The sequence below is a fragment of the Humulus lupulus genome, chromosome 5 (assembly GCF_963169125.1).
Source record: "Humulus lupulus chromosome 5, drHumLupu1.1, whole genome shotgun sequence".
NCBI lineage: Eukaryota > Viridiplantae > Streptophyta > Magnoliopsida > Rosales > Cannabaceae > Humulus > Humulus lupulus.
This window is the reverse complement of record NC_084797.1, coordinates 153,815,561-153,887,649: the sequence shown is the minus strand read 5'-3', so window position 1 is coordinate 153,887,649 and position 72,089 is coordinate 153,815,561. Positions and strand designations below refer to the sequence as shown.

The following is a 72,089-nucleotide window of genomic DNA, read 5'->3' as shown; positions in this document are numbered from 1 at the left end:
TAAGAACAACAAAGAAACAATTGATTAAGGAGATTCGTGCAATTCCTAAAGTTGAGCTTGACGAAGACTACTACGATTGGAAGGTAGCGGTCTTAAAGACGACGAAAGAGGTTTGCGAACGTATACAAAGAATGATGAATAAGAGAGGAGCCTTGCTTTGGCCCATAGAACAATACTGGGTAATGTGTGAGGCGTTGTCAATGTACCCAGAGGCTCTTCGACAGTTACATCAATCATGGAATAACGTTGTGCTAAATGACATGAAGTTTAGCACCATGGAGTTTACGATTCGCGACTTTCTGGCAAGATATGACCTTAGGCGTCTGGAGTGGGTGCTAGTAAAGACCGATGATGGCGAAACAGAGGAGCGTATAGAGATGGTGCATGACGTGGAAGGAGAAATGGCAGTTAAGGAAGTACTGTGAGCTATACCGCGTCTGACCGCGAAGATGGAGACTATGGCGAGCACTCCCGGCTATGTCCACATCCCCGAAAACGTCTTTTATTATAATTCAGAGGACGAGTCACCGTCGAGGACTAGAGTCCACTTCGTGATCGTCGCATGAGGATGCCAATGAATAAGATGGATTAAAAATAATTTCCTAAGACTTTAAGGAAACATGTTTTGGTTAATTAAACACTTTTTGGGATTGTTTAATTATTGGAATATTTTAAATGCTATGGATATTTTGTTTCAAATTTATCATCATGTCAACCAGAGGAAGAGGAGGAAGGGGAAGAGGTAGAGGCAGAGGAAAGGGTACCTCCACAAGGTCTGAAACTACGACCATCCCTGATGTTGAAGTGCCAACTGTTCAACCTGCAGCTCCAGCAGCGCCAACTGTGGACCTGGCTGCAGAGGTGGCAAGGCTAAGAGAAGATTTGAGACTAAGAGATGAGGAGCTAGCGCAAGCTAGACAAGCACCACAGACATCTCAAACGCACCCTATACCCCAAGTACCAGTGGCACAACCGCAGCCGCCAGTACCACCACCTGCACCACAACCTGTAGCCTATGGGTTTGAACCAGTATATGAACGCTTCAGGAAACAAGCCCCACCGACGTTTAAGGGGAAAGCTGATCCAATGGTGGCAGAAGATTGGCTAAGGTCTGTCGAGGCTATTTTTGATCATATGGAGTTAGATGATCGCCAAAGGGTTTCCTGCGCAGCTTACCTACTTAAGATGGATGCACGTATTTGGTGGGACGTGACTAAACAGACCCATGACCCAAATACCATGACTTGGGCGCAGTTTGTCCAAGCATTTAGTAAGAAGTATTATAGTCCGGCGGTGCTAGCAACTAAGGTTGATGAATTTATAACCCTGGTTCAAGGGAGCCTTTCGGTCACCGACTATGCTCAGAAGTTTGATCGATTGGCCAAGTTTTCCCCTGAGGTGGTGCCGACTGATACAATGCGAATTCAAAGGTTTGTAAAGGGACTCAAACCAATGATAGCAAGGGATGTTAGGATGACCAGCGCTGAGGTGGCCAGTTATGCAGAGATATTGGATAGAGCTCTTGAGGCTGAATATCTAGAGGATCGAATATGGAAGGATAATGCCGCTAGAAGAGAGAGCCACCGCAACAAGAACTTCCATGAGAACAACAAGAGAAAGGCTATCGAAGGGCAGAATAGTGGGGTTGACAAAAGGCCTAGACCTCCAGTCCCGAACAGCAGCAACCACAACTCTCAGAACCATAACAACCGCAATAACCGCTTCAATGACCGGAACCGTGGGAACCAACAAGGCAACCGAGTTGAGCATCCTACCTGCCCTAAATGCACAAGGAAACACCCAGGAGAGTGCCAGGCCGGTACTAACAAATGCTTCAAGTGCGGCCAGGCAGGACACTTGCAGAAGAATTGCCCACAATGGAAGGCGGGACAGAATACCAATAACAATCTGGTGCCAGCAAGAGTCTTCGCCTTAACTCAGAACGAAGCGGCCAATAGCAATACCGTGGTTACAGGTCAGCTCCCTATATCTGGTACAATGTGTAGAGTCTTAATTGATTCTGGAGCAACTCATTCCTATGTTTCTATGAATGTGATTGATATACTGAATATGCCTTGTAAGATGTTTACACATAACTTTAGTACATTGTTGCCATCGGGAGATATGATGTTGTCAAATAAGTGGTTACCGTCAACACCTGTAACGGTAGAAGGTAGAGAGTGCCCAGCAGATCTCATAGAACTAAGTATCCCAGATTATGATGTTATACTAGGCATGGATTGGTTATCCAAGCATGGGGCTACTATAGATTGTCGAAAGAAGATCGTAGAGTTCAGGCCAAAGGAAGGAGAGGTTTTCTCCTTTAAAGGTGAAGTAGCAGGCCTTCGAACACCCATAATATCTGCACTGGAAGCACGGAATATGATGCATCATGGATGTTCGGCATTTCTTGCCAGTGTAGTGGATAAGACCAAGGAGTCAGAACTAAAGCCATAAAATGTTCACATTGTTTGTGAGTTCCCGGAGGTGTTTCCCGAGGAATTACCAGGGCTACCCCCAGACAGAGAGATCGAGTTTGTAATCGAGCTTGCACCTGAAACTGCACCGATATCTAAGGCACCCTATCGAATGGCGCCAGTAGAGTTAAAGGAACTTAAGAACCAACTACAGGAGTTGTTGGACAAAGGATTCATTAGACCTAGCCATTCGCCATGGGGAGCACCAGTCCTATTTGTGAAGAAGAAGGACGAGAGTATGAGGATGTGCATTGATTATCGAGAGCTCAATAAGGTCACCATTAAGAATAAGTATCCTTTGCCTAGGATAGACGACCTTTTTGATCAACTACAAGGGGCTTCAGTGTTCTCAAAGATTGATCTGCGGTCTGGGTACCATCAGTTGAAAGTGAAAGAGGGAGACATACCGAAAACAGCCTTCAGAACTCGCTATGGACACTACGAATTCTTAGTGATGTCTTTTGGACTCACCAATGCCCCAGCAGCCTTTATGGATATGATGAATAGGGTATTTAAGGATTTCTTGGACAAGTTCGTAGTAGTGTTCATTGATGATATCCTCATTTACTCAAAGACCAAGGAGGAGCACGAAGAGCACTTGAGATTGACTCTAAACAGATTACGGGAACATCGGTTGTACGCCAAGTTCTCTAAATGCGAATTTTGGCTGGAACAGGTAACCTTCTTAGGGCATATAGTCTCCAAGGATGGGATTGCAGTAGACCCATCAAAGATCGAGGCCATTAGAGACTGGCCCCAGCCAAAGAATGCCTCAGAAGTTCGGAGTTTCTTAGGGTTGGCAGGTTATTATAGAAAGTTTGTCGAGGGTTTTTCGAAGATCGCTACCCCGTTGACCAACTTAACCTGGAAACATCAGAAGTTCACATGGACAGAAAAATGTGAAGAGAGTTTTCAGACCATGAAGGATAAGTTGATTTCCGCGCCTATCCTTTGTGTTCCCACTGAGGGCGGAAAATTTGTGGTATACTGTGATGCGTCAAAGAACGGTTTGGGATGCGTGTTGATGCAAGAAGGGAAGGTGGTAGCTTATGCTTCCAGACAACTCAAGGATTATGAGCAGCGGTATCCCACTCATGACCTTGAATTGGCAGCTGTAGTATTTGCACTCAAGATATGGAGACATCACCTGTACGGAGATAGGTGTGAGATATACACCGACCACAAAAGTCTGAAATACTTTTTCACACAAAAGGAACTAAACATGAGACAGCGGAGGTGGTTGGAATTAGTAAAGGATTACGATTGCGAGATTCTATACCACCCAGGCAAGGCAAACGTAGTTGCCGATGCTTTGAGCAGGCGGGGACATGGGAGTGTCTCAGCACTGCATGCGATAGAGATGCCTCTTCAGAAAGAGATCATAAATGCCAGGATTGAAATTGTGACAGGAAGTTTGGCAAACCTCACATTGCAATCCTCTTTACTAGAGAAAATCCGAGAAGGACAGAAATTGGATGAAGCCTTGGTGAAACAAGAGGCTTTGGTACAAGAAGGTGGTAACAGCGATTTCACGGTGTCTGATGGTGGATTGCTAAGATTCAAGGGTAGGATTTGTGTACCTGACAGCGCTGAAATTAAGGAAAGTATCATGAAAGAAGCGCACACAACTCCTTATTCCTTGCACCCAGGATCCACGAAAATGTACCAAGACCTCAAGGCACTATATTGGTGGCATGGAATGAAGAGGGACATTGCTGAGTTTGTGGCTAGATGTTTGACATGCCAGCAAGTCAAAGCAGAACACCAGAGACCAGCAGGGTTGCTTCAACCACTCTATATTCCTGAATGGAAATGGGAGGATATCACAATGGATTTTGTGGTAGGGTTGCCTAGAACTACCAAGCAGCATGACTCAGTGTGGGTGATAGTAGATAGACTCACTAAGTCCGCTCATTTTCTGCCAGTTAAGACCACATACTCGGCGGATCAATATGCTGACTTGTATGTTAGTGAAATAGTGAGACTTCATGGGGTGCCAAAGTCGATAATTTCTGATTGAGGGTCAGTTTTCACATCGAACTTTTGGAAAGGGCTACAGAGAGCTATGGGGTCAAGACTGAAGTTCAGCACTGCTTTTCATCCTCAGACTGATGGTCAGTCTGAGAGGACTATACAGATATTAGAAGACATGTTGAGGTGCTGTGCGTTGGACTTTGCAGAGTCTTGGAACCGATATCTGCCTTTAATGGAGTTCTCGTATAACAACAGTTACCAATCTACCATAGGGATGGCTCCCTATGAGATGCTTTATGGGCGTAAATGTAGATCTCCTTTGCACTGGGATGAAGTTGGGGAGAAACGGATTTTAGGGCCTGAAGCAGTTAGTGAGGCTAGTGAGGCGATTGAAAATATACGCCAAAGGATGCTTACTGCGCAGAGTAGGCAAAAAAGCTACGCTGACCTCAAGAGGAGGGACATCGAGTTTGCTGTAGGCGAGTTTGTTTTCTTGAAAATCTCGCCAATGAAAGGTGTGATGCGTTTTGGAAAGAAAGGGAAGTTAAGCCCTAGATATATCGGTCCATTTGAGATATTGGACAGGATAGGGCAGGTTGCGTACCGTTTGGCACTGCCCCCAGCATTAGCTGAAACGCATAACGTCTTTCACATCTCGATGTTGCGTAAGTATGTGTCAGACCCCTCTCATGTGTTGAGTTACGAGCCGTTACAGCTGAAGTAGGACTTGAGTTATGATGAACAGCCTGAGCGCATTTTAGAAAAGGGAATCAAGGAACTGAGATCCAAAAGGATTCCATTAGTCAAGGTCCTGTGGAAGAATAGTACGGAACGAGAAGCAACATGGGAGTTGGAGGATGACATGAAAGCAAGATACCCTGAGTTATTTGGTAAGAAAGAATTTCGGGACGAAATTCCTTTTAAGGAGGGTATATTGTAGTGCACCAAAATTTTTTTTTAGATTATTTAAATTTTGTGCTTTATTTGATTTAAATGTTAAGTGTGATGAATTGTTTTATTTAAGTGTTGTTATTATATTTAATTGTTTATTTGATTTATTTGATGGTTTGTTATTTTATTTAATTGTTAGAAATGTTTTGGTTAATTAATTTAATAAGTGATTAAATGTGTAACATGTTATCTTACTATTAGTGTTACATTTTATTTAAGTGTGACAAATGAGGTATTTATGTGAGCTATGGTGGAATGCACTAAGGTGCATGATAGATAGTAATGCACCCTAGTAATTTAGTGTGTGCTAGTGCATGGTAGCATGGTGCACATGTGTAGATTTTTCTACACATTTTAGGTTTCCTTATTTTAGATTTAATGGAGTTATTTATTTAAAAAAAAAAGAATAAAAGAAAAGGGAAAGGAGGAGTGGGCGTGTGACCTAGTGGGAATGCAATATATCATTAAAATGGTAAAAAGGATAAAAAATTGAAGACTATAATCATTTGGGGATAGGCTTGATCATGTTTTATTCCTTGTATCTTTTTGAAATAAAGAAAAATCAAGGAAAATAAAAGAGAAATGGAAACTTACCTTAATTTGTTTGGGAGACTTTATGAGAGGATTTGTCATAAAGGGACTAAGAAAGGAGAGAAGAGCCATTGCTCTTGTGTGTGTGTGTGGCTGCCGTGACCTAGAGAGAGAGAGAGAGAGAGAGAGGCGTGTAGAGAGAGAGAGAGAGAGAGAGGAAGAAAGAAAGAAAGGAAGAAGGAAGAAGAAAGTGAAGAGGAACCCCCTAGAGTATGTCTTCTTATTTTCTCTTTGTTTAATCTCTTTATTTGATAATATGATGTTGATTTGTGTTATGTTTTGTGTGTGTTTGGATTCTTCTTTCTCCTCATGGTGGCTTTCCCATAAAACCCTAGGCTTGAACAAGGGTGTGGAGTTTGTGGTATTGATCTTTTGTGTTCTTGATTCTACAATCAAGAGAGGTAATGGTCTTTTCCTTAGCCTTATATTGTTTTTGGTGGTTGTATTTGAGGTTTTGCTAATGGTGTTAATGGTTGATTTTTGGGTAGGAATGATGTATAGGATTTGGATTTTGTGAGAGTATGACTTGTGTTTAAGGGTTGTGATGTTGATTTTGCTATGCATGAAAAATTGTAATAATCTATGAGCACATGTAAGGTGATTTCGGCCTAGGTACACCCAAGGGTGTTCTTGATTTGTTGTGTGATTTACAAAATATTTGATCCATGTTTTAGGACCTTTGATATATGGGTAAGAGAACAAGAGGTAATCTTGATATTTTTTATCATGAAATGTTGTTAGATGCATGTTTTGTTTTGAATGATTAAATTGTGAGATGCATGAAAATAATGATAGAAATATGCTAGGTTAAAATAAGGCACATGTGAACATGGTATAAATTTACTATATGCTATTTTATTGAAAAGGTTTTGTTGGCTTTCATGGAATTGCAACAAATGATTTTAAAAGGATTCATGTGATTATGTTAGTGGAATCATGCATATTATAAGAGCATAATGAGATTATAGGCATGAATGATTTTATGTAATTTTTGAGACAAAAGTTGAGTTTTACAAAGAATTAAGCTTGCTGTTTTTTTTTTCAAGATAATTGGGTAAAAGTTGATAAAAATATGAGTTGCATGCATAAATAATGTTCTTGATGAATGTGTTAATTTTTATGAAATTAAAAGAGGATTTTAAGTTTCATGTTATGATATTTTACCCAATTAATTTCCTACAGAATTTTTATTGAATTTTGAGAAAAAAATGAGTTTATAAAATTGAATATGGTGATTTTAATGATAAAAAAATGGTTGCTGGAATTTTGTAATAAAATGTGAAGAAAGTTTCACTAAAAATGAATTTGATTAATTTTTGGAATAAATTATTTTTCCTAAGTTATGGTAATATTGAAAATTGATATTTTAATGGTATGAATGCATATTTTGATAAATAATGATTTTCTTTATTTTGATTGAGAAAAATATTTAGACTCTATTTATTTGTGATTTTTGAATAAAATAAATAGTGGCTGAAAGTTTGTTTTAAGAAGTTAACAATTGTTATTAAATTGTCACATATGGGTTTTTACCACTTAAAAACTAAGTCTTAAATAAATTAAATCAAAATATAATTTTTCCACACTTAAAATATATTTTTCACATCATTTTTGTAACACAATAATAAAATATATTTTTCTAAAGAAACATGTTAAAATAGGTATTTTAATTAAACCCAAGCTTGTTGGTTAATTCTTGGTAAATTAATATTATTTAATGAAAATGTCACATATATTATTTTGAGCTAAAATAAAATAAAGTTTTGAGAAATTCAATCAACTTAGAAATTTTAAAGAAAACATGTAATATGGCCATTGATTTTCAAACAATAGAAGCAAGAAATGTAGAGTTATCGTTTTTGAAAACATCTTTATTACGCAACGTTCCCACGTATGCATGTTACATGCAAATCAACTTTTACGTCCAAAATCATGATTATTATTCAAATATGTAATTTTTATAAAGCAATCATGTTAGCAAAATGGGTAGAGCGAGCATTATTCTTTTTGGCGATAATTGCATGTTTTAGTGTAACTGTATTCATGAGTGCATGGCCCATGCACACATGAGTTGTATGGAAGGGCAAAATAGTAATTTTATGAACCTAAGAAACGTTATTTTGATTATGATATAGGCTCGTTGAAAAGATTGTGAAATTCTTAGCTTGGACCTGAGGTAAGGAAGTTAGATAGATTTTATGTTTCTATGCTATGAATGGTAAGGCTGTTACATGAATGAACTGTTATGCAATTATGAATGCCTTAATGTGATGATATGATTGAATGTGAAATGTGTATGGATGTTAGATACATCAAACAGAATACGATGTTAGATACATCAAACAGATTTCGATGTCAGATACATCGACCGAGTTATTCAAGGACCAGTGATCTCCTGTTTACCTCATAGGGTGACATGGACAACTAGCGTTCCATGCTCATCATGTATGCTGTATGTTGTGATATGATGATATGTCACATGTATGTTATGATATGTTGATATGTCACGTTTATGTTATGATATGATGATATGTCACATTTATGTTATGATATGCTGATATACTTATGTTATGATATGATGATATGTCACATTTATGTTATGATATGTTGATATGTCACATTTATGCTATGATATGTTGATATGTCACATTTATGTTATGATAAGATGAAATGTTACATTTATGTTATGATAGACCATGATGTTTTAGATGAATGTTAGTGTTTGGTTGTTTGTCGTTTTTCTTACTTGCTTACTTGCTTGTACTTCCTTACTGGGCTTTTAGCTCACCCCCTTACTTTCCTTCCAGGTAGCAAATAGGTTTTCTCTATGGCACGCGTGGTGACGTGGGGAGTTCTTTATCATGGGGTGTATGGCGTGGGGCAATCCTATGGACGATAAAACGATCAACGTAGAACGCCATTTTTATTATGCTTTGTTTTTAAGAGACTTTTTCCTAAAATTATCAGTGGGACTCTGTTATTTAAATTATTTGGTTTTCTTGAACTTTGCATAAAAACCTATGTTTTATTTTAAACTTATGGCGCCAACTTGCATGATTTTAAATAAGTCCCCTGAGACTTTAGTAATGGACGGTATTCTTTTATAAGCTATGTTGTACGAATGTTTTGTAAGTACTAGTCTAGGGCGTTCTTTACAAATCTGGTATGCTCTTGGTCTGCAGGGTTCATCGCAATCTGGTTAATATGCATCCATGAAAGACACGAGCTCGTGACCGGTCGTGGCATCTACCAACTGATCAACTCATGGTAGTGGGAAACAATCCTTGGGACATGCCTTATTGAGGTCGGAGAAATTGATACAAGTTCTCCACTTCCCATTTGGCTTCGGGACCAGCACGGGGTTAGCAACCCAGATCGGGTATTTTGCTTCCTTGATAAATCTGCATTTAAGTAGGCAAGCAACTTCTTCTAACGCTTCAGATCGGATTGTCCCCAAAAGCCTCCATTTTTGGGACTTTTTTGGCACATTCTTGTCCAAGTTCAAAGTATGCATTATTATATTCGGACTGATTTCCACCATATCCTCATATGACCAGGCGAAGACATTCAGGTTCTTCCTTAGGAACTCGACCAACTCTTTCTTTCTTCCAGCTTCAAGATTTTTTCCAACTTTGACAACTCTTGAAGGTACTTCTGGGTCGATGTTTATTTCCTCGAATTCATCTATTACTTTAAGCTCAGATCTGTGTTTGCCTACTCGTGGATCAATGTCACCCCATTGGGCGACCTCATCATTTCCTTCTCGAGCTTCTTCCGCCCCACGGGTTACTTCCATTTCCCGGGACTCCTCATCTCTTTCACCTATGACCATCGCCTGCTGGCTGCGTTGTGATTTTACCTTCATAGCAATGCTCTAGCATTCTCTGGCAGTGAGCTAGTCTCCTCTTACTATGCACATTCTCAAGGTTAAGGGGAACTTCATTGTCAGGTGTCGGATCAAGGTGATGGCTTCAAAAGCCATCAGCGCAGGTCATCCCAAAAGCGCGTTATACACGACCGAACAATTGATTACCACGAACTAAAGCTCTTCTCCCAGCGTAACCACTAGTCTAATCGTCCCTTCACCAGAAAATCCGTACAGAGTCATTGAGATCACCTTCAAATTGATTACGGACAATCCCATCTTTTCTAAGGTCGACCTGAAAAGCACATTTATGGAACTTCCATTATCCACCAATATCCTTCGTACCCTTCGATTGGCGAGCTGCACGGTTACCACCAGCGGGTCATTATGCGAGATTTGATGTGGCTAGCATCCTCTTCCGTGAAAATGATTGGTTATTTTTCCAACCGCTGTTGTTTCGATAACTGTTGTTCTGGGACAAACTCCACACCGTTGTGAGTTTTCAACTAATTAATATACCTCTTTTGGGCCCCGCTGCTCGTGCCCGCCAAATGAGGTCCTTAAGCAATAGTAGTTATATATCCTCTTACTATTGGAGGAGGGTCGACCTGATTCATTTAAGCTCCAAGCGAACCTGTCGTGGCATCCGGAGTTGGATGAGAATTCTACCTAGTAGGTTGATTGGGAATAATCTGATTTCGGACGTACTGGGCTAATGATCCAGCCCAAATTAGAGGCTCAATCTTATCCTTCAGCTATCGGCAATCATCAGTGTTATGATCAATGTCATTGAGGAATTGACAAAACTTTGAGGGATCTCTCTTTGCCCTCTAATAACTTAAAGGCTCTGGCTTCTTCCACGAGAGGCGATTAGAATTTGTCAGGAAGATATGTTCCCGGGTGTCCGTTTGGTTAGTGTAGGAGGCATAAATGGGCTTGAATTCTCCACATACTTTTTCTTCTTCGTGTCGTTCTGATCACCCTCACCATTCCCCTTCCTCTTGTTGTTTCCCGCTTGGTTATTCTGGGTAACAGGTTGAGCTGTATCCGCAGCATCTGTCACCGCTCCAGTGAGTTGGATAGGGGCCTAGCTGGTTCCTATGATAGCAGATTGTGCCACTTCCAGGTTTATCCATTCCTGAGCTCGGGCCAAGAATTCATCTACACTTTTAACTCCTTTTTGTTGGAGTTATTTCCATAGGTCACCTCCTACCAGGATTCCTATCCTCATCGCCATGAGCTTGGAGCTATCATCAACGTCCCTAGCTCGTGCTATAACATTGGCAAACCTACTCAGATATGCTTTCAGTGATTCACCGGGGTTCTATTTTACATTGGCCAATGAATTGGCCTCCACACGAGTTGCATGTGAAGCTCGGAATGCTCTCTTAAAATTGAAAGACAACTTCTTTCACGAGCTTATCGAATGCTTCTTGTATTGTTTAAACCACTGTCTGGCAGGTCTGACCAGAGTCGTGGGGAATAACATACGTCTTAGATAGAGCCCGACATTGTGGACCATCATCATTGTGTTGAACATCCCAAGGTGATCTGATGGATCTGTGTTTCAATCAAATGTCAGCATATTCAGCATCCTAAAGCCAATAGGATATGTAGCTGGTACAATGTTTGGAGCGAAAGGTTCGAGCTCTTCATCTGAGTCATAATCGTCCATCCCATTTCCAGATAAGAGCCTCTTCATTTATTCATCCATCAAAGCCAGTCTCTCAAGGGTTAGGTCCTTGGTCTCTAGGTTAGTTTGGGGTTGTTCAATAGCTCCCATCCTATTGTACGCATTTTATGGGTTGTTGTCCCTCTAGGTTCGAGCTTGGTTAGGTGGGACATTCCCATTGTCACGTACGATATATGGACCTCCCTCGTGTCGAGTATAACTAACATCCTCATTATGAGCTGGATACCTTCTTTGTGAGTTCAAATGATCGCCCAGGTCGGGTTGTGGATCATACCAAGGACTTTGTGGCGAGCTTTGATGATTTCTCAGGTTGCTTTCAGAACTGCCTCCACACTGGCTCCCCGTCCAGTAACTTCCATTTGCAAAAATTACCACCCGCGACTGAGATCGAGGACCTAGATTCTCAGCACATGCCCATGGGGCGTAAGTATCTACTGACGAGAGAGGATTTCTCCTACTCTACCATGAGCTGAAGCATATCATTGTGGCACAGGAGGATTCACTAGAGCATTTCGCCTCCATGAACTTGTCCCATCCTACCTCGTTGGGTTAATGTGGGCACTCCTGGGAACCTATGAAGAAGGTACAGAGCTGGGGGTCGCAGTTCTGACAGAACGACTGACATGCTGATGATGACCCCTGTAATGACTAGTGGGCTGAGAACTTCGGTGATTTCGCTCTGAAGGTACGGAGCTCAGAGTGGTGGTCCTAATAGAACGACTAGGTTTAGACCGGTTATTCCTGTGGGACTTATGAGACCCACTTTGCCTCTTTTTGACATTAACGTCGGTTGCAAGAGGGAGTAACCGAGCCAAGAACTCCTCGATCTGTCTATTTTCCCTAGCGAGATGGCTCCTTAATTGGGCACTTTCCATCTCGATCTCAGTCAAATATCCTGGATTAGGATTTAGTGGGAGTGACGTTGAACTCCCAGCGTTGTCCTGACCCACCGGTTGCTTCCCAGGACATTGTTGAACATCTAGGCCCCTTCGATGGGAAGAGTGGTATGATGGGCCTCTTGCCCACCAGGATGCTCCATCTCATTGTCATGCATCAATCGAGTGAGCACCATGATGAATGCCGACTGAAACTTGTGAAGCACTAATTTCCTCTCAATGAAAGCACCAAACTGTTGACGCAGTTTTTCGCCAATGGTAGATTAAGAATTCTAATGGGGATATTAGTGCTAAACTGTAAACCGTAATGAAATAATAACTCTTTCATACACACACAACTTTTACATGGTTCAGTGGTTAAAATCCACCTAGTCCACGAGATAGTATTATTGCTTTTCTCTCACAATTTTTGCAGAGTTTTAGTAATACAAAAAGGTTGTCCCCTTTCCTGTCCATTTTCCCTGATATTTATAGGGGAATGTCCTAGACAGGTTTGGGTAACCATGTGAATAAATAAGGTATACATTTAATACAGATTATTCCCATTTACATTGGAATATGATTTGATAAAAGAATAGAATATACTCCTACTATCTTGGATAATAAATGAGAGATATGCAATACAACCTAGCCATTAATGAGCGTATAAGGAGCCTCTGAATCTCTTGGGATCCTTCAGTATGCGTTTTGACTAGGTTTCTACAAGCTCGATATCCCACCTGAGCTAGTGTTCAAAGACTATCTGAACCTTAGTTCGTTTGAAGCTCAAAGTGCCCAAATGTGGATATGGCCATTATAAGTCTCAAACTGGATTGTTATCCCAAGAGGTGGTCTTATGGTAACCCGTGCGTCATGTACGAACTGGATTGAGTCTCGAGCTGCTCACATCATTGTTAACCAGATGTTCTACTCGTGCAAATTTTTAGGGTACAACAGTGTGATTTTGGAACTTTGTTAATGGTTTTAATGTGAACTTGGGTTTTATTCATTCAAATGGTTTTAAATTTATTTATTGCTTTTGTTTGGACATCAATTGTGAGTAAATGAGTTAATTAATAATTCTGAAAAGGTTTTAATTAATGGACACACAACTTGAATGGTGCAAGATTAAGTTCTTTGAATTTAATTTGTAGTAGTATAGACATATATTAATGCCTTGCATAATCTTTGTGTAATTTGTGCTTGATAAATATTCTTGAAATTAGATTGGCATAGACATATGTTAGTTTAGTTAGAGAATTGATACCACAGTGACTTCGATGGAAGCCTATGAACTAAATTAGAATTCTAGATTAATTATTCCCAGTTTGCCACAACATTACTGCATCATTAGCATTATATTTACATTTTAGGATGAATTAATTATTCTAGCCCATCATCATTGTCTTGCTCTCCCATTCATTTGTTTATTTTATTTACTTTCTTGTATAGCTTTAGGTTTAATCAAATTTTTATTACTTGTTTTGTTCCAAGTTGTTTAGTATTGATTTTTGCACAATTTATTGCTAACACAATCCTTGTGGAGACAATACTCATTTATCACTTTATTACTTGTTTGTCGACTGTGTAAACTTGCACACTTTAATTATCTCAAATTTACGCAACAAGAGCTGTTAATGTTTATTAGTTCCCGAAGATTGGATGTGCATGTACACTTACCGCTAAAGATAGGTTCGACTCAGGGTTTGGTAACTAATGATGTGATTATGTGCTCAATTGTTTAATTGACATATATATATGCTTTATATGCATGCTTGAATAGGGAGCATGAGTTATACTTATAGGGCCTGACCCTTGACTGCTATGTGAATATGAAAAGATGTGCTTATCAGCACTGGTGTTTCTTGTGAATACTAAGAATATGCCTAGTAGTACTATGGTTGAACGTGAATATGAAAAAGCATGCTTTTTAGCATGGCTACTGCATGTGAAAGCTACTGAAATGCTTATTAGCATTGTTATTGCATTTGTGTGCTTATATGTTTGGTTTTGGGACCGTGGGGTGGTGTTGGGTACCATTATCATTTCTTGATGAGCCGAGTCATTGATTGCAGATATACTTGGAGAGTTATGCCACCAACGTGATCAGATCAACTAGCCGACGCCGAGATTCAAGCTAGAGATGATGACCAAGGTCAGAACCCTCCGCCAGCCTGTAAGAACTGCCAGTAGATGTTTGCTGAAATGCAAGCTAGACTATAGAGACAAGTGGATGAGATCCGCTTGTTGAGACATCAAGTTCCTCTAGGGAACGTTGTACCAGTTATGCCACCTGTCGTGGTACTAGTTTTACAGTAGCTATGGACTAAGAATAGGTGGGAGCCTTTATATGAGCAGTTCAAAAAGAAACACCTTCCTATTTTTTAGGGAGGGCCCAACCCACTGCGAGCTGAGTAGTGGATGAGTGTGACCACCTCAATTCTAGACTTTATGAGGGCAGTAGTTAATGAGAGAATGGCATGTGCCATGTATATGTTTTAGGATGATGCCTGCATCTGGTGGTAGGTGGTAGGTGATATCCCAGACTCAAGATGTGACTACACTAAGTTGGGAAGAGTTTAGGGACTTGTTTAATGAGAAATATTACAACGATGCAGTTACAGCTGCAAAAGCAGATGAGTTTACCAATTTTGTTTAGGGAACTATGACACTAACAGAATATGCTCTGAAATTTGATAGGTTGGCCAAGTTCGCTTCTGACTTGGTGCCAACTGATGTAATAAGAAAGGAAAGGTTCGTTAGAGTGCTAAATGCCATGATAGCCCGGGATATCAGGATCACCTTCGTACCTGGAATTACGACTTATCCTTAGGTAGTGGAGAAGGCCCTCATTGCTGAGGGCGAAGAGAAAAAGATTTGGTATGAGAGCGCCGCCAAGCAAGAAACAAGGAGTGTGGTACCTCTGTTTGTAGGATCTAGTTGGGGCGGAGGCCCTAGTGACCAAAAGATAAAGACCCTAGACAGTTCTACAGTTTGAGGCCCAGACAGAAGGGCTTGGGGCATTCAGGTTGATCACCAGGGCGGCAATGAAACTTGGAGAATTTATCCAGAGTGTGTCAGATGCAGGAGACACCATATGGGAGAATGCCGAGTGAAGGCATACTTTTTATGTGGGGTGGTTGGACATCTCAGGAAAGATTACCCGAGAATGAAGACGGGAGAACCAAAGAAGGTGGACAACTTGACTCCAGCTCGATTGTTCTGCTTGATGCAGTTAGAGGCTGAGGCTAGCCCCTCATTAGTGATAGGTCAGATATATATTTTTGGTTCTCCTTACACTGTGTTGATTGGTTCTAGTGCAACATATTCTTTTGTATCTAGTAGAGTGATGGACATATTGTGTAGACCATGTGACTTCTATGTTGTGGGGTTTGGGACTTTTTTGCCTACTGGAGAATTGGTAGTCTCTAGGAGATGGGTCAGATCATTACCAATAGATGTTGATAGTAGAAAGTTGTCAGTAGACCTGATTGAGTTAGCTATGGAGGATTTCGATAAGATTATGGGCATAGATTGGTTAGCCAAGTATGGGTCAATCATAGATTGTAAGAGGAGGATGGTGACCTTTGAGCCCGAGGGTTCTGACTCGTTTGTGTTTGTGGGTACTGTGAACATAACCTACATTCAGAGGACCTACCGGGTTACTGCCACACTGAGAGATTGAATTTATTATTGAGTTGGTACCAGGGATGGAACCAGTGTCCAGGGCACCGTATAGAATGGCCCTAGCAAAACTGAAAGAATTGAAGGTACAATTACAAGAGCTACTTGATTTGGGGTTTATCAGACCTAGCTTCTCACCGTGGGGTGTGCCAGTCTTGTTTGTAAAGAAGAATGATGGGTCATTAAGGATGTGTATTGACTACAATGAGCTGAACAAGCTGACTATCAAGAACAAGTACCCATTGCTGAGGACCGATGATTTATTTGACCAGCTACAGGGTAGGACAGTATTTTTCGAAGATTGATCTTTGATCTTGTTATCACCATCTGAGGATGAGAATATTCTGAAAACAGTGTTTCGCACGAGGTATGGGAATTATGAGATTTTAGTCATGTCCTTTGGATTAACTAATGCCCCAACAACTTTTATGGTTCTTATGAATAGAGTGTTCAAGGATTATTTGGACAAATTCATGATTGTCTTCATTGATGAAATCCTGGTTTATTCTCAGTCAGAAGCAGAGTATGAGCATTGAGGGAGCACAAATTGTATGACAAGTTCAAGAAGTGTGAGTTTTGGTTACCTCAAGTGACATTCCTCGGTCACATTGTTAGTAAAGATGGGAATAAGGTGGATCCAACCATGATTGAGTCAGTTAGAGATTGGCCAAGGCCAAGAAGTGCTTTAGAGATTAGATTTTTCTCAGATTGGCAGGGTATTATCGACATTTTGTAGAAGGGTTCTCAAGAATTTCTACGCCATTGATAGAGTTGACACGCAAGAACCTGAAGTTTGTATGGTTAGACAAATGTGAGAACAACTTCTAGAAGTTGAAGTTGCAATTTATCACTGCTTCGGTACTGAGTCTTCCTTCAGATCAAGAGAAGTTTGTGGTATATTGTGATGCATCGAGACAAGGGTTAGGTTGTGTTTCTTATTGATGGACCCAAAACGGGTATGTTTTAAATATTTATAACTCACAAGCGCACGAATCATATTTATAGAATAGTTTTCGTGTAAGCACGAGATCGAACCCAAAGGAGTTGTCTAAAATCGAAAAGGAAACTATTTTAAACCAAAATTAATAAATTCTAACCTAGTCCCAAAGATTGATGAAATTTTTGTATAATGAAAATAAACTAAAAGATAATAATAAAGAAATTAAAGACAATATATAAACATAAATTAATAATAGAAATCAAGATAGTAAAATAAAGATTATTAAGATAATAGAATCCACAAAATATAAGTTCAATAATATTTATAAATACATTGATTCCCAAGTTTTAGTGATAGTTAAAATAAATCAAACTATCATTTTCAAAATAGATTTTTAATTTTAAGCACAAATTAATTCTAAAAAGATAGGATATTTCTTCACTTTTCTAAATTATAATTTCAAAGCATTTAGTGTAAATCAATCTAATGAAATAACAAATAAATCAATGAACATTATTTATAAGGCAAAACATAATATTTTTGTTCTAAGCATGGATGTGTACAATTTAATGACACATCTTACACAAAGAATATTATGTATTTGTACTAATAAAGAACAAAGTTTAAATATGTGCTAACAATCCAAAATACATGATATTTAAGATGAAAGAATATATTTGAAGAAGAAAATTCCATAAACTTTGTCGCACAAAATGGGAAATCAACATACAAAATAAACACTATCTAATTACATATTGTTTCATCATTACCTTAATAATCTTAAAAAGATTAGAAACACATAACTAGAATAGCAAATACAAACTAAAAATTACAAACATAAATAGGAAAATTTGGAGGAGAAACCCCCAAAATTTTCCTCTAAAAATACATAGAAAGTAACCAAAAAGAAGAAAAAGATGAAGAGAATTGAGAGGTTTTGAATGTGTAGAAATTATGGTATAGTAACCTCCCTCAAAATGGACACCCCAAATGGTCTTCAAACCTCCATATTTATAGCCAAAATAAGATATTAAAATAATCAATTTAAATTAATTAAATTGATTAAATTAATTTAATTAATTATAATATGGTAATTAAGGGTAAATTATAGGGTGTAATAATGATGTTTTGGGGTAAAATGTGTAGAAAGTAGGGTAAAAAGTGGTATTTTTATCATAGGGGACAAATGGTCCAAAAGCATTTTTGTGGGCTCAAAAAGTGGCATGCATGGGAATTGGCAGCTGTGAAATGGCATGGCAGGGAGGCAGGCGGCAAGTGCTGAAGGCTCATGGGCCATGGGTCTCGTTGGGTTGAAGGAAGGGGCAGATTTGGGCACTTGATGGCAGCAAGGCTGCTTGGGGGAGCCAGGCGTGGCTTTGCTGGTGCATTGAAGCAGGCAGGCGTGGAGGCATCATGCTGAATTGACGAGGAACGTGGCTGATGGCAAGGCAATGGCTGGAGAGATTGGGCCTTGCTGATGGGCTTCCTTGGGCCTTTATTTGATTTCTCAAAAATACTATTTTTTCCTTCTCTTCCCTTGAAAATGCCATTTCTTTCCCTTTATTTTTCTTTCTTTTCAAGAGCAAAAGTGCCATAAATTTCCCTACAACATAAATATAAAATAAATCATAATAAAATATTTTCAACTATAAAATAAATCAATTTAATTCTTTGAAAATATTAATTATAACTTGATTTATATTAACATTTAGTTTCAATAAAACACACATTTTCTTACTTCTAACTAAACATAATAATTTAAATAATTAAACTACAACAAAATAACTATAAAAACACACAAAAATATATAAAATCAAAATAAGACTAATAAATTCAAAATTACTTAAAAACTTAATAAATCAATTAAAAACTTAAGAATTAAGCAACAATTAGCACATAAAAAGTGGTAAAATAACTCTATTTTGTAGAGTTATCACTTATGCAGGTTGGGAAGGTGATTGCCTATGTGTCACGATAGTTAAAGGAGTATGAACAACGATACCCTACTCATGACTCAGAATTGGCAGCAATGGTATTTACACTGAAGGTGTGGCGACATTATTTATATGGAGAGAAGTGTGAGATTTACACCGATCATAAGAGTTTGAAGTACTTTTTTACTCAGAAGGATCTGAATATGAGACAGAGACGTTGGCTAGATTTGGTAAAGGATTATGACTGTGAAATCCTCTACCATCCGGGGAAAGACAATGTGGTGGCAAACGCCTTGAGCCAGAGAAGTCCAGGACAATTATTCAGTTTGAAGCAGATATCAAGAAAGTTGGCAAATGATATGACTAGAGCAGGGATAGAGTTGATAGTGGGTCAGTTAGCCAACATCACTCTCTAGTCTACTCTTTTGGAGAGAATAAGGGAAGGTTAGATGAATGATCCCCGATTCATGAAGTATAGAGGGGACGTCCTAGCTAGAGTGGCTAAGGACTATACTGTTTTAGAATTGGGTGTGCTGAGATACAAGGATCAGATTTGTGTTTCGATGGACGCTGGTATCAAACGGGAGATTCTGGATGAATCTCATACTACATCGTATTCAATGCATCCAGGCACCACGAAGATGTATCAGGATTTGAAATCTTTGTATTGGTGGCCTGGGATGAAGAAGGATGTGACTTAGTACGTGGTTAAGTGCCTGACATGTAAGCAAGTGAAAGTTGAACACCAGAGATCGGCAGGGCTATTACAGTTGTTGGGTATCCCTGAGTGGAAATGGGAGGACATCACCATGGACATTGTAGTTGGGTTACCTAGGATAGTGAGTTAGCATGACTCGGTATGGGTGATCGTGGATCGATATACCAAGTCCGCCCACTTTTTTCCTGTGAGAACGAATTATACAATGGATCAATATGATGAGCTGTATGTGAAAGATATTGTATATCTTCATGTGGCTCTGAAGGCATGGGGCTCCAAAATATATTGTGTCAGATCAAGACCCCACTTTTACTTCCAAATTTTAGGGAAGTCTGCAGAAGGCTATGGGTACACAGTTGAAGCTTAGTACCGCCTATCATCTTGAGATAGATGGTCAGTCTGAGAGGACGATTCAGATATTAGAAGACATGCTTTGGGCGTGTGCAATTGACTTTGAAGGGTCCTGGAGTAAGTACTTGCCTTTGATTGAATTTTCCTACAACAACAGCTATCAATCGACAATGGAGTGGCTCCATTTGAGAGGCTATATGGTAGGAAGTGTAGATTACCCATTCATTGGGATGTGGGTGAGAGGAAATATCTGGGTTCTGAAGCAGTTATGAGGACCAATAAGGCTATTGAGAAGATTAGATCTAGGATGCTCGTCTAAGAAAGCAAACAGAGGAACTGCGTTGATCCTAAGTGCAGAGACATGGAGTTCCAAGTTAGGGACTATGTTTTTATTCAAGTTTTGCGTTTGAGAGGGGTGAAGCGATTTGGGAAGAAGGGCAAGTTTAGCCCTAGGTTTGTGGACCTTTTGAGATCTTGGAGAGGATTGAACAGGTAGCCTATAGGTTGGCTTTACCCCCGTCACTGTCAAGGGTTCATAACGTGTTTCACATTTCCATGCTTCGGAAGCATGTGTTAGATACAACTCATGTGTTGAGTTATGAGGATCTGGAGCTACAGACAGACTTGTCCTATGAGGAGCGGCCAATACAGATCCTGGATTAATAAGACAAAGTCTTGAGAAACAAGACTATTCCTATGGTTAAAGTACTATGGAGGAATACAAAGGTCGAGGAAGCAACCTGGGAGTTAGAGTCAGACATGCGGGATCAGTATCCCGAGCTGTTCAGATAAATTTCGAGGAAGAAATTTCTATTAGGGGGGATAGTTGTAACGCCCCAAAATTCCTAATAAGGCTTAGTGCCTTGATCCTAATAAGGTGGATCCAAAGAGAAAATGAAAGACCAGACGATAGACCACCCTCGCCACGAACACGAGATATAGCCCCAGAGGTGCAAGGGGAGGTGAGGATGATCTTTGGAGGACTAGGATTCGGAGGAGAATCAAGAAAGGGTCAAGATATATACGCCAAGGAAGCCAGAAGAAGTCCACCCCCATGCACGCTAAGTTTAGAACAACGACCCACAAAAAAACTTTAAAGGGGAAAATGACTCAATAACCTTCACCGAAGAAGACGTGCAGGATGTGCATTCTCCACACAATGACCCATTGGTGTTAAGTGTACAGCTGGCCAATATGAAGGTACATCAGGTGCTGATAGACAATGGGAGCTCTGTTGACATCCTATATTGCTCGGCCTTAGAGAAGATGGGACTGGGCTTCAAGAAATTAAAGCCCTGCAACATCTCCCTGTATGGGTTTATAGGAGACTCGATATAGCCCCTGGGCACAATCGAGTTGGCCCTCACCATGGGAGAGGTACCCAGACAGACAACTGTAATGACAATTTTTGTCGTAGTAAGCTGTTCCTCGGCCTTCAACGCAGTATTAGGGAGACCTTCCCTGAGAGAATTGAAGGCAATAACCTCGGTCTATCACTTGGCCATAAAATTCCCAACTCCTGTGGGAATAACGAGCGTGAAAGGGGAATAGAAAGAAGCAAGGGAATGTTATAACATGTCCCTCCACACAGTCATGAAATCGACAGAACCTATGGTGATGGTGGTGAATGGGAGCGCAAACCCGCATGAGTTCAACCCCAAAGCTACTAAGGAAATCAGAATCAATGGTTGTGCATGCGCGCCTGAGAGGGAACATCAGGTAAAGTTCCACCTTTAACACGATAAATCAAAAGGGTTACCATAGTTAGCCCCCCCCCCCCCAACGTAATTGTGAGTGACCCTCTTAAAAGCAGCTATGGATTAGAGGGGTAACCTAGAGGCCCTGATATGTAGTAAGAACAACGTTGTCATAGATACCTATGTACTCTACTTATTTTTAATGAATATGTTTCTTATTGGCATGACACACTCCTCATTTACGTGAGCACATATATAACTCCCATGTATCTATCACCAATTGGAATTATCAAAGTTCATGAGAAAAATGATCAAAGTGCCTGACAAGATAAATCTCGCCAACCACTTGGGGGCAGAGTATATAGCAAAAAAGGGTCCTAAAAGAGACCCTTATAAAAAATAAAGGAAATTAGGAAGAAAACCTTGCAAGTCATCTTTTGAGTTCACGAGGATTAGCTACCCTTATGAACATCAAGAGGGTCAAAAGGTCCCACAGAAAGAGCCTCCTAATAAAGGCTGATACCTCCATGAGAGGAAAGGCCTCAGGAAGAGCATCCACCAATAAGCCTAGAGCGGCCACCAAGCCGTCTAGCCAAAGAGGGTCTTAAAAGAGGCCCTTGTAAAAATAGTATTATGCATAATGACGAGAAGGACGCTTCTCGCAAGAAATAACAAGCGCACGCAAAGAATATAAAAGGATACCGAGAACCCATGGGGTTAACATGTCCTTACAAGTATAGTCAAGGTGCACCAAAAACACTATCATCATCAGTCCATGAAAGAGATAAGACATTCATAAAAAAATAATAATAAGAGGGACTTACTAAAGTCCCTTAAGTTTGATAATCAAAAGAGGAAAACAATATGGGGGATTACACAGCAGAAACATATATGTATGCAAATAAGCCGGCTGCAGAGAGATCTACGGGTTTCCACCCTGACCCTTCCACTCAGAGATTTTCTCAATTGCATAATCTCCAAAGGGAGACAGGTTGACGTCAGGATTAGTCCTCCATACGGCATGCAGCGTGCGCTCAATTATGTTGTTCTTGACATTTCCAAGTTCAGCCTCGAGCGTAGTAATCTTCTCATTTAGAGTATGGATAGTAGCTTCAAGCCTAGTATTGGAGTGAGAAGTTGATGCAGCCTGGGCTAATGCAGCGTCTCTCTAACAAACCGCCTCGGCAAGTTGACCCTCTAAGTCACGGACCCATATGGACAAATTATCATTTTTAGCCTCGGCCATTGACAGATTCCTCATTGCCCCCATCGAGCTCGTGTTGTATCCATCGTGTGGATGAAGAGCTCAAGGTGAAAAGTCGATGACCCAGGATAGAAGCCTAAGTAAGGATAAATAAATAAAATAAAACCTCAAGGGCCAAAGGATATCAAAACTGAAAAAACATACATCGAGTGTTTTGACAAATACCTGCTCTCCCAACTCGACATCGAGAATGTCATGCATGGACCCCCACTCACCTTTAGGAATGTTTCCCATATAATGGCTCATGGATTCCCCATACTCGCTTGCCAGAGGATGGCCTCCAGAAGCGGAAGCATAAGTTCGACGGGGGGAAACATGTGCACCCGTCGAGGCATGCTTTGACAAGGAAGGGGACCGAGAAGGTCCTAATCCATCTATAGAGGCGTGGGGTGCAGAAGAGCGTGAGGTCATCTCTTTAGGTAGAGAGGCACCCGAAGATGCCTGCCTAGAGCACCCCCCCGAGGGTGGAAGGGCATCACTGAAAGAAGGAATGACAAAATTCCTCTTAGGCATAGAAAGGGGGAGCATGGGCGTTGAAAGCAAACTCGTCACCAGGCATCGACGGTGGAACCCGAGAAGTAACGTCTTCGGTGTGTCCGTTGTTGGCCACATCCCTAGCCCCACCAGCCAAGGACCGTAAGCATGAGTAATTCTCAGACTCCACCTCCTCCTCTGTGTCCATATGGTCACCCGACGGGTAAACATAGTCTTTATCAGCTGCCTCGTCATAATTGTCTTCATCGTGGCCATATAACCACGGAACTGTGGATTTGGATGAGATGGAGCACAAGGAGATAGTCTGGTCCGGGGATAGCAGTTTGTATGAATAAAGATTTCCCTTTGTGAAAAGGGCACAGGCCTGGCACATCTAGGATCTTCGTCACTCGATCGCAGGCCACTAATTTCAAGGTAAGGCAGACGACCCCTACGAGACCTGTAGTCAAAAGAAAAGAAATAACCATAGTTAGGTAAACCAGAAAAAGGAGGAGTAAAGGAGAAATTTCTTATATACGAACTCAAGGTGGGAATTATCTTACTTGAAGCATTGAAGCGAGTATGTTGGGTGGACACACTAGGGGTGAAGAAGAAGTCACTTTTCCACGAGCTTCTGTTGGAAATGGAGTCCTGCATGAGGGGAAATCCTGTATGGGCCATGAATTTCTGGAGGTGATAGAAGCTGGGAGGTGATGGATTCGCCCTAAGGGTGTAAAGGTGATGGACCTCACTCATGGAAGGCCCTCTGAAGTGCACATGTTGGTATAGCACGTATAAACAACTAAGCATCACCCAAGAGTTGGGGGACAGTTGGAGGGGGGCTAGCTCGAAATAGTTAAGTACTTTGACAAAGAAGGGGTGAAGCGGCAGAGCTCCCCCAGATTTGATTATGGAGTCATTGAAGGCAATGAGCCCTTCGGGCGGCTCAGACGCCCGGTCCTCGCGCTTTCGAATTATGAATTTGAGATCCGACGATAGCTGATGGGCCTTTAGCATGTTCGCAAGCTTAACGCTAGTAAGGATAGACTTGCATGTGTCTTCAGAAGTTTCAGAAGTCCTCTTTGGCATCTCGGGTACCTAGACAAAGACAGGCAATTTGTGAGTGATAGACTTCCTTAAGGCCCTAGAAGGTCCCCTACGCGTCTTACATCTCGCCTAATGCCACTACAATGCAAACCTGATATGAGAAGAAATAAGTAAAAAAAAGGGGGGGGGGGGGGGGGGAAGGAATGAATAAATGAAAAAGGGGAGAAAATTACCACAAGAATTCTTCTATGGAGGATAGAACCTTGAAGCTCCTAGATATATATTGAAGAAAATACCACTAAGCTAAGTAGGTGTTGGTGTGAAGAAGTGAGTTCAAGATATGGGGTATGTATAAGGAAATCAAGATTTCCTAGCCATTGGATCAAATTTGGATGGATGGTGGAGATCATGAGCTTTGGTAATCTTGGGATCTGCGATGGGGAATGATTGGCCCTCATCTCATCTTAAGGTCAAGGTAGGATCACAACAAAAATTTGATTTGTGTTTCTTTGTGAATAACAAAGAAACACACCACCAAGGCCAATTTTCTGTTTCCTCATTTATCTTAAGATATCATCCAAAAGGTGAGCCTTGTGTGCCCCTTCAAGGAACACAAAGCATAAATGTTGTTCATCTCACGCTAAGGACAAAGGGAAGAGTTTATGAACACACTTAAAAGTGTGCTAATAGACTCAGGGGCAAGTGTGAGCATAGGAAAATGGCTAAGGGTGTAAGGCAACCTTCATGCTTTGTAAGTACATTCCAACCTTCACACCTCATCGATGGCCTTGCTATGTGAAGGCCCTCGCAAGGGTCATCCGAGTATGGCTCCTGGTGATGGCCTCGCTATGCGAAGGCCCTAGTAAGGGTCACCCGCGTGTGGCTTCATGGATGGCCTCACTAGGTGAAGGCCTTGACAGTCTCCCACGCACATCACCTGGAGGGCCTTGCTATGCGAGGGCCCTGGTGACCCATCACCCGCATGCACCCGCGTATGGCATCATGGATGGCCTCACTAGGCGAGGGCCTTAACAATTTCCCACGCACATCACCTAGAGGGCCTCGTTATGCGAGGGCCCTGGTGACCCATCACCCGCGTACGACGTTATGGATGGCTTCACTAGGCGATGGCCTTGATAATCGCCCATGCACATCGCCTGAAGGGCCTCGCTATGCGAGGGCCCTGGTGACCCGTCACCCGCATGCACCGGCGTACGGCGTCGTGGATGGCCTCACTAGGCAAGGGGCTTGACAATTGCCCACGCACATCGCCTGGAGGGCCTTGCTATGCGAAGGCCCTGGTGACCCGTTACCTGCATGCACTCGTGTGCACCTTGCCATATCCAGACCATGCCGAGGTGCCACTTGCCTCCCTACGTGAGGCCCCACGTGTGTTAGAAGCGCAACTTTGCATGAGAACCCATCTCGTTACCCACACATAGAAGATACTATGTGACAAAGGCTTCGGGTGGAGTCCCTTGACTCATACGTGAAGGTGGCTACGCATGCTACTTCCAGTAACTTGCAAAGTCTTCTCACACTTAGAAAAATGGGAGAAAGCTTGGAAAATAGACGAGTCTCGAACGTGCAAGAAGAACCATCAGGTGCAAGGTGTACAGGGTACGTATATGAGTACGGGATGTACGAACCTGAGGAGGACAAAGGCATGACCATGACATCCATGTCCAATTAGTAGTGGTAGTACGGACCCGTACAAAGAAAGGAGGCATTACCTGAGCACCCCCGACCATGCACCAGAATTGACACCACAACACCGTGCACCACTACTCTGACAGAGTACTAACGTACGAAATTGTCCCTTGGGACAACCTTGTATCAGAGGCCATTAGAGCCCATCTATAAATAGGCTTCGACCCCTCAGATGAAGGGGTTTGGAATATTCTACGTATGCACAGACAATTAAGGAATATACGATTTTTGCTTCATTGTAGTCCTGCATTTTTCTCCTTCAAGTTCTTTCTATCTTCTTCCTACATATTCCTTTACATACACTTTGAGTTTTCCATCCATATATCGTTGAAGAGTTTCTACCATCAACATCAACTCTCTCTCTCTCTAGCTCTCAAAAACCAAAGTTTTCTCCAATAAACTCATCAAGCTTTGCTTGACTTGCATGAGTTTTAAGGCTTGTTAAATCACAAATCTCATTATACTTAGTTGAAGCTTCAAGTAATAAGGGAAGGATTGGAATAGAGATTTTGGATAACAATATTCTTATTGTGTATAAGATTTAGAAGTTCCCCAAGTTTAAAGATTCAAGTTGCTCTAAATCAAAGGTTGTATCTATCTAACCCTAACTTTGTTTTGTGTCACTCTATTGTGTTCTCATCGTTAGTATTGATGACTGAATGTTTCTAAGTTGATCTTATCATCATTTAGTTTTTTATATTCAAGATTAACATTCATATCATGAACATGTTTTTTTTATTATCAAGAATTGCATTCATACTTTGAATTTGGATCTTTATTAACATCTAGGATTTAGAATGTTGCATTATTCTCATTATTCATTGTTGATTTGCAAAGTGTAAAGCCATATATTCCCAACAAGATCTTGCTTATTATCTTGTGATTTCTTATTTAATCAAAACATAAATAGAAATCCTAGAACATGTATCTATTGAAATAAACAATAAAACAGAGACAAAATAAATTGCTTACTTATCTCCAGCGGAATTAATGAGACTCCACCATTTCAGTTCCTTATCCTTTTGTCCTTTTGTGATTGCTAGGAATTGTCAAGAACTAAAATAATTTACATAAGGAAATCACAATCTTCTCAACACATGAGATAGAGATCTAGAGGAGAAAAAGAAAGAGTGGCTAGAAGAGTGTAATCTCTAGGGTTTTCTATAACTGAGCACTTACCAAAAACTGTCTCTGAAAACCCTAGCTATAACATTCTATTTATAGACACAACCTAGGGCTTATTTTTTTATATTAAATTAATTGTTAAATAAAATATAAATAAACTACATCATGGCCGACCCACATCATGTGGGTTGGGTTCATGACATGTGTCTTAAATTTAAGGCCCAATGGACTCAAATTCAATACCATTTTATTTATTTATTTTATAATTAATTAATTAAATCTTTATTCAAATTAACTATATATAATTTGAAACTTGATTTAATATTATTTATTAATTTTAACATCAATTTGTCATTATTAATAAATATGCCCAATATTTTACAATAACTCTTTTATTTTCTCTATTTCATAATTCATGTAATTATCACAAAAGTGACATAGTCAATTCAATATTCTAAATTGATAATTAAATCAATTATTTGAGACATTTAGACTTGATTTATTCAGAGATGATGTGGGGACCATGGATCCATGAATACAAGCTACAATAAGTTCTTATGAGTTTATTTATAGACTAAATTATCTCACAACTCATTAATTCCTCGTGACTCCACTATAGACTCAAAATTGGACTCTTGAATCCATAGAATGTATTTCCACTAATATAAATACATCATCCATTGTTATAATCATTACTATTAGTCTATGCTCTATCGATGACCTACTAATGAGTCGGGTGAATCTAAAATTTTACTCCTTATTGGTATTTTATCCTTAGATCCTACTAAGTTCTGTATAAATGATAATTCTGTAAACTTAATTACAGAAATGAGTACTCAATTATTTAACCATTTGTACTAAGCTATTAAGGAAATCATCTTTCTATTACGGAAGCTAAAGATTTCATATCTATGATAAATACTCTTAATCAATTACACTATTGAATCTCCAAGGTGTAAGTATAGGCTATGTCGTAGGGTAAGATTTTAACGAATAAATCAAAAGATTCAGATATTATAGTTACTAGAAATATTATTGCTCAGAATTAAGATCGACTTGACATATGGTCAACATTGTGACACTGATTAGATTTCATAATAATGATACTTATTTATCTATCAATAATCAATGTCGGTCCTAGTCCGATGTAATTATATACATCTTACGTTGTCTACTTAAACAATATCTTGGATAAGACACTACACCATTGTGTAAGTAGATCATATCGTAGATTACTAAATCAGTGAAAATCATGTGCATTGATTTAATTTTAGGACTAATTCTTTTGAACATGTAATTACAATTATAACCCATTGTGACCTAGTCGCTATAATTGTAACTAGTTACACATGTTCAAGATTTTATAGATGTTTGTATTAAATAAATAATCATGTAATAAAACAAGTGAGCAATGCAATTGATAAATAAAATGATTTCTATTCTTTAATGATAATAAAATGTGCTACATAGGAAATATGGTTTTACAAGGGCATAAAACCCAACAGTGTTCTTCTCGTCATAGATTGGATTTCGTTTTACAGTTTGCACTTATTTTCTTCCTCAATTTTTTGAATCTTTACATTGTAAGTTTCATCCCAAATCTATCTAGATATGTGGTGTAAGTTCACTCTCCCCCAACAAACAATAAGTTTCTCATTTGTGTTACTTGTTTATCTCTAAATAATTATGATATTGATAAGAAAAAAACTTAGCTTGCTAAGTATTATGGCAAAGATTTTTCTACAATAAAGCTTATGACTCTTGATGATCAACTTGGAACTTATATTATTAATATGTGTTCAAGTAAAGATTTTTTTTTCAGAATTGAATGGCATTAATTATATTTCAAGAATGATAGTTGAGACAAGAGAAAATAAGGTTTATCGATTGTTGACTTTGGCACTAATAATTTTACCAATTTCTATTATTACTCACTACTACAAAAGACTCCTAATGTGTCAAATTTTTACTCTATGCTTTGTAAGTTATGGAGTAAAAATTTTAATGGGTAGTTATTACTCCATGTTTTGTGTGGAGTAATAACTTACCTTTTGCGTCACGGACCCCAAGGTTCAAAATATACATCTTGGTGCAATACAAGTGTATTGGGCCTTAGTGAAACGAAATGTTCTACTTAAGCCCAGCGAGACTTTTGGCGCCACATTATGGCTTTTTCGCGCCACAATTTCCATGGTACAAAAGGTGAAATAAACAAATTATAAACAAAAAATATGAGCCCAACCAATACTTAACCCTATTTCCATCTCTTTCTCTCAATCCTCTTTATCCGCTCTCATCCACTCTTGTCTAAAAACTCTCTCTCACTCCTCTCGACTTTAACTCTCTCTCTCTCTCTCTCACCCTTTTCTTCTCTTGCAGGTGGCTAGGAGACGTTATGGACAGCGAGGGGGTCGATGGCAAGGTAATATTTTGTTCTCTCTCTCTCTCTCCCTTTCGTTTTATTTCTCTCTATCTCTATCTATCTTCCTCATTCCTTTTGTGTTCTAAGTCCAACGATGTGCATGTTCGACGCCGTGGAGGGATGGTGTCGGCAATGAAGGCTTACAAGTAGAGGGGTTCTGTAACGTCCTCCTAATCCAGGACCGTTACACTGTGTACTTTAAATAGTGTCAAACTTGCTAATCAAGTCATTTGGTCATAAACGTGTAACTAAGGTTAATGTCAAGGGTAAGGGTTAAAATTTTTAGTCAAAGAAACGGTTGTCTTTTCATTTGAACATTTCATACATACATGGGATCCCAAAACATTACAAACAGATGTTTAAGAGGGTATATACAAGTCAAAAGTACAATCAGCCGACCTAAGCAGCAAAATAAAGGATACGACCCTAGTTCCTCTAAGATACCGTCGGCCGTGGTGGACGAGCAGCCACATATGTACACACCACCACCAAAGCTCTCCAACTCAATGGTGGTCAAGATTTCCTTTTCCCTTACCTGCACCACATAGCACCCGTGAGCCAAGGCTCAGCAAGAAAACTTAAACATGTACATGAACAGTAAATACATATTCCAAATACTTATCTAGCATGCCCAACAGTAATAATGTAACGCCCTGGATAGCCAAGACCGTTACACTGTGTGTTTATAAAGGTGCAAGACTTGCTAATCAAGTCATTTAGTAAGAAATGTGTTACTAAATCTGTAGTTGAACTAAGGTTAAAAGATTTTGGCCACAAAAGCTTCATTTATGATAATCAAACATTTTTACATGGGATCCCAAAAGTAATAACATTAAAAGACGGTTTACAAAATTTCAGGATAAAATTACAGCTACTAGCCAATCTAAGGCAAAACAGACATTTAGGCTTTTCCCGTCCTGTACTACTCCTCGGCCATGGCGGCCGATCAACTGACTATGTACATTCAGCCTCAAAGCTCTCCATGTCAGGACTGTTCCACTTTGCCCTTGCCTTTACCTGCACCACGTAGCACCTGTGAGCCAAGGCCCAACAAGAAAACACAATAACAGAGCATAATCATCAGTCAAATAATCAGATAGCCCATACAACATAATCATAAACTCAACAATCCAAATATTCACTATAATCAAGTATTCAGCATACCAAGATCATCATTTCACATTAATAACCAATTCACGTATGATAACCGGGGTCAACTCCCTTAGGTCGCACCCTCTATTTATCCCACTGACTCCGGCTCGCTTAAACCGAGCTCAGTGAATATCAAGCTGTCCTCGGATACTAGTGGCCGAGCCGCGCCCTGTGTGCAAATATAGATTACGGCACACTTAGGTCGTTTATCACATGTCCCATGGCATAATACCACCTATGACATCATACAGATATAGGGAGCTCTTAGTCCCACATAACCGGGTGTAGTTTTCTTACCTTTAGATTCTGATAGCTTTGTTCAATTCAACCCTCAAGCGCGATCCTGTCCGAGCCCTTGTGTACACCTAGTCACAGCCAAGATCAAAATCACCACCAAACTTCAATCCCAAAACCTAATCTCAAGACCAATCCCGAGCCCTCGGGAAGCCCTAATTCCACCAAACGGGGTGGTGGAATCAAACCCCGAGCCCCCGGGCAAAAACCCTAGGAAATAACCCAAAAATCTCCTTTTGGAAACAGGGTAGCGCTACAGCAGCCTAAAGTGGGCACTACAGCACTACAAACAGAGCCCAAAAAACCCTCTGACCACAAGGCTTAGCGCTGTAGCGCCCAAAGGCTAGCGCTACAACGCTAGTCACAGCACAGCCAACCCTGTTTTCCCCTTCCTTTGATTTTCCCCAAGTAAAACCTCTACAAAACTCAACCTAACCTCAACCATACCCCAAAGAAAGCCTACCAACATCTCCAACTCACCCCAGAAAACCTAACCAGATGAAATTCAATCACATGCACCTCAAAATAAAGAAATCACCACGGTTGAGCTTAAAGCTCAAAACTCAGCAGAACATAGCAGAAACTTCATAACTTAAGGCTGTAACTTCTTACCTTTGATGGATGAATTCGACCTAGGTTATCTTCCACACTTCCTTAGCCTTCACCTCCTCAAATCCTTAGGCTTAATTCCCTAGAATTCCCATAGAAGCTCAGCTTAGAAAACCAGTTCAACACCAAAAACCAGAACCTGAATAACAACCTCAAAACCTTACCTCAAACAGATGAATAACCTCTGCCAATTCCTCAAGCCAAATCAAGGACCCTAGTGTTGAGCCTTAGCCTAAGCCTTCTCTGAATCTTAGCTCTAAATTCCAGAAAAATTGGTGAAGAAACCTTAAACCGAGATAGAGAAGAGTAACCTACTTTTTCCTTCTTCTTTTCTTTTCTTATAACTTCTAAAGCTTCCTACATATTCCACTAAGGCAATAAAGCCAAAAAACAACACTTATCTGATTTTAAACACCAAAAGACCAAACTGCCCTCCCAATTAAAACTAAGCTTTTATACATCCTAAGGGCAGTTTAGTCATTACTCCCAATTCCTGTTAATTCCTCGAGTGTCTCTAATATTTACCGCTTACTTCCCAACACCTAACAAATCACCAATTATATTCCTCAATATCAAATAATCTCCAATATACTTCTTAAATTCCCAGAAATACCCCCAGGCTTGCCCCGAGCCGGGTATAAATCCCTGCCGTGACTTTTTCGCTAAACCGCTCACTAGGATCACCTTGAGTCACAAGCTACAAATATGTCCACATAATAATGTGGTCTCAACAATTTATCACATATATTTACCTTTATGCCCTCAACGGGCCAAAATTATGAATATGCCCTTCTAACCTAATCAGGGCCTACATTCATACTAATACACATAGTCATGCATCACAGATATCCAAATAATCATATAAACATGCTATGCTTTCCCGACACACTAATCTAGGCCTTTAAGCCTTATTAGTAAATTTGGGTTGTTACAACTATCCCCTCCTAATGAGAATTTCATCCTCGAAATTTACCTGAATAATTCAGGATACTGATCCCGCATCGCTGATTCAAGCTCCCAGGTCACTTCTTCGACCCTATTATTCCTCCACAATACTTTAACTAGAGGAATTGTCTTATTCCGTAGTACTTTATCCTTCCGATCCAAAATCTGAACCGGTTGCTCCTCATAAGCTAAATATGTCTGCAATTTCAAGTCTTCATACCTTAACACATGTGTCACATCTGAGACGTACTTCCGGAGCATAGAAACATGGAATACGGCAAGGCTAACCTGTAAGCCACTTGACCGATCCTTTCTAGGATCTCAAAAGGTCCGATGAACCTAGGGCTTAGCTTGCCCTTCTTTCCAAACCTCCTCACCCCATGCAATGGTGATACTATGAGAAATACGTGGTCCCCAACCTGGAACTCCACGTCTCTACGCTTGGGATCAGCGTAGCTTTTCTGTCTAGTCTATGAGGCGAGCATTCTAGCTCGAATCTTCTCTATATCTTCATTTGTCTTCTGAACCATATCCGGCCCCAAATACTTCCTCTCACCCATTTCATCCCAATGAATGGGTGATCTACATTTCCTCCCATATAACATCTCGTTGGGAGCCACTCCAATCGTTGATTGGTAACTATTGTTGTATGAAAACTTGATCAACGGAAGATACTTACTCCAAGATCCCTCAAAGTCAATCACACATGCTCTGAGCATATCCTCCAATACCTGTATCATCCTCTCAGACTATCCATCAGTCTGAGGATGGAAGTCTATGTTGAACTTCAATTGAGTTCCCATAGCCTTCTGCAAACTATGCCAAAACTTGGAGGTAAAGATAGGATCCCGGTCTGACACTATAGACTTAGGAACCCCATGGAGACGTACAATCTCCCTCACATACAACTCTGCATACTGATCCACAGTATATGTCGACTTCACTGGAAGAAAATGGGTTGACTTGGTGTATCTGTCCACTATCACCCACATCGAGTCATGAAGCCCTACTGTTTTGGGTAAACCTCCCACAAAATCCATCGTAATATCCTCCCATTTCCACTCGGGAATACCCAAAGGCTAAGGCAACCTCGCCGGTCGCTGATGCTCAGCCTTCACCTGCTAATAGGTTAAACATCTGGCTACATATTCCACCACATCCTTCTTCATCCCGGGCCACCAGTATAACGTCCGTAGATCCTGGCACATCTTCGTGGTACCCGGATGAAGTGAGTATGGCATCGTATGTGACTCATCCAATATCTCTCATCTAATCCCCTCATCAGCTGGAACACAAATTCGTCCCTGATATCGTAACAAGCCAACCTCAGAAATAGAATAGTCCTTAGCTACTCCCGCTAAGACATTCCATCTAACCTTTTGTAACTGAGCATCTACCAATTGACCTTCTTTAATCCGCTCTAGCAGGGTCGACTACAGAGTAATATTGGCCAACTGGCCCACCACCAATTCTATCTATGCTCTGACCATCTCATCAACTAACTCTCTCAAGATCTGGGTGGAACTATATAACTGACCTGGGCCTCTCCGGCTCAATGCATCTGCCACTACATTGGCTTTCCCTGGATGGTAAAGAATATCACAATCATAGTCTTTCACCAACTCTAGCCAACGTCGCTGCCTCATGTTCAGGTCCTTCTATGTCAAGAAATACTTCAAGCTCTTGTGATCGGTGTATATCTCTCACTTCTCCCCATATATGTAATACTGCCAAACCTTCAGTGCGAATACCACCGCTGCTAACTCCAAATCATGGGTAGGATACTGCTGCTCATACTCCTTTAGCTGTTGTGATGCATAAGCTATGGCCTTCTCGTTCTGCATCAACACACAGCCTAAACCCAACCTCAACACATCACAGTAGACAACAAACTTCCCCCGAAGGAAGACTCAACACGGGCGCAATAATAAGTCGTCGCTTCAACTCTTGGAAACTGTACTCATACTTGTCTGACCTGATAAAATTCAAATTCTTCCGTGTCAATTTTGTCATCAGTGCCGCTAACTTCGAGAAGCCTTCCACAAACCATCTGTAGTAACCCGCTAGACCAAGAAAACTTCGCACCTCCGAGGCATTCTTTGGCCTCGTCCAATCCCTAACGGCCTCCACCTTAGTTGGATCCACCTTAATCCCATCTGCACCAACAATATGTCCAAGGAATGTCACTTCTGGTAGCCAAAATTCACATTTCTTAAACTTGGCGTACAACTGATGCTCCCTCAATCTCTATAGAACCTGTCGCAAATGTTGCTTGTGCTCTGCCTCTGAACTAGAGTACACTAAGATGTCGTCGATGAAAACAATAACGAATTGATCCAGATAGTCCTTGAACACCCTGTTCATTAGGTCCATAAAGGCTGCTGGGGCATTGGTTAAACCAAATGACATGACCAGAAACTCATAGTGCCCATACCTCATTCGGAAGGTCGTCTTCAGTATGTCCTCGTCCTTGATCCTCAGCTAGTGATAACCAGATCGAAGATCAATCTTCGAGAACACCGCCTTACCCTCCAACTGATCGAACAAGTCGTAAATCCTTGGTAGGGGATAATTATTCTTGATAGTCAACTTGTTCAATTCCCTGTACTCTATACACATTCTCAGAGTCCCGTCCTTCTTCTTCACGAACAAAACTGGAGCACCCCATGGCGAGTAACTAGGCTTGATGAACCCCAAATCTAGAAGCTCCTGTAACTGTATCTTCAATTCCTTCAGTTCTGCCGGTGCCATTCTATTTGGTGCCCTCGACACTAGCTCTGTCCATGGTGCCAACTCAATAACAATCTGAATCTCCCTACGCGGCGACAATCCAGGTAAGTCCTCGGGAAACACATCTGTAACGCCCTACTTCCTTAGAGCCGTTACTAAGTGAGTTTAAAAACGTGCTTTCATCTCGCTAATCAAGGTTTTAGATCAAATAGTGTAATTAAGCTATAAACAGAGGAAAAACCCTAGAAATAGTAATTACCATAGAAAAGCATAAAAGGTTTACACTTGGGATCCCAAAATACAGTTTGGAAATGTTTACAACACATTAATTAAACCAAGTCGACTAGACGACAAAATCAGAGTTTATTTATAAGCATCTCCCAAAATCCTCTGGCCGTGACAGCCAGGCTAGCCAAACATGTACACGCCGCCTCACTCCTGCTGTACTCATGGTTGGCTGATCTTCTCTTTACCCTTACCTGCACCACAGAGCATCTGTGAGCCGAAGCCCAGCAAGAGAACACACAAGCAGATAACATATGCAACACATATATCAAACATATAAACATGCCACCAATGGCTAAACACATATGGCCTAGCCGTCCCAGGCATTTACCAAGCCCTGGGTTCGCGGACCATGCCGTGAGGATATCCCAGGTATCCTTCTGGGGACTCGCCCTGACAACTCGCACTCCACATGCTCAGCGCTGCTCCCGGCCCCTTGCCGTTCTCGGCCTTGCACTCAACGTGCCCAATGCCGTTTCTGACCCTTCACCGTTCTCGGTCAACACCGTTCCCGGCTCAAGCCGACCATTCACATCATAACACACATAGCATAACAAGCAAGTATAGAATTCTAGCATAATCAGATAAAGGGCTATGCCCCGTAGTTCTAACATATTGGGCTCGACCCTGCATATCAATCCATTCAGTCACACTGGGCTCAGCCCTGCATATCAGTCCATTCAAACACATTGGGCTCAGCCCTGCACATAAGCTCTATGGGAACAAGGGTTCTCTTACCTGAGTTCTGAGCTTTCTGAGCACCGATGCCCCGAGCACAGTCCTCCAACGTGAGCCTCGCCGAAACCCTAGTCACAACACATAAACAATGTCCATCCATCAAATACTAATCCAACAAATAACTTAGAGCCATAACCCTAACCTCCGAGTCCTTGAATTCTATCAATCCGAGTGATATAATCCATCCCGAGCTTTACCCCTTGAGTTCCCAAGCCTAAAATACCCTTAAAACTAAAACTGGCACAAAGGGTCGCGGCCCCACCCACAAGAGCCAAGCTAGCCTCGAAACAGAGGCTAGCACCTCACTGACCCCCACACGGGCCGCGGCGCGCCCACCAGGCGCCGCGCCGCGACGCGCATGAGCTTCTCGGCCTCCCATGGCCGCGCGCGTACACGGGCCGCGGTGCACCCCTCCTAGGGTCGCGGCTCTCCTCACCGAACCCAGAATTCTTCATCAGTTTTCTACCTTTTCTTCAAGCCAATCCTCACCAAAACTCACCTATCTAACCTAGATATTTAACACATATACTCCAGCTCAATAATAACTCAGTAACAACATCAAAACCCATTAGAATCCACCCCAAAGCTCAACTAGACCACACAAGAACAATTCAAACTTGCTAACATGCATACTCTAATAACCAGCTGCAACTCTAGACTTATCCACCATAATCAAAGCTTACCTTTTGCTGAATTGATCCTTAGAACCAGCCCCTTTATGCTCCAAGCTCCCTAAATCCCAGCTGAACTCCTTAGATCCTCAAGTTGTTTCCCAAAGTTTTCCCTTTGATTTTTCCTTAGAGAGTGAGAGAGAGTGAGGAAGATGAGAGCTATCTCAGCTAAGAGAGAATGCATAAGTCGGTTTCCCCAAGGTTCTAATTAATTCCTCTTTTTGTTTTATTTGACTTAAGTCTAAAGGGTTACCTCAAGGCTCGGGGTACCAAAACGTCCCCGAGGGAAAAATGGTAAATTTCCCCAATATTCTCGCCTAGACATTCTATCCTCAAATATATCTCCAAATATTTATTTTCATGCCCCAATAATCTCATAACACACCTAGTACCCAAATTACCCCTCGACTCGCCCCGAGTTGGAATCTCAACCTCGTGTGACTCTCTGGCTAACCGCTCCCCAGGACTGTCTCGGATCGTGCTGCACAGACATTTCGCATATATATAACATATATCACATTCATGCCCCTAATATCGAGACGGGGCCCACATGCACATTTAACTCACTAAACATGCACCACTAACATATATCCACATTAATTCACCCATTAACACATTAAAGCGTAATAAATCATTTATTGCCCTCCAGGCACACTAATCAAGGCCCTAAGCCCGATTAACAAATTCGGGTCGTTACAACATCCAAGAACTCAGAAACCAACCTGGTCTCCTCCGGTCTCGTTGGCGAAACCCTAGTGGTATCTACCACACTAGCCAGAAAACCTATACATCCTCCTTGTAACAGGTCTCTGGCTCTCAGCGCTGATATCATGGATATGCGGGGTCCATACACCGCTCCCACAAAGACAAAGGGATCCTCGCCCTCCGGCTCAAAGGTCACCATCTTCTTTCTGTAGTCAATAGTAGCTCCGTATCTAACCAGCCAATCCATGCCTAAAATCATATCAAAGTCCTCCATACCCAACTCAATCAAGTCTATTGAAAATTCCCTACCATCAACCATCACTGGCAGTGCTCTATTCCACCTCCTAGAAACTACCAGTTCTCCTGTAGGCAAAATAGTCCCAAACCCCGAAGTATAATACTCACTAGGTCTACATAGTCTATCAATTACCTTACTAGAAACAAACGAATGTGTAGCACCATAGTCAATCAATACAGAAAAAGGAGAACCAGCGCTAGAAAGCTGACCTGTCACTACCGAGGAACTAGCCTCGGCCTCCGCCTGCGTCAGGGTGAACACTTAAGCTGGAGTCAAGCTGTCCACCTTCCCTTCATCTCCTTTCTTCACTGTTTGGCAGTCTTTCTTGAGGTGTCCTACCACCCCGCACACATAACAAGCCTTAGCCCGACATTCACCAGGATGGCGTCTTCTACACCTCGTGCACTCAGGATAGTTCCTCCATGAATCACCGCCTCCCTAACGGCCACCATGGGTACCCCGACCCCTCCTATCAAGACCGGGAGCAGTCAAAGTATCAGGGTTCTTCCTCTTCAGATCACTGGGGCCTCCGCCCCTACCAAACCTAGAATATGGAGGCACCACCCTACGACCCTCCCGCCTTGCTGCACTCTCCCTCCATATCTTATTCTCCGCTTCCTCATCGGTAAGAGACTTCTCTACAGCCTGGGCATAAGTTGCTCCCCCAGGAACTGTTGTAATCCTCACATCTCGGGCTATCATAGCATTAAGCCCTATGATAAATTTGTCATGCCTAGCTGCATCAGTAGGAAAAAGATCTGGTGCAAACTTCGCCAGTCTGTCAAACTTTAGGGCATATTTTGTTACTGTCATGCTGTCCTGAACCAACCCCACGAACTCCTTTACCTTCGCTGCCCTAATGGCAACATTATAGTACTTCTGACTAAATAGATCCTTGAATCCTTCCCAACTCAGTGCAGTAACATCTCTGGTCTGTGATACCACTTCCCACCAGATACGGGCATCCTCTCTCAGCATATATGTGGCACAAACAACTCTGTCATGTCCCTCTACCCTCATGAAATCTAGGATAATAGTAATCATGGTCATCCACTGTTCAGCCTTCAGTGGGTCAGGTCCTCCCTTAAAGATTGGGGGCTGTTGTTTCCTGAACCGCTCATACAACGGCTCCCATCTATTCCCAACCTCTACTAGCTGTACAACTGGTACCACTGCAGGTGGCACAATAGGGGCAGCACTCCCTGATGGAGCCTGCTGTCGCAGAATGCATATCTGCTCATCCTGGCTTTGTAGTCGTACTTGCATGTCTGCCATAAGTTGCTGCAAGTTCTCAGGGACTGGCGGAGGGGTCTGGCCCTGGTCATCATCTCTAGTCTTAGACCTGGTGCCGGTTAGTCGCATAGATTTTCTTGGACGCATAATTATCCAAGTTAATCTGCAATCAACGACTCGGCGGTCTGACTATGATGACAGGGTAATAATCCTTCCATGATCCACCACCAGGACTCAAACATTCACAAACAATCAAGATATAACAGTTTGTCCAAGTATTCATCCATATATTCATTCACATGCATAGCAATGCTAATAAGCATGCCTCAATACCATCACACAATAGTCAGGGCCAGGCCCTATCTGTATCTCATGCTCCCTATTAATCAAGCAAATATCATCATTCATATTCCATTCTAATTATTTAAGCATATAATCATGTATACACAATTACCAAACCCTAAGTCGAGCTTGTCTTTGACGGTGAATGTACATGTCCCTTAAACCTAGGACGCTCTGATACCAAGTTGTAACGCCCTGGATAGCCAAGATCGTTACACTGTGTGTTTATAAAGGTGCAAGACTTGCTAATCAAGTCATTTAGTTAGAAATGTGTTACTAAATCTGTAGTTGAACTAGGGTTAAAAGATTTTGGCCACAAAAGCTTCATTTATGATAATCAAACATTTTTACATGGGATCCCAAAAGTAATAACATTAAAAGACGGTTTACAAAATTTCAGGATAAAATTACAGCTACTAGCCAATCTAAGGCAAAACAGACATTTAGGCTTTTCCCGTCCTGTACTACTCCTCGGCTGTGGCGGCCGATCAGCTGACTATGTACATTCAGCCTCAAAGCTCTCCATGTCAGGACTGTTCCACTTTGCCCTTGCCTTTACCTGCACCACGTAGCACCTGTGAGCCAAGGCCCAACAAGAAAACACAATAGCAGAGCATAATCATCAGTCAAATAATCAGATAGCCCATACAACATAATCATAAACTCAACAATCCAAATATTCACTATAATCAAGTATTCAGCATACCAAGATCATCATTTCACATTAATAACCAATTCACGTATGATAACCGGGGTCAACTCCCTTAGGTCGCAGCCTCTATTTATCCCACTGACTCCGGCCCGCTTATACCGAGCTCAGTGAATATCAAGCTGTCCTCAGATACTAGTGGCCGAGTCGCGCCCTGTGCGCAAATATAGATTACGGCACACTTAGGCTGTTTATCACATGTCCCATGGCATAATACCATCTATGACATCATACAGATATAGGGAGCTCTTAGTCCCACATAACCGGGTGTAGTTTTCTTACCTTTAGATTCTGATAGCTTTGTTCAATTCAACCCTCAAGCGTGATCCCGTCCGAGCCCTTGTGTACACCTAGTCACAGCCAAGATCAGAATCATCACCAAACTTCAATCCCAAAACCTAATCTCGGGACCAATCCCGAGCCCTCGGGAAGCCCTAATTCCACCAAATGGGGTGGTGGAATCAAACCCCGAGCCCCAAAAATTGCACAACTATCCAAAATTACACAACTCTGTGAAACTATCCAAAATTGACCTGGTTAACTTTGATAATTCTAATTGATGATTAAATCAATTAATTGAGACTATCTAGATGATTTTATCCAAGGTACAATGGGGACCATGGGCCTATGAAATCAAGCTCCAATAAGTTATCATAAATCTAACAAATAAATTTACTAACTTATTAATTCCTCAGGACTCCACTATAGACTCAGAATTGCACTCTTGAATTCATAGAACGCTCTATAACAAATATAGATACGCTATTAATTATCCATTGTTACAGCCATAATTGTCACTCAATCCCCTATAGACGGTCTACAACGAGATAGGACTAAAATACTGTTTTACCCCTAATTGTATTTTATCCTTAAAACACTTAGTTCCTTGTTAATGATATTTCATTAAACTAATTTAATTACTGAAATGAGATCTCTATCATTTAACACCTTGAACCAAACTAAAAGGAAACCATCGTTTCACTTCTTCTTCAGAAGCTATAGATGTTCATATCTATGATTAACACTCCCACTCAATTATACTACCGAGTTCCCAAGATGTAAGTATGGTCTAGTCCGTAGGGTGAGTTGGTAACGAACAAGTCAAAGAACTCAAATAATACAATCAATTAGAATACTAACCACTCTGAATTGAGATTGAATTGACCTATGGTCAACTATATGATATGACTAGAATAGATAATAATGGTATGTTTACTTATCTTATCAACTGTCAATATCGGTCCAGTCTGATGTAACAAATACATCCGATCTTATCTACTTTGCTAATTTTCTAGAAAAAACATAACACTGTAATGTGTAAGTAGATCATATCGTAGATTGGCAAGTCAGTGTAAATCTAGTGCACTGACTAATCTTAGGACTAACTTATTTTGAACATATAATCATATTTATATTCCACTGTGATTACGTCACTATAAATAAGATTAGCTATATGCTCGGGATTTAATAGAAGTTTATATTAAACAAATAATCATGAAAATAAAACATGTGACCAAAGTGATTAACCAAGTAAAAAAAATAATGATTTCTATTCTTTTATTGATAATAAAATGAGATTACAAAGAATTTGGGTTTTAATTAGGGTATAAAACCCCAACACTAAATTCTAGAAAAATTGGTGAAGAAACCTCAAACCAAGAAAGAGAAAAGTCTCCTGCTTTTTCCTTCTTCTTTTCTTTTCTTTAGACTTCTAAAGCTTCCTACATATTCCACTAAGGCAATAAAGCCAAAAAACAACACTTATCTGATTTTAAACACCAAAAGACCAAACTGCCCTCCCAATTAAAACTAAGCTTTTAAACATCCTAAGGGAATTTTAGTCATACTCCCAATTCTCGCTAATTCCTTAAGTGTCTCTAATATTTACCGCTTACTTCCCAACACCTAACTAATCACCTATTATATTCCTCAATATCAAATAATCTCTAATATACTTCTTAAATTCCCAGAAATACCCCCAGGCTCGCCCCGAGCTGGGTATAAATCTCCGCCATGACTTTTTCGCTAAACCGCTCACTAGGATCGCCTCGAGTCACAAGCTACAAATATATCCACATAATAATGTGGTGTCAATAATTTATTACATATATTTACATTTATGCCCTCAACGAGCCAAAATTATGAATATGCCCTTCTGACCTAATTAGGGCCTACATGCATACTAATACACATAGTCATGCATCACATATATCCAAATAATCATATAAACATGCTTTTAGTCATTTAAATAACATATAATCCAGTTATGCCCTCCCGGTAGACTAATCAAGGCCCTTAAGCCTTATTAGTATATTTGGGTCGTTACAAATAACCTACTCATGCATGCGTACAATTAGGGGCATGATTGTAATCTGAAATATGCATGTGGGCTCCGTCTGGTTATTAGGGGCATGATTGTAATCTTAGCCCGTTAAGGGTATAAACATGATAATTGTGATATATCTGGGTTGCATGATCCGAGACAGTCCTAGGGAGCGGTTAGCTAGAAAGTCACAGCGGGGTCAAAAATTCGACTCAGGGCGAGTCGAGGGGTATTTCAGGTGTTAGTCATTTTACGGGGTTATCGGGTTATGAAAATAAATATTTGGAGATATATTCGAGGTTAGAACGCCTAGGAGGGACTATTGGGGAAAATTTACCATTTTACACTCGGGGACGTTTTTGGTACCCCAAGCCTTGAGGTAACCTTATAGACTTAAGCTGAATAAAACAAAACCTAGAACTATTTGGAACTCTCTAAACCGACCCACTCTCTTCCCTCACTCTGTTATCTCTTTTACACTTGGAGGCTTAGTGATATTTTGGAGGAAAACCAGTCAAAGCTGAGAAATTGGAGCTGAGTTTGGGAGACTCTAATCAGAAATCTAAGGCTTGGAGCTTGAAGGGGGTGAGCTTTGAAAGTTGAGGAGCAAGTGAAAGCTAGAAATCATCAGATGAGGTAAGGAGTCTAACTTTAAAATCGCTTGAGTTTCAATTGAGCTATAGCTAAAACTATAAGCTGCATGTGAACTAGAAGCTTGAATTAAATCTTGTTGTGGGTTGAGTTTATAAGACTGTGTTGGATTTATTGTAGAGCTTAGATGATGTGGTAGGGAGGCTCAAGCTTAATTCTGGGTTTGGATAATGAGTTGGGATGATTTTAGAAGGATTGGCTCGAAGGAAATGCAGGGAAAATTGGTATTTTTCTGGGTTTGGAGGCAAGGGTCGCGGCCCTAGGAGGGGCATGCCGCAGCCAGTGTGCACGCTAGGCCTGGGGAGGCCACTGATCATGGGGCACGCCGCGGCGCTTGGCCAAGCATGCTGTGACCCGTGTGTGTTTCCAGGGAGGTGTTTAGCCTCTGTTTCGAGGCTAGCCGCGGACCTTGAGGGGTTGGGCTACAACCCTAGTTCAAGATGCATGGTTTTGAATGGAATTTGACTTGGGAACTTAGTGGTTAGGGCTTGGGATGGATTTTATCACCCGGATTGATAAAACCCAAGGTTCCGAAGACTAGAACTATGACCCAAAGTTATTTAATGGTATAGAGCTTGATGGGTGGAAATTGTTAATGCATTGTGACTAGGGTTTCGGCGAGGCTCGGACTAGGGAACTGTTCTCGGGACATCGGTACTTAGAAAGCTCGGGACACAGGTAAGAAAACTACTGTTTCCATAGAGCTTGTGTTGCAGGGCTCGACCCTATATGATTGAATTGCAGGGCCTGGCCCTATATGACTGTGTTGCGGGGCATGGCCCTTTGATTGAATTTATACGTGTTTAGATTTCTGCTTAGCTATATCATATGTGTATGTAAATGATGGAAGGACGAAGGCTGGGAACAGCGAAGGCCGGGAATGGCAAGGTGCTGGGAGCAGCGTTAGCACGCGGAGTGCGAGTTGCCAGGGTGAGACCCCAAGGGATACCTGAGATATCCTTACAGTATAGACCGCGAACCCAAGGCCTGGTAAAGCGCCTGGGTGGCATGGTCGTACGTGTATAACCTGGTTATGGCTTGACTTTGTGTTTATGTGTTTAATATGCATATATTATCCACTTGTGAGGGTTTTCTTGCTGGGCTTCGGCTCACGGGTGCTCTATGGTGTAGGTAAAGGCAAGGGGAAAGTTTATCAACCTTGAGTATGGTGAGCGTGACGAGCGGTGCGTACATGTCTGGTCAACCTGGCTGTCACAGCCAAGGGCGTTTTTGGGAGATGATTGTACTAAACTTGAATTTTGTCGTCTAGTCGACTCTGGTTATATTTTGAGTTGTAAATATTTCTAAACTATGTCATTGGGATCCCAAATGTTAAACGCTTTATAATTTTCAATGAAATGTTCATTTTCTAATTTATGACTCTGATTATGATTTAATTACACTTTTGTCCTAAAACCTCGATTAGCGAGTTAATTGCACATTTCTTTAACTCACTTAGTAACGGCTCTAAGGCAGTAGGGAGTTACAAGCCTCAACTCAAAACAATGGAGCAGCTCGCCCCAAGTCAGAGAGCCAAAGCTCTCCTCCACTTCAACCCGCACTACGACGCTCCCTAGTAGGCGCTGTGGCTCAAATGGCCCAAAGGCACCTCCTTCTCCCAGCACTCAAGAGAGTCACGGCGCCTCAAGAATAGGGCCGTGACTCGACATGAAAACCTTGTTTTTTCTTCGTTTTCTTCAAGCAAAATCCCTCCAAAATCCTATCCCAACATAGCTACAACTCAAAAGTAAAGCCCCCAATCAATTCAGTAGCTCAAACCCAACAAAACCCAAGCCAAAGCTTGGCCAAAACCCCTTCAAATCCCAAAATCAGAGCTGCGTTTTCTAAACTCCCAAAACTCAACTAGAAATAAGAAAACACGAAGATTTAGGGTTGGAAATCGTTACCTCTGTTTCCCCAATCAATGGTGAGTCTTTCCCCAAGCAATCCCGAGCCTAAACTATCCTCGATTCTCCTTAAACCGCAAGAATTCTCAAGAAATTTGAGAGAGAAAGTATGTAGCCGAGAGAGAGAGAAAAGGGAATGTATTTTTCCTCTGTTTTTGGTGCTGTGTGTAATTGTGAGGTTACTTAGGCTCTAAGTAACTCTAAGTAAATCTCGAGCCTCGGGGTACCAAAAATGTCCACGAGGGCAAAATAGTCAAAATCTCTTATATTCCCTCATAATCTCACTAACTCCAAATATATCCTAAATTATTTATTCCAGTTACCCGATAACCCGGTAATACACTAGGTGCCCAAAATATCCCTTGACTCACCCAGAGTCGGGTATTAGGTCCCGTTGTGACTTTTCCGCTAACTTGCTCCCTAGGATCGTCTCGTACCGAGTAACCCAAATATATCCACATAATAATGTGATCTCACACATATATCACATATATGTCAAATATACCCATAACGGGATAAATTACAAAAATTGCCCTTCTAATAAGAAACAAGCTCACATGTACCACATAAGTACATAATTACCATAAATTGACATCCTGGCCCCCTAATCAAGGCCTTAAGTCTTAGGTAATTTGGGACGTTACAGGTTCAGCGTGTTGGTCCTTTCATTTTGGGTATCACATTTTTCTATCATCTTTCTTAAAAAAAAAAAAAATTGGTTTGATTTTGATACAAAGTATAATACCTTTAAAATGTTGGTTTACATATACATGTTTCATTTACTCCTTTGATTGTTTCTTTACGTTTTAGTGTTGATCATTTTTATATTTTTGTTTTTTTCCTGATTTTTGTCTGAGTATGTGATTATATATATATGGGAATTCTTTTATAGGGGCTTCACATTAAGCCCTACCGGTGGGGCTCTCAGTGTTCTCAACCCGTGAACAGTTTTCGGCGCGATTTTTTTTTATGACCATGTATATTGTAGCTATTTAGAGACTCCTGCAAATTTTCAAAAAATTCAGAATAGTTTACAGTACCGAAAACTAAGTTCAAACATGTTGTTGCACGCATGACTAATTTTCTTATGCACATGGAAAGTAACATGTTTGAACCTAGTTTTCGGTACTGTAAACTATTCGAAATTTTCTAAAAATTTGCAGGATGCTCTAAATAGCTACAATATATACTGTCATAAAAAAATCGCGCCGAAAACTGCTCATGGGTTGAGAAACACTGATAGCCCCACCAGTAGGACTTAAAGTGAAGCCGTGTAGAAGAATTGTCATATATATATAGGACAATTCTTCTATAGGAGCTTCACTTTAAGCCCTACCGGTGGGGCTTTCAGTATTTCTCGACCCGTAAACAGTTTTCGGCGCGATTTTTTTTTATGACCATGTATATTGTAGCTATTTAGAGCATCCTGCATATTTTTCAGAAAATTCTGAATAATTTACTGTACCAAAAACTAGGTTCAAACATGTTGTTTTCCACGCACATAAAAAAAATTAGTCACACGTGGAACAACATGTTTGAACCTAGTTTTTGGTACTATAAACTATTCGAAATTTTCTGAAAATTTGCAGGATGCTCTAAATAGCTACAATATACACGGTTATAAAAAAAAATTGCGCCGAAAACTGTTCTAGGTTGAGAACACTGAAAGCCCCACCGATAAGGCTTAAAGTAAAGCCATAAAAAAAAATCGCACTGAAAACTGTTCACAGGTCGAGAATACTGAAAGTCCCACCGATAAGGCTTAAAGTAAAGCTCCTACAAGATAATTCCATTATATATATATATATATGATTTCTGTTAAAAAAAAATTGGGGTTTAACGTGGCGCCATAAGTCTCAGTTTTTGCGTCCAGGCCTGCCGCATGTATGTGTGGCGCAATAACCCACTACAAAAAGTCATTTTTATTGTTGAGAGAATATTTTCTTGTATGAATTAGTAAACAATCGACTAGGCAATTGAATAAGAGAGTAATGGGTAACTGGTAGTTTAGTTTTTTTTTTTTTTTTGAGAGGAAATACATAAGAGAACAAAGAGGAACAAAAGAAAAACAAAACAGCCTAGAGTCGGCCACCCAGGCAAGCCATATCTTCAGCAAGAGCCAAAGACGCCATAGGAGGAACCCCTCCTTCCCAAAAGCCAGAAGCTTGATATCGAATAGCAAACTTGGCTGTCAAATGAGCAATAGTGTTCGACGATCTTGGGCCATACCGAACAGACAAAATTCTGAGATCCTCTGCCTCCCTTTTAATAGCAGCCACCAGTAAATCAAGATCTCCACTCTCTTCTGGAGGTCTGTTTAGCATACCCACTGCTAAGCTACTATCTGAAACAATCAGCCCCCTGCAGGTTTAAATTCTTACACAATTCAATGCCATGTTGAATGGCCAGCAGCTCAGCCACAAGCGGGTCGTAGGCACAATTTATGAAAGTGCTTTTGGACACAATAACCCTTCCAGCACAGTCCCTGATCACCACGCCACTGCTACAGCAGCCTTGAACCTTGTTCCTAGCAGCATCCACGTTGATCATAAGCTCATTCACAGCAGGGGATGTCCACGCTTCATGGATAGAGGTGCTTTTGTGGGAATTGGCACCCCGACTTTGAGCAAATTTGTTATGGTAGTTGGCTGCCCAGTCCACCATCGCAGTAGCCTCTGGGTTCCATCTCTTTAGCAGACCATTGTTACGACTCTTCCTACACTGCCAAGCTAAAACAATGAAGAACCCAAATCTGTCTTTGGGAAGCTGAGAAGAGATTCTGGAAAGGAAGGAAATCGGGTCTTCCAAATTCCTTCTTTTAATGATCTTGCTGAACCCCACCACCTTCTAGACCTGTTTATTCCTTGGGCAGCTCCAAATTGCATGATACCAATCTTCTCTTTGGCTATTCTCCCCGCATCTACAGCAGTCGTAATCTTTCCTAAGTTTCCTACAAAACAACACACTGTTAGTGGGAAGCCACTTGTTGCTTAGCTTCCATAAAAATTGTTTGATTTTAGGAGGGACACTCAAACTCCACACTTTTTTCCGCCATCTTTCAGTTTCTCTCATGTCTGACCCTTCTACCATTTCTCTTTCCCGGATTTCCACTTGATAGCCACTACGCACCGAGTACTCGCCATTTTGGTTATAATTCCATATCCTCTTATCTCTAGAATCCAGGGGCCCTGGGATAATACCCAGGATACTGCTCGCATCTTCCTTATTGAAGATACTTCGTACAAAGTTTTCATCCCACTCCCCCTCAGCTCCCCTCAGGTCAATTACTTTGAGTCCCGGAGGCAGCTCGGGTTGCTCCATAAATGTGAACTGCACAGGCCTTAGCAGCCATTTATCTTCAACAATTCGAACCTCTTCTCCCGAACCGATTCTCCAACGCGCCCCAGCTTCGATAATTTGTCGCCCCCAGAGGAGACTTCGCCAAATAAAGGAAGGGGCAGCACCCAACTTTGCCTACAAAAAATCACAGTTACCATGGTAACTGTATTTGAGGACTTTAGCGACGAGGGAGTCGGGATATTTCACTAGCCTCCAGCATTGTTTAGCAATCATAGCTTTGTTGAAGAGTTCCATGTCTTTAAATCCTAAACCTCCTCTGAACTTTCTTTTACACAGCACTTCCCATTTGCACCAATGAATTCTCCTTCTTTTCTCAGAAGAGCCCCACCAGAACTTGGCAGCAATGCTATGAATACTATTTATCAGGTTTAAGGGTAGTCTAAAACAGTTCATAGCATAATTCAGCATCGCCTGCACCACTGCCTTAATCAACACCTCTTTTCAGCTGCAGAAAACAAAGATCTCTTCCAACCCTTAATTTTATTCCAAATACGAGCTTTGATATATTTGAAGGTCTCCTTCTTTGATCTGCCAACCAGCCCCGGAAGGCCCAAATACCTCTCAAAATCATTCGTAATTTGAACCTCCAAAATCTCAGCTATCTCTTTCTTGGTCCCCTCATCAACCTTGCTACCGAAACATACCTCAGACTTACTAAAATTGATCATTTGTCCCGAGGCGGTCGTGTAGCAACGGAGAATGTATTTCAACGCTCTACACTCATCAACATTCACATTTAGAAACATAATACTGTCATCCGCAAAGAACAAATGGGATACTCTAACACCCCTTCTTCCGAAGCAAAGACCCTCTAGGAGATTACTCTGTTCAGCTCCCAAAATCAAACAAGAGAGCGCTTCAGCACAAAGAAAAAAAATGAAGGGAGAGAGGGGGTCGCCTTGGCGGAGGCCACGCCCTGGAGACACATTACCTCTGACTTCCCCATTCAGCAGGAAGGAAAAGGAGACTGAAGTAATGCACCCCAAGATTTTCTTCACCCAATCTTCATGATATCCCATCTTTAACATCAACCGCTCCACAAACCTCCATTCAATTCTATCATAAGCCTTAGACATATAAAGTTTTAAGGCCAATTTCTTACCATTTCCAAAGCGATCCTTTCTCATGCAATGTAGCCCTTCATATCCAATAATTGCACTATCATGTATCATCCTACCCATCACGAACGCGCTTTGAGAATTCGAGACAGCCACCGTCAATGAGCTCTTCATGCGATCAACCAAGCATTTCGACACGATTTTATATGCCACATTGCACAAGCTAATAGGCCGGTACTTCTCAACTTTCTTTGCTTTAGGAACCTTCGGAATTAACGTAATCAGAGTTTCATTGAGTTTATGTAGAGGGATGTTATCATTTAAAACTTTCAAACAAACACTCACGACATCCCCCCTAATCGAGCTCCAAAATTTCTGAAAAAAGAGGGCGGGGAGCCCATCAATCCCCGGGGCTTTGATAGGATTCATGCCCCTCACCGCTGATATGACATCCTCCTCCGTGAACCTACCCAGTAAATTCTCATTCATATCCTCCGTTATTCTTGGTTGGATCCCTCTTATAGCATTATCTATGGATTCATTGGAGGGACTAGTTGACTTGAATAGGTTTTGGAAATAATCAACTACCACTTTTTCGATATTCTCAATTTTGCTCTAAAAGTTCCCTTCATTGTTCAGCTGCCCACCAATCTTGTTTTTCTTCTTTCTCAACGAGGCTTTATGGTGGAAGTACCTAGAGTTTCGATCTCCACATTTTAACCAGACTGCTCTACTCCTCTGTCTCCAGTAAACTTCTTTCTTCTCCACCAAACAGTTCAGATGTTTTTCCTCTCTTTTGAGATGTTGCCAGTTGCCAGGATCCATTGACAGAGATAAGTCATTAATTATTCGTTGCAATTCAACAATGCTCGAGTTCATTTGCTTCCTCATCTTATGGTTCCATTGCCTTAACTCCTCCTTGCACTCCTTCGACTTCATTTTGAGCTCGGAAGGGTTGTTGCAAACTATGCCATTATTCCACTTCTCCTCGATAATTTGTTTACACGCCGCCTCGTCACACCAAGCCTCCTCGAAATGGAATCGGGACCTGAAATTACCTCTTTTCTCCATAGAGGACCCCTCCTCACCAAACACAGTAACACTGGCCTTATGGTCAGAGCCCATCCAGTCAAGGTACTGGATCCTGAAGTCCCTGAACAATTCTTTCCACTCCACATTAGCAAGCATACGGTCCAGTTTTTCCATGATAAAGTTAGCCTTTTGGCCATTACACCACGTGAAGGTTTTCTCCTGTCTGGTAATGTCGTCCAGAGCGCAGTAATCCAGTGCTCTCTGAAATCTACTCATAGCCTCCCCACTTCGCACACTACCTCCACACTTTTCCTCCATCGTCAAAATTTCGTTAAAATCACCTCCAAGGATCCATGGCCCCTGGATAGAGTCAGCCAGACGACACAATAATTCCCAAGTATGAATGCGGTCTCCAGCTACCGGGTTACCATACACTCCTGTGAAATGGAAACCCACCTCCTCTTCTTTATGGATAATGGTATCGATGTGAGATTTTGAATAACTACAGACACTAACCTTCACGGAGGATTTCCACATAAGCAACAAACCCCCGCTTAACCCAGCTCTATCCACGGTAAACAACTTGTCAAACCCACATCTAAGAGTAACACTTTCAGCTTGGCTCCGGGCAAGCTTGCTTTCCATGACAAACACAATATCCGGTTTTAGACGAACACAATGGGATTTTAGAATATTGAATGTACAGGGGTTCCCCAACCCCTGCACATTCCAGCAAAGGATTTTCATTGTGATCGGCGGCCTTGGTCTACAAGGCGCGCCGACTCGACTTCATTTGTCGGAGACGAGGAATCCTCTAAGATAGGAAACCTCTCCCCTGGTGTTTCCTTTCCTCCTTCCATCATCAATCCTGCCTCCTCTCCATTAGCCATTGACTTCTCACTCGGTTTGATGACTCCGAGCCTTGTGGCCCTGTTTCGGGCCTCTTCCTTGATCGACATTTTCTTCCTTCCTTTTCCTTGGGGTTGAGCAGAAGGAGGAGATGTGCTTCCAACAGAGAATGTCCCTGGAACCAGCATAATTGGGGGGGGGGGGGGGGTTGAAGTTGATCTCTTCAAACTTTGTCCCTTCCACATCCTGTTTCTTGCATCTTCGCTCTAGCCTCTCAGAGTTCCCCTCCTTCTCACCTCTTCTTTTCCTATTACATATCGTATTCTCGTACCTTTCCTGGGATGTATCCTTACCAGAGCTTTTATTTCCAGTTACTCTTTCCCAACCTTTCTTTCGAATGTTTTCAATGGTCATCTCATGTATCAGCACGTGCCCTTTTCCCTTCTCATTAACCAGATTTTGGCCTTGGGTCGGTCCCTCCGGTTGAGGACCCAGCTCCTTCGCTTCACATGCCCGTAACCCAGAAGGCCTTAGGCCCAGCCCACTCACACCTTCGTACTTGTCATCCTGCTTAAGATCTGTTGACCCAACATGCACTTTCACTGCCGCCACTTGTCCATCCTGCTGTCTCCTTAGTCTGTCTCCATTATTCCTCTCTGTAGGGGGCAAAAGTTCCTTCCTAGGATTATCACTTTTCTTAGTTCCCAAATTCCCACCATTTTTCTTTTCTATCCCTTGCTCCCTGTCCAGAGCAGCCAACTGGGACTGCAAATTCTCTTCCCCCAATGCGCATTTAGGAGCTCCATGCACGATAGTACCCTTTGCAGTCCCATCAACTTCCTTGGCCCCATGGTTAACCTTCTCCTTCCTAGCTCCTCCGGCCTCTGTGTATGCCGCCGTCTCTTCTTCTTCAGCTATCAAAACTCCCTTTGTGTTGCTGAAACAGTTCTTCTTTTCATCTTCTGTGTTAAGCCAACCACCATATAGAGCTACCATATTCCCCTTTGGGTCTTGGACCAGAACTTGCTCCTCGGAGCATGAGTTTTTATGATGGCCCCATCGACCATAGCAAAAGCAAAGTAGAGGAAGAAAATCAAACTTAAATTGAACCCAGTGTTTCCCCCCTTCCACTGGCAGATATCTCCCCACAAAGGCTACCCTGTCGATGGGGAATTTAATCTTGACTCTCACTTCCTGTTTCATCATCACTACAACAATATTTAGTATATATTACATTAAAGAATAGCATATATTTAGAAGTGCTATTATTGGTGGGGGATTAAAAACACACGGAAGACATATTTTGGCACCATATGAATAAAACTCAGGCGCCAAAATGAATTTTTTTTTGTTAGTCTCATCTGCCAAATTCCCTAAATCTAAGTTACCCGAAAGATTTCTCTCAGCCTCCATCTCCGCCCTCTCCGCCCTCACGAAGACTCACTCCGCCCTCTCTGCCCTCACTCACGAAGACTCATTCCGCCCTCATGAAGTCTCTCTCTCGTCTCGTCTCTCCGCCCTCTCCGCCTCACGAAGTCTCTCTCTCGTCTCGTCTCTCCGCCTCACGAAGTCTTCTCAACTCATCTCTTCCTCACGAAGACTCGCTCCAGAGTGGAGCTCTTTCTCCGCCTCACGAAGTCACGCTCCAGAGTGGAGCTTCTCTGCCTCACGAGTTCTCTGCCTCACGCCCACTATCTCAGGTTCGTTTCTCTCATCCCTGATAATACAAATTGTTGGCTGAATGTTGTAGTTGGAGCTCAATTCTTTTCTTATTCATTCATGCTTTTGTAATTTATCTATTAAGAAAACAAAAGGTGGGCAACCAAAGATCAATATTTTCTATATTTGTATTATGTATATGTGTATATATAAAATGACAACAAGGGGTTTAATTTGTGTGTCTGTTCTTCCTCTTTTTTAATAAATAATTTCTTTCGTTTGCCGTTGTTGTTGTAAGTGATATAACATTGGATTTTGTTTTCTGCCCACGATTCCAGTAAATATTTATACAGAACCAAAATGATTTGTGAGCTACAAGTTATAGGAAATTCAATTTCGATAGATCTATGTTACAAAGAGATAAGAGCTGAGTCTCATTTAATATTGACTTAATATAAGTGTCAAGTTGTAATATTTCGTTGCAATGTATTGCCAGTTGATTTTGTTTTTGCTGGGGTTACACACACCTTAAGCAATATCTAGCTACATTCTACAAATTGAAATTTTCGTTGCTATGTAAAAAGACTTTGCGGTGAAATTCGATCTATTTCCTTATAAAGCTGCAAAGAAATTTTAGTTTCGGATAACATTACTGATCAACTATAATGGGACTGGGTAATCATTTGTTTGTCAATAGGTACTTTATGTTAATACTTTGTGATGAAACTCTATCTAGATTTCTCATTTGAAGCTTAAGAGAGGCTTTAGTTTTTGACAAAACGATTCAGAATGTTATTTATTTTGAAGAAGATGGAACTTCAAAAGAAACTGGATATTCTGAAAGCATGAGCGGCTGGACAGTTGTGTCCTTTTCTGAAGTTGAGAGACTTGGTAAAGCATGTCCCGTTCCACCAAGCCTACCCTCTAAGAATGAAGTTGATGTTGTTATGTACACAAGTGGCAGTACAGGTCTGCCAAAGGTTGGTTTCCTGCTATTTGTTTCTTTTGTTATGTTTCCTGTTCTTTTGCTTGAGCAATAGTTAGTACTGATCCAAATGTATATTGAATGTTAGATTGTACAAATACATTGTATCTTAGTGCAACATGCATATTAATATTAATTTGTCTATGTGTGTGAATAAATATATATCTAAATATATAGGAAGCTAGTTCGGTAAGGGTGTTTTCCCTATTGGCAGGGGTCAATTTTTTGTATGAAAAATGGTATTTGTTATTTATTTGACATTGATGCTTTATCGATAAAGTGATTTATTATGACTGTTAGATTTAAATAAAATGGTCAAAATTGGTTTTCCTATTAATAGTGATAAAATAAAATTTCAATATGTAATGATTCCATATGTTTGTCTTTATTCATTGAAGAAGGCTTCTTTTGAGAAACTTGGTTGGAAGTGAATAATTACTGTACATTTTAGTTCAAGTAAAAATGTAATTTGGAGTTCTTCTTTACAAGTATATATTCTGAATTGAATACTTGTTCAATCATCTTCTGAAAGTATTGAAATTTTTTGGTGTGAATGTTTAGGGTGTTATGATAACACATGGAAACATTGTAGCCACTGCTGCAGCAGTTATAATAGTCATTCCAGAACTAAATAGCAAAGATGTCAACATCTGCATGGGGTAATTATTTCATATTCTTGAGATTTACAATAATTGAATTTGAGGTTTAACCTTGTTATTTAATACTATTAAAAGGTTAAATTATTGGATTGCAAACTCTACTAGATTAGTGTGTCCACATGTGAAGTTATATGTCATACTTATATGCACGCAATCACTCGTCCAAATTCATTTAGATGCTAATACTTCCATATTTAGTTCCATGCTAGACTAACTATGCACTGTGAAATTCTTGCAATGGGTTGTGTTATTTTTCATTTCATGTGTATCTATTGCTTATTATTGCATACTTTTCTTTTTGGTTGATTATGCTTAAATAGGGCTCCTATTGGTCAAGGATATGGCTTGACAGAAACTTTTGCTGGAGCTGCTTTTTCTGAGGCAGATGACACAGTAGATGCGTTAATTTCATCTAATATAAATATTCAACTGATTGCTTTTTGACATAGTGGTTATATAATATTTTGTATTGATTGCTTTTAGCCAGGTCTTAATGAGAAATTAAAATGCATGAAGCAACATGCTTTTAGATCAGTTCACTTAATATTATTGACTTCGATTTAAAAGGAATGATTTCTTTTTTCTTATTATTTTTAAAATAGATTTTGGGAGATGAAAAGAGTGGAAATGGATTATACAAACAATGATATTCTTGGAAAAGAAATTGAGAAGAGTCTTAGCAGCATTCTAGCAAATGAGTTTTATTTAAAGATGCGTGTTAGATTTAAAATTGTTCAAAAATCTTATTATTTGCATAGATTGATATGGTAAATAACTTAAATGTATTGAAAACTATATTTTATGTTATAAGAGAATTTGAAAACTAATATTGGTGGGGCTTTAGTATGATTTATGCTTACTTAGTTGTGGCAGAGGAATTGGTTCGTAGTAATTAGTTGGAGGATGCCAATAGGGTTCTCTTGTGGGGTGGTGGTTTATTCTTTTCCCATGTGCCTTTTTTTTAAAATTTTTTTTATGGAATATACGTGTACAAGTAATGTTAGCATTTTCTTTTTTATAAGTTGATGCAATGTCTTGAGATTATTCCTTTTAAGGTTGAGGGCTTCAGCTGTAGTTTTCTAAGTTATGATTGATGTTTACAATAGTGATTGTATATAATTGCTGCATATATAACATGTTCAGTTACGTTTTAATTGTAGTCATAAGGTTTCTTGTTCTACTAATTTTCTTTATTGATTAAGATAATATATAATGTATTTTCTTAGCTATGCATATACATGAACTATTCTAATAGGTGATAATAAATAAAGCAATCTACATTTGTTTTGATATGAGTTTTGCTGCTAAACCATCTAAGGGCTTCTTTTTTCTTTACTCCATCCCACTCTTGTTGAATTTGATTGTTGGTCTGTTTAATCAAAGAGGTGTTCTCTGCATTTTCTTTTCTACTTGGCTATTATTAGTATTCATTGAAAGACTTATATGGGAATAAAATTGGTCTCAAGAGTCAAGACAGTCCATGGTGGTAAAGCAACTGTATATGAACCTATCATTTTTAATATCTATGTTAGTTCTCTGTTTCTCCCTTTTATGGAATTATTGTTTGTTTGGGATTGATCAAGCAAAGATTACAACTTGATGATGTAAAATATATTTTGTATTGGGTTTATGAAAGCTGATAGTTTCATAGCTTTTGATAATGTAGCTTTGGTTAGTTTCATAGCCTTTTATTTTGTATTTGATTACCCTCTAATAAAAGATAAGTTTATTTATTTATTTTAGTTTCCCCTCTTTTGTTAGGAATTTTCCATTTTGTCAACTTTGAATAATCTTTTTCCTATTTGTAATACTAATGTATTTGGAGCTATTACAGTTTTGGTTTCATTTGGTGCTTGTAGTTAATTCGTAAAATAAATTAGCTATTAATGGTTCTATTTTGAGTCTGAATTATGTGAGAGATAATAGTATTGATGTTGTTTTGTCTGTTCTTTTGACATTTTTTTATTATCAATTTTATTATGTATTAATTGGTGAACAAATATAATTGATTCTCTTGAACAATCAAAAATGTATTTATAATCTATTTGTGTGTATTTATGTTATTAGTTATGTTCTATTAGGATTCATCTATGTTTTGCTATATTTTTATGTCAAATTCTTCTCTGTTTTTGACAGAATTTTACAAGATGGTATGTGAGGCAGATGAAACTGATCTAAATATACACGTATTGGCTGTCATGCTACCACATTATGATGGCTTGAGCTTGTAAAGAACGCTGCTTAACAGTTCATCAGGTTATACTTCTGTTATTATTAGAGATTGTAAAGAAATAAGAGTTTGTTTATAGCATTGGATTTGACATGTATCTTAGGATTTTAGTTGTTTTAGTTAGTAAACCTCGCACGTATTCTTTCAGTGTGTAAATATATGTAGGGAGGGATTCATTTGGTGCGGTTTGCATACATATTCAATTATATTGAATTTGATCAGCCAGATCTTACAGTAACCTTACTGAAAGTTTTATAATTGGTGGCCTTGAGTAGTGTTGGTTTCTTTAACTTTTATTGTGCTTGAATGCATTTTTAATTGAAATCAGAAGTAATTAACTAGCCATTGATTCTCATGGTCTTCTAAAGTAGCATCTTTCTGATTATAATGTAATGTTATGATCTGAGTCTTTTCTAGTTTCATGGAGAATACTATCATTTATTATTCATTTATAGAATGCTTTTGACAATAAATTTATTGATGTGGAAGAAATTGCTTGCTTTTGGGTGCATAATATAAATTACAAATGTCTTAGACACTTAGCTATGCTTATTTCTTTCTGTTTTGCAGGTGCACCAGTGGCTGTGAGGTTTGATGGTGGCAGGGCTTGGAAAGGCGAGGTGTAGGCTCGATGGTACGTATCTCTTCTAAATCTCTCTCTCTCTCTCTCTCTCTCTCTCTCTCTCTCTCTCTCTCTCTCTCTTGTCTTCTGATTTTGTTTTCCCTCATAGGAGCGACAGACTTTTCTAGCTTAATCAATGGCGGTCCCCTATTTTTTAGATTGCGACATTTAAATGATGAGTATTTCCTTCTGTTATGGTGTATTCAGTATTTCCATCTGTTTTCTGTTAATTTTGTTTGCTTGTAGGGTTTGCTTTTGTTTACAGCTTGCCTGCAGCTACATTTTGATCTCTGTTTCAGGCTCCTGTTAATGGTATTTTTTATGCTCTGCAACTAGTTTTGTTTTATGTTTTTATGCTCTACATTTTTTATGCTTTTTATGCTCTTCAAAAATTAGAGTAAGCTAATCTCAACAGTATGGCTGTCTTCACCTTTCTGTGTCCTCACTATAAGGTTGTCCCAAAGCTTCCCTTATCCATTCTGTGGAAAAGTACTTTAATTTTCATATATAAGGCAATTCATTTATGCGAGTATGTGATTTAGTAAAAGCAATGAACAGGCAAAGAACAAATGGAGAGATTGGATTTCTAGCAGAAACAATGGATTACTGTCACATATATATATTATGTTGTTAGCTGCTGTAGTGTACTGCATTTGGAGGAATTGAAATGGCTGTGTTTTTTATCATTGCTCTCGGTCTGCTTCTAGTTTAGCTGCTGAAGTTAAACTTTTATTGCATCATAGGCTTATCAGTATTAGGAAAAAGAAACTTTATGCCCAGGATAATCGTTTACTAGCTCAGTTCACTATGTAATTCTTTAGTGTTCTGCTCTGTTTTTCCCTGTATTGGTTTTTCTTTTAGCTTGCTGTGAGTTGTTTTTTGAGGCTTGCTGTTAGCCGTTGGTTGTTTGAGTTGGTTTAGTGTGTATCTTTGCTTGTTTGATTAATGAAGTTCATCCTTTCTTCTTGATAAAAAAAAAAGCATTGTAGTTCATCCTTTTTTTAGGCTTGCTGTTAGCTGTTGGTTGTTTGTTGCCCTTACTTCTTTTTTTTTTTACAAATGGAACATGGTCTCTTTCTCTCTCTCTCTCTCTAAATATATGTATATAAATATATCTATCTCATCATATATCGTTCAAGATTCATCATCCTAGCCCTAGTCCTAACTCTTCATATGATATTTTCTTTTATATATTTATTTTAGAGGTGACATTATTTTAGTGAAAGAATCCACTTTTACTATGCTCTTTATATGTCTGATACAGACAACTCTCATGTTGGCTATGCTCATCTAAAAAATTGCTCAAATTGATTATCCAGTAGAATGGTGAGTTTTTTTTTCCCTTCTAGGTCTGTGATTGGTTTTCTTCTTGTAACTGTGATGATTGTTGAAACTATGATGTTTCAATAAAAATGCCTGCTTTCATAAAGACTAAGATATATAATTTGCTATGTGTTCCTTTTTCGGTTTAGAGTTTTTATAGCTAATGTGCTACTACATTATTTGGAAAGGAACCTATTTTGATTTCTTAACTTACATTTATAATAAAGTATTCTAAGTAATCTATGTATAAATATATATCACAGGCTGCTGGAGTTGAATTCCCACCTCGAGAAGAGAGCAGTGTACCATTCTTTACTCCACCCCAGACCCAGCCAATAATTTCTCCTGTTACTGAATACAATGATGCTGCTATTGAGGCCTCTTTACAGTCTGATGCTTCAGGCCTCAGTTACTGTCTTGATGACAACTGACTTTTGTTTGTCATAAACATTTATTCAAATTCTTGGTACTTATTAGGTTTTATTTTCTTATATTAAACACAAGATAGATGCAAAATAAATTTCTAGCAAAGACTAGTTTTTTTCTTATTAATAAATTGGGATATGATTCTCCTTCCACCCATGTTTTCCTGGACATGTTCTATCACCACCAAAGTGTTACCTCATTAAATTATCATATTTTTTTCTTAGTTATTTAAATTAAGGGTGAGGAAATACCATTATATCACTACCACATCAAAAGTTGATGATTTTTTTATCTCAGTTGTAAACTTGAAAAACTTGGTTATGCATCTTGTGATCACTGCAAAATTGTTCCGTGCAATTAGCTTCCTATTCATTATCAAAGAATTCATATTGTAGCACTTTTTTAAAATTATCTTTATGAACATAGCTTAGCTATTAGACGAATTTATGTAATGGAGAGTTTTATTGTGGGTCAAATTTATATAATTCACGGCTCAAGTAAATGTCTGGGTGCATTGTACAAAAGAGAAAAAGTTAACTTTTCATTCCCCTGTGAGAAGTAAATGGTTGTTTCTATTTATTTCTTTCTCAATTTAGGAGCTTTTCTCAGTAATATTATATTTCTGTCTTATCTCTCTCTATATATACTCATCAATGGGTTCTTACTCCTCAAACTACTACTCATCGTAAAACAATCAACGGTGTGGCCCATTAGCTCAAACTTTAACTTGATCTTCAATACATGTGCATAACAAGTATTGAGTGCAAATGGATCAAAATGATTATGACTATAATCATCTCTGCTGATAGTGTTGTGAATCCTTAATCAAATACAATTGATCAAATAGCTTAAGAATAATCTTATAGAACTTTAGACAGAGAAAATTAAAAAACAGAGGTGAGAAGAAGAAGAGAATTTGAATGAAATAGCCACTTTCTTTATTGCTGAATATCAATCCACATTACAATCTTGAAAGCCTTCTATATCAATTTGTTTACAAGATTACAGAGCTAATACAATGTAAATTGTCATTAAAAGCAACATGTACAATGTAATGTCTATTTATAGACAATTATACTTAACTAACATTACTAAGAAGAGTAAAACAGTTAAGTTGTTAGTGACTGAAATGAACAGGTCAGCATAGCTGGCCGAACCAATTCCTACAGATAGTATTAGTAATTTTTAGAATAACCAGATACTGCAACATGTAGCAGCTTAAACTTTTCCTATATAGTAGTTCCTAGATGTTGCAATAGATCATTTCAATTATCAAGTGTAATTGCTCTGATGCATGGGCATATGTTATTTGCAGTGCATATAAGTAGACTATTATGGATTTAATAAAAAGAAACCCATTATAATTCATATACATCTTGACCACTACAGTTGCATCACACCTTATATAGTCAGCTGCTAAAATACTAAAACCAAACTAAATCACACCTTTATAGTTCAGCAGAATATTCTTCCATAGAAGAGAATCATCTGAGAGTCAAAGTAGAGTCCAAGCCTCACTATATTTAGGCACAAAGGAAAGAAAGAGAAAAACTGATAGTCACAATAGAATTAGAAATTTATATTAGAAAATAGAATCAAAATTATGATCCAGAAACATAAACATGAAGGAAACTGCTTGTCTATAACTGTGTACAAAAACCATTATCCCTTCTAATAGTACAAAGACTAGAACCAATATATAAAATGGTTCTGAATTGAACCGAGCATCTTGCTCTTTAAGAAACTTGTCTCCAAGCATCCGAGCAAGATTCAAGCCTGAAGAAGAGGCAAAAAGTGACTACTTCTTTATTTAAGATTATGGTAGTCCAAAAACAAAAAAATGAAGTTTAAGTACCGCATAATCGTGTTTCCCCATCTCTCAGTGGCTCTCCTCTTTCTTCCATTCTCAGTCTTTCAGTATGACTAACTACTCTATGGTCCTCCGTCATCTTAATCGGTTTCCCATTGGCACTGCTACAATTAAACATATTCAGTATAAATTATCATGCTGCTGGTATAAATTACAATGCAGGTACTTCTATAATTATATTTGGACCACATCTAATAAGTATTAAACAATAATAATTTTACAGAGATATATTTAAGGAAGACAAAAATAACATACTGTATTAAAACATCATAAGTTCATTGTCATGATCATGTGTGCGTTAATGTGTTTCATCAATTGCTTAAGTTTATTCTGTCTGAGTTTGTGATTTATTTGAATTTCATTGCTGGTTGGGTTGGTTCATGATATTTTAATTTTACAGAGATATATTTAAGGAAGACAAAAATAACATGATACGTACTTCATAACACATGCTGAGTCCCCCACATTTGCACATTGTGCAAAAAAACTTTTAGCACCATCAGTCCATACCAGAAGCACTGTTGCAGTACAACCCTAAGTAAAACTAGTTATATTAGCACAAACTATAGCATTATCAACATTCATCACTACACAAAATTATCAAAAAGATATCAAGTGGATATATGAATACACCATATATGTAATAATATATATATTTATGTTTTTTTTTATTTTCTGATTTTCCTGCTTGCTGTGCACATTTATAAGGGCGGTGACTTTCTTTTTAAATATAATTTGTACACACTAAAACAAGAGTTTCAAATAATAATAACAATACTAAAACGTATACATACATATGTATATGCTGCTAACATTGTCTTATCTTCTTCTCTGTTTTTCAAATAATAACAATAATGCAATACAGTTTTATGAGATTAGTGAATAGTAGTTTGAGTAGACAATTATTAAAAAAATTAAATTAGAGCTCGGGTTGATTGTCTAAAAATTTGGATTTGTGAAATGTTTTATTCAATATCTATGTGTCTTTGAGTGAAGCCCAATTAGTTGTGTTTCTTTTGGTTTGTGTGAATGAAGTTTATTTTTTCTTTATAGTGGCTATAGTTTAGGTATTTATTAAGATCTATTTGATATTTTATATTTTATTAACTAAAAATACCCAACTATTGTTGAAACCATGTGAGTGCCATGGCCATCTTAATCTCTTGGGGATAAATATTCCCCTGTATTGGTTCTATTTATATTTTTATGTCGTGAATTTACTTATGAATCTGTGAGCACCGATAATTTTTGTGTTGTAGATTGTATGGTTAACCTCATCTCTTTCTTGGCAGGTACCTCTCTATTATGATGGGATTGGGGGCATACGTTTGTCATTAAAACTTTCTGACTCTAGCCAAACACCTATAGAGGTATGGATTAGTTTGAGTTGTAGTATCAATTATAGTTGTTATTTCACTAATATCTGCATTAAAATCAATGGCTCCAGATGCAAAATATTAGATTGGATTGGATCTGGAGAAATTGTTGCAGAAGGTTATTTTATTTCAAGTGACCCAAAGGATGAGGTTCACCATGTTCCTCTTGGGCCTAGTGCTATGAAAGTGGGGATAGATCTTGTGAGAAAGAATGATGCATTTCTGTGGAGGCCTTCAACAGTTATGTCTACTATAGAAGATGCTACAGGTAGTATAATTGCATGGCCAGCTGATAAAGTTATAATTAGGTAATTAACTTTTTTTATGTACTCTTTTAGTTTACTATAACTTTAAGTTGAAGCATTAATTATTTAAATTTTCTTGCAACTAAGCAAATGGACTCACAACAAAGACAAGTGCACAAAGGATGATGAATTGAAGGATGGAGCAAGTTTCGTTTACTTTTGTGTATCTTGTAATGTTTCTATTTTTCATTTTTGAAGTAAAAATTGTTCAAGATTATAAAACTTTATTATGTTATGCTTTCAAACTTAAGTTAGAACTAAGATCTCATGAAGTAGACACATTCATGGTTTGAATTAGTTATTGTTTAATGTAATACTTATGGTTTATCATTCTATTGAGAATTACATTTTATGATTAATTTTGAATTTTTTTGTATCAAAATACAATAATGAAAATCTTTTAATTAAAAAAAACCATATAAGTGTACTTATCAAAATAAAATTTAAAATTTTATTACTATATGTTATGATTTAAAATCATATTATAAGCGTAAAAAATCGTTATGGTTTATATAATATAACAAACTAAAAATGTTATCAAAATAATCAAATGTAACAGTTGAAAAGTGTTATGAAAAAAGTATAAGATTAAACTTCAAATTTATAACCAAAAACTCTATCTAAATGTTATTATTTGAATATTATAGCACCTAAAAATGTGTTATTGAATAGTTTAAGATAACACCGAACATAACATTCAAATACTGTTATAGAAAACACTGGACTTTTAATAACAGGGGCTATGTTAGCATTTTCAGAAGTGTTATCAATAGTCCCGGTTAGCAGTTTTTAAGTGTTATGAATACTGTTTTTTCTTGTAGTGCATGATGATTCGGGGGTCATCCCATTTTATATCTGTCACTGTCCCAGCCATACCTCCCAGCCGGACTATATTGTTCTTTGTTAAGGCCTTCGGATGAATATCTGTCATTCTAACCCAGCACTCAATGTGCTCAAGTCATGAATCTTTCCAGTTGCTTGACTCAGGCCACGCTTCAACAATCAGTATACCTCCTTTAAAGAACCATGGGGATCTACTTATGACCCTCTTTTGAAGTCGTTCCTCCTCAAAAGTGAATCCCACGATCGAGCTCCCTACCACCTGTTCAAGAATTTTCACATTCCATCCCACCTTAGTTTCCCAAATTCTTCCGAAGTTCGTTCTTAAGAAGCTTTCCTTGCATTTTTTCCTGGCTAACACTCTTCCCACCACTGACATATTCCCCATGATATCCCCGGGCTCAATAGTCTCCCATTCCTCCTCCGTATCCTCGACCGACAAGGGCACTGTTTTATTGAGGATATCTTCCAGATCCACCTGTGGACTCTCAAGCGGCTCCATCCAAGCAGAGAAACAGCAAAGTCGAAGGATGACAAAAGAAACTGAAAGGTCGCACCAGGACCACCTAGAGAGAAAAGGTCACGCAGGACCACCGACGCGTTTACTGGTAGTTTAGTTTATCCATTAAAAATATACATTTTTTATAATATTTAGGGTTTATACTTTTTTAGACCCCGTGTTTTATCCTATTACTTATTTGGACTATGTGTTTTAACAAATTACTTTTTGGACTCTATATTTTGTAAAATGGTTAAAATAGAACCCTAAATCCAATTTTGGTCAATGTTTTCTTAACTAAAATCACAAATAATTTACCAAACTATCAATTCATAATAAAAATAAAATCATTCTGTTTAAAAACTGTATTGTTATATTCAATTTTTTCTTCATCAAAATTGAGTTTAGGATTCTATTTTAACTATTTTACAAAACATAGGATCCAAACAAATAATGTGACAAAATACAAGGTCCAAAAATATATATGCCATCGTATTTATTAGAGAATGCTTCTAAACCATGAAAACCCATCGAGGCAGTTGTAATGAACTTTACTATGTTGTTTGAAATATTATTATAAAAAAATTTGTGATTTTTGTATAATTTTTGTGTAATAATTATATTTTAAAATTTTATTTTATACTCTGCCCCTATATAAAAATGTTGGGGCATGAAGCATAATAGCCCCAAAAAGTCTCATTAATTAAATAAATATTCATGTTTTAAAAAATGGCCAGAACACTTTCTTAACGCTAAACATTACCAAGTATACATTTTTTATATAGTAAATTATATTTATACTCTTTTATTCTAAATAGTTTAATATCTTAGTATATTTATATTAATTTTTTTGAATTAATTTTATTTTGAATCAATATTGAATTTTTCCCTTTTTTTAATGTTGTTGGTGTATTATTTTCTAATTCAGTATATATATTTTTTGTGATATGATATATCAAAGTTGTATGTTTGATATTAGATAAAAATTATAAGATTTATTATTATTATTATTAACACGGTATATATATTATTTATGTTATACTATATCAAACTTCGTTATTATTATTTCATATCAATAAATTTTATTTTATTTTAAAAAAAAAAAAAGTTTATGATATATAAGTTTACTAGCATGGTATATTAGTTTTTATACTGTAGTACATCATTGTTGGCTCGGGCATCCTACTCCCAAAATATGTGTTTCTGTACATATTCAAATAAGGAAAATAAATAATAATAAAAACTAAATTTTAGCTGTCGCTTTGGGTTCAATGACCCTTAAACTACTACTCAAATTCGTTATTCTCAATTGAATAAGTGTGAGTGCACCATTTTAAGTGTAAATACTCATTTTAGGTGGAAGAGTATGTTGGGTGTCAATTTTAATTCTTATATTGAACTAGGGAACGATACCGCGCATGCGTGGTGTTCATATAACTCAATATTATATATTTTGAGATCTTTGTAACGATGTGAGTATTTTTATTTTTGTAATTTTTAAATATTTACATTAAATGAGTATTTTTTAAAATAAATTTTTTAATGTGTCTTTAAAAACAATAATGAATATCATATTTATAGAATAAGTAAAATACACAATGTAAATTTTATAGTACAGGTAATGAAAACATAATGTTGGTTTGATGCATTAGAAACAAAAATAGGAAAAGAATAAAATTGAAAGTATTGAAAGACACGCAACCTGAAAAGAAAATATATGATAAACATTTGTTAAGGATATAATTGAGCTATGTAAAATTGTTAAAAAATGAGTATTATCTTGAACAAATGTAAAAGTTATACCTTATTGGGTAAAAATTCGAAGCCAGGACATAAAAGACTGGACCACCATATTGAAGACGAGATATTTTATTATCTATTGAATAAGTAAAATACAAATGAAAATCATTATTTTAGTATGAGGTAGCAACAATAAGTTTATTAAATTTTAAATAAAATGTAAGAATGTGATACCTTGAATTTATGGGCTGATTATGTAATATTTTGGAATACTTCGTTGTAGACAATATTTTTTATGAAGGTTTTGTCTTCCACCTCATCGTCAGCGTTTAGTATGGTCAATCCTTCTCTTGTTGTGACTCGAGAGATAGCGACATATAATTGACCATGAGTGAATACTTGCTTAGGGAGATATAAGCCGACATGTTTAAGAGATTGTCCTTGACATTTATTGATTGTCATCGCAAAACATGGGGCTAAAGGAAGTTGTCGTCTATTGAGCTTGAATGGCCACCTTGATTCATTGGGAGACATGATAATTCTTGGAATCGTTACGTTCTGACCAATATTTTTTCCTGAAATGATGTCACCTCTAATTGACCATTTACCAAGGCGGGTGACTATCAACCTTGTGCCATTGCATAGACCTTCTGTTTGATTCAAATTTCTAAGTAGCATTACAGGAACACCTTCCTTAAGTCGTATGTCATGATTTGGGATGCCATTAAATTTAAAGCTATGCAAAAATTCAGGTGGATACAGAAGGTCTTCATCATTTGTGTTTACACTTGCTTTGCATATATTGTCAGAGCTGAAATAAGTTCTCCCTTCTCCTTGTATCATATTCATAATCGTCTCATTTAACTCATGAACCATTTCATTTTTTGGCGTTAATATAGCTCTTTCTTTCAAATATGCTGGATCATTGTACTTATGCAAAAGTGAAGGGTAAATAGCTTCCACTATAGATTTCATTGGATCTTCATATGGTTTTTTGCATATATTAGAAGGAATTTTAATTAATTCTCTATCAATGTCATCATATAATGTACCATCTCCAACCTGCAACAACCATTTGTCAAAAGAAGCTATTTTAGCAGCCTCGGAGCTACTGACACTTCCATTATAGAGCCTCATATTTTGGTTAAGCTGATATACTTTAAAAAATGACCACAAGTAGGATGAATTAAGAGAAGAATCAATAATGTCAGCTCTTGTACCCTTTGGGACAACTGGCAATATTTGACGGAAATCACCACCACATACCACTGTAAGTCCTCCAAAAGGTTTGGTAGTACTATTTTCATACCTTGTTTTTAAAATATCTCTTAAGGTCTTATCTAAAGCTTCAAAGCAGAACTTATTTGCCATAGGTGCCTCATCCCAAATGATCAAGGAGGTTTTCATAAGAAGTGCAGCTAATTGGGTCCCGTGTCGAATTTCGCAAGTTGACTCTTCTGTTACATCCAAGGGAATACGAAACCGTGAATGAGCTGTCCTACCATTAGGCAATAATAAAGCTGCTATACCTGAAGTTGCAACTGGTAATACTATTTTTGATTGTGACCTGAGCTTTGCAATAATTGTATTCCATAGAAATGTTTTACCAGTACCACCATGTCCATTGATAAAAAATAAATTGCCTTCTTCATTCTCCACAGAATGTATTATTGCTTCATAAGCTGACTTCTAGCAAGGATTTAGAGCAGCAAATGATTTTGCATGCAATATTTTTAATTGATCTTTGTCATAGTCAAGCTCTTCATTGACCAATCTATTACCCGAGTCTCTCATCAAAGAAGAATTAGGTAGGGGCATTCCATCTACTTCTTTCAGACTTTTTCCCATCTTCAACATTATACCTTCAATTTCGAACAATGTGTATGCTTCCACTTGTTGTTCAGTTAGTTGAAGGTCCATCATTCTGAATCTCTTCCTTTGTAATGAAACCATGTCTTCTGACAATGCAGTATAATTAGATTTCCAAAGTTGTGATGCATCGGAAACCTGACAATGAATGAGTATCATGACAAATAGATGCCTTAATTCATTTCCGGTTGCCCAAATTGAAGCTTCAGTCAAGCAATTGATCCACTCTTTATCATCGTCTAATAATCCCAAAGCATAGCATGCAGCTTTAAAAGTAGGATATGTCACTCCATTTACTGTTCTAATTCTTTCGAACGAAGTACTTCCTTTGACAAAGTTGAGCATCATTCTCATGTAGAAGCATTCTCCAGTTGAAGGACGTGCAAAGTAAATTCTTCCAATTGCTATGCCATTTTTTCTCCTTGTCCATGTTTTGTCTTTTGAATTCCAAACCCAACGTGTAGGAAAATCAGAATAAGTTAGGTCACGCGCATCCTCATAATTCTTATTTGTCTCTAACCATTCAGTGAACTTTGTTTTCTCTATTCCAGGTCGGCAAAGCACATTTTCGGTGCAATTATTTTCTTCAAATACTACTGTATGCTCTCCAGGCAAATGGAATGGTAATCTTTCGACGGCTGGCTGTCTGTAATGTATGTCAAATTGGAAGATTCTCCAGCAAGCTTCAGTTGCTGATATATATCTACAGTCAAGATATGTTTTGATCTCATCTATTTCTTCAGTAGTGTCAATAGATTCCATTGTTGCTGTTGTTCTATCAGACCCTTTATGAACATACTTAAATAGATATTTGATTGATCTTGAGTAATTGCAAACCTCAACATTAATATGTGCATCATATTTAACAATCAAATTCCTATTATAAGGGACCACATATCGATTATCTAAGAAGACATTTTTCTTTTCAACATGGATACCTGTATTTCGCCTTTTGTAAACTGGAAAGCCATCGGCATCAACAATCGTTTGGTCTTTGAATTTTTTTGGGAAATATTTTGTGCACTTTCCTTGCATCATACACGGAGAGTTAGGATTGAGCTTGCCACATGGTCCATGAATCATAAATTTGTTGACTGCACTGTAACCATCAGGATCGATATTTACGTCTGGGATTTCTGCACTTATTATTTCATCAATATGATTTGCTGATGGATTTTTCATTGTTTGGTGTAAGAAAAGCAGTATATGTGCATGGGGCAAGCCTCTCTTTTGGAACTCAATTGTGTAAAGACCTGTGAAAACATGAAGTAAAACTTAGTTTTGAAATAATTTGACACAAGTTGTGAATGTATTATTGTTGCCCACATTTTTCATCAACAAATAAAATAAATTTATTGTGGATATGAATATGAAGATGACTTACATGCGATTATTTTTCCAAATGGTTTTCCTTTTTTGAGATCCTGCATTAGTTGGAATAACTTTATCTCAAAAACTCTGCATATGATATCCACTCGATTGTCATCATCTTTTTGCCCAATTAAATGCAGCATATTATTTATTTATGGCCACTTTGGGTTGCAAGTGAAAGTAAGAAACAAATCAGGATATCCTGCCCATTTACAAATGGCCATTGCATCTTGGTAATTTTGTACTCTATATCGCGGTCCCCTAGTGTGTGATGAAGGCAAGATAATTGATTTTCTGACTTTTGAACAATCTGAATCACCTCGATGAACAGCATCCATTAGGCCAGAGTAAAGGTCAGATCTGAGTTTTTTTTTATTATTTCGTATCCAACGGAATCTTTCTTCTTCAATTGCCATGTAAGAATCAACTATATATTGTTGTAGTAGTCTACCAGCTCGGAGAAGAGTGTGCCCCTCATTTAATCTTTGCTGCAACCTGAAGCAATAATGTTGCCTCATTGTCAACTTTTGCCTCTTAAAAGGGGTCTGATTTAAGTCTCTTAAGGGTATATCAATTCTATATCCATCTTCACCATAAGGGTGTATCAATGGATATGTCATAGACATGAAACTTGGATGCAAATCAGTGATCCTCTGAAGTCCATTAGTTCGATGCTCTACAATAATGTCGCGTTGGTAGTTTGCTTCACTAAAATCACCAATTATTAAGCCTGCTACTTCAGAAACTGTTGGCATATTGTACTGACGACCATCTGTAGTCCTGCGACTTAGGAGTCTTAAACGAAATGTAGATCCAGGTTGCTCTTTGAATCTATCCCTCGCCATTCGAAAAGATTTTACCAAACTATTATGTTGATCCAACATTTCAGATAATTCTTGGACAATTTCATGTTCTATTTCTGGCTTCCTCCCCTGATTTGATAGTGTGTCGATTCTATTTCCAATCTCATTTTCAGTATCATATATATATATATATATAACTGAGCAAATTGTGGTTTTTTCCCAACATCTGGCAATAATGAACCAATATGGTGATAATTTTGACCGCTCATTCGGAATACATAAGGACCTTTAGATTTGTTGATCGACGTATCAACTCGGCCTCCCATTGATGTGAAAGCAAACATGGAGTTATAAGCCCTTATATTTCTTCGAAACTTCAAGCCCTTTTGTCCAGATTCTGTTCCGAGGAGATATTTGAGTAAATGAGGTGTTTCTTTCATTAATGGTATTTGCACACGTCCTTCCATACAACAAAAAGAGAATTTGGGATGTGAAGCATTTTGAGTTTTTTTAGTCCGTTCCTCATACCATAAAATAGCACCACAATATTGACATGTGTATGTAGGGGGTCCAAAATTCCATGTTGTTGTGTGATGAGCTATCAATTGAAAAAAAAATGATAAAGATATAGTATGCAAATTTTTGAAGAGAATACAACAATAAAAATATAAAATTACCTTGTTTCCCCTCTAATTGTATGCTATGAAGTCCATGGATACTAACTTCTTTGTGTATGTCTTTGTCAATTGTATCATATGCATCCTCGTTATTATAGTGACATACTCTCTTTACTTGTCCATGTTTTGCTGTGTATTTTTTTTTTTGTAGTTTCAGAGGCATAAATAATTCAGCATTTTCAAATATTAGAAGCATGAACAATAAGTAACAAACTTTTATCCCAAAGAGAATATACCTATTTGAAGACGACGTTTTTCTTTATTTTTTTGCCTGTTTGGATTAATTTGTATTGATGTAGTATAATTGTCATATATACTTCTATTTGGTTGGAGGAGAATCTCAACTGAAACATGTTAGAAACAAACATGTTTGTTAATTATTAACACAAATATTTATATATATAATAGGATAATATTTTGTTTGATGTGTAAAAAGAAACAAAAATTATAAAATGAAGAAGGACATACCGTTTGATTGAACCAATTCAATTTCACTTCTAAGCTTGTCCAACTTCATAGATTTTGTGAAAAAAACCACGATTTGTAGGATCAAAATGATTCGCTTACTGAAATCATGTTTAAACCTATTGTGGATAATAGTAATTTTTCTCTTGAATCTTTCATGTTTGCATATGTTCTTTCGAAGGATAGCTAATTCATATTTTTGAGTGTGACATTGAACACTCAATAAATATTTATGAAGTTGTAATCTTTGAATTCTTTCATGTCGAGCTATAGCTGAGAGTCGACGACATAAGTAAGAAACTTCGTGGGGGATATTCCTTGAATCACTAAACTCTTGGATGGTTGCATAAATTAATTCCATTTAGTCTGTACAATAATATGAAAGAATAAATTATATTATGTAATATACGAAAATTGGAATGTTATTTGAAAGATTCAACAAAAAATATTTAAAAAATAAAACTTAGATCCAACAGAAGAAAATTTTTATAGCTGAGAAGAAATAAAACAACAATACCAATTTATTATAACATGTGATACAAATAATAAACAACTCAAATGGAATTTTGTTTAAAAAATAGAAAATGCAATCCTTAGAAAAAGGGAAAATGGGTTAAAGAAAATTTTTTAACATATATATTTTAATTAATTTTTCTACAATAATCTATCAAATAAAACAAAACAAAT

The 72,089-nt window shown here is 38.8% G+C and overlaps 2 protein-coding genes and 1 long non-coding RNA gene across 4 annotated transcripts; all 3 read right to left on the bottom strand.

The window, feature by feature from the left end:
- Positions 1 to 47,462: 47,462 nt before the first annotated feature.
- LOC133779594 (uncharacterized) lies at positions 47,463 to 50,291 on the bottom strand. The gene is made up of 5 exons (XM_062219539.1): positions 49,238 to 50,291; positions 48,996 to 49,099; positions 48,275 to 48,858; positions 47,823 to 48,100; positions 47,463 to 47,728 (listed from the first exon to the last, which is right to left on the bottom strand). Exons 1-5 carry the CDS (start codon positions 50,289 to 50,291, stop codon positions 47,463 to 47,465), a joined length of 2,286 nt encoding a protein of 761 aa, XP_062075523.1.
- An 11,014-nt stretch (positions 50,292 to 61,305) lies between these two features.
- LOC133780672 (uncharacterized) lies at positions 61,306 to 61,948 on the bottom strand. Of its 2 annotated transcripts, none has more exons than XR_009869500.1 (3): positions 61,897 to 61,948; positions 61,443 to 61,558; positions 61,306 to 61,363 (listed from the first exon to the last, which is right to left on the bottom strand). It is a non-coding gene; the product is annotated as an uncharacterized LOC133780672 (long non-coding RNA). The 2 variants fall into 2 exon arrangements; XR_009869501.1 differs by having other exon boundaries at positions 61,443 to 61,561; positions 61,897 to 61,940.
- Positions 61,949 to 66,469: 4,521 nt separating this feature from the next.
- Positions 66,470 to 71,454, bottom strand: LOC133779593 (uncharacterized). Its single transcript, XM_062219538.1, has 8 exons — positions 71,406 to 71,454; positions 71,174 to 71,281; positions 70,938 to 71,066; positions 70,485 to 70,858; positions 69,757 to 70,389; positions 69,471 to 69,510; positions 67,988 to 69,339; positions 66,470 to 67,906 (listed from the first exon to the last, which is right to left on the bottom strand). Exons 1-8 carry the CDS (start codon positions 71,452 to 71,454, stop codon positions 66,470 to 66,472), a joined length of 4,122 nt encoding a protein of 1,373 aa, XP_062075522.1.
- Between the last annotated feature and the right edge of the window lie 635 nt (positions 71,455 to 72,089).

Bases quoted from the DNA above. Each gene is read 5' to 3' on its own strand.
- LOC133779593 (XM_062219538.1), bottom strand. From the start codon at position 71,454: ATGAAGTTGGACAAGCTTAGAAGTGAAATTGAATTGGTTCAATCAAAC. The intron at 71,067-71,173 runs GTATATTCTCTT...AAAAATACACAG, and splicing joins AAAACGTCGTCTTCAAATAG to CAAAACATGGACAAGTAAAG. The intron at 67,907-67,987 runs GTCAATGAAGAG...AATCCTTGCTAG, and splicing joins GAGACTCGGGTAATAGATTG to AAGTCAGCTTATGAAGCAAT.
- LOC133779594 (XM_062219539.1), bottom strand. From the start codon at position 50,291: ATGAATGAGAATTTACTGGGTAGGTTCACGGAGGAGGATGTCATATCA. The intron at 49,100-49,237 runs GTATTTGGAATA...CCTGATAAATAG, and splicing joins CTTCAAATATATCAAAGCTC to TATTCATAGCATTGCTGCCA. The intron at 48,859-48,995 runs GTTTAGGATTTA...GATTTTTTGTAG, and splicing joins TAAAAGAAAGTTCAGAGGAG to GCAAAGTTGGGTGCTGCCCC.